This window comes from Rhamphochromis sp. 'chilingali' (genome assembly GCF_963969265.1).
Source record: "Rhamphochromis sp. 'chilingali' genome assembly, chromosome: 3".
NCBI lineage: Eukaryota > Metazoa > Chordata > Actinopteri > Cichliformes > Cichlidae > Rhamphochromis > Rhamphochromis sp. 'chilingali'.
The window spans coordinates 36,489,513-36,550,460 of NC_137931.1; the positions used below are offsets into that span (position 1 = coordinate 36,489,513).

At 44.6% G+C, this 60,948-nt stretch overlaps 2 protein-coding genes across 8 annotated transcripts; both read right to left on the bottom strand.

Annotated features, from left to right (window-relative positions):
* Nucleotides 1-7,668: 7,668 nt before the first annotated feature.
* LOC308393842 (uncharacterized protein) lies at nucleotides 7,669-10,315 on the bottom strand. The gene is made up of 4 exons (XM_080877863.1): nucleotides 10,181-10,315; nucleotides 9,063-9,211; nucleotides 8,189-8,353; nucleotides 7,669-8,111 (listed from the first exon to the last, which is right to left on the bottom strand). The coding sequence occupies exons 2-4, from the start codon at nucleotides 9,117-9,119 to the stop codon at nucleotides 7,944-7,946; spliced, it is 390 nt and encodes a 129-aa protein (XP_080733989.1). The 5' UTR covers nucleotides 9,120-9,211; nucleotides 10,181-10,315; the 3' UTR covers nucleotides 7,669-7,943.
* Nucleotides 10,316-19,515: 9,200 nt separating this feature from the next.
* frem1b (Fras1 related extracellular matrix 1b) lies at nucleotides 19,516-60,549 on the bottom strand. 7 transcript variants are annotated; one of them, XM_080877395.1, is made up of 37 exons: nucleotides 60,533-60,549; nucleotides 56,774-56,895; nucleotides 53,537-53,872; nucleotides 53,365-53,459; nucleotides 52,456-52,715; nucleotides 51,955-52,151; nucleotides 51,275-51,598; nucleotides 50,489-50,597; nucleotides 50,269-50,400; nucleotides 45,111-45,455; nucleotides 44,531-44,673; nucleotides 44,236-44,432; nucleotides 44,052-44,142; nucleotides 43,754-43,921; nucleotides 43,469-43,677; nucleotides 42,052-42,145; nucleotides 41,147-41,399; nucleotides 40,735-40,929; nucleotides 37,446-37,634; nucleotides 37,176-37,372; nucleotides 36,707-36,914; nucleotides 34,309-34,453; nucleotides 31,878-32,019; nucleotides 31,165-31,369; nucleotides 30,449-30,713; nucleotides 26,940-27,360; nucleotides 24,908-25,109; nucleotides 24,654-24,798; nucleotides 23,110-23,239; nucleotides 22,765-22,837; nucleotides 22,518-22,667; nucleotides 21,957-22,285; nucleotides 21,675-21,728; nucleotides 21,431-21,580; nucleotides 21,180-21,298; nucleotides 20,636-20,721; nucleotides 19,516-19,827 (listed from the first exon to the last, which is right to left on the bottom strand). In XM_080877395.1, exons 3-37 carry the CDS (start codon nucleotides 53,753-53,755, stop codon nucleotides 19,619-19,621), a joined length of 6,450 nt encoding a protein of 2,149 aa, XP_080733521.1. In that variant the 5' UTR covers nucleotides 53,756-53,872; nucleotides 56,774-56,895; nucleotides 60,533-60,549; the 3' UTR covers nucleotides 19,516-19,618. The 7 variants fall into 7 exon arrangements, with proteins under 7 accessions (XP_080733521.1, XP_080733523.1, XP_080733520.1 ...); XM_080877397.1 differs by lacking the exon at nucleotides 60,533-60,549 and adding an exon at nucleotides 56,424-56,659 and having other exon boundaries at nucleotides 56,774-56,989; XM_080877394.1 differs by lacking the exon at nucleotides 60,533-60,549 and having other exon boundaries at nucleotides 56,774-56,989.
* Nucleotides 60,550-60,948: the final 399 nt, after the last annotated feature.

Below are 60,948 nucleotides of genomic sequence, written 5' to 3' on the forward strand. Positions count from 1 at the left end.
TCATCCAGAAACGGTGACACATCTTTTTTGGTACTGTTCTTTTACACAGAGATTCTGGAAGGAATTTAGCAGCTTTGTTATTGTCCATATTTTAAGGGAGTTTTCTTTACGATGGGAAAATGTTTTATTCTGTTTCTTTAAGTTCCCCAAGAAGTATGAGAAATGTTTTTTATGATAAATTTCTTAATACTTTTAGCTAAATTTTTTTATCCATAAATGTAAGTTTACTAACAAAACACCATATTTCTGTCATTATTTTAAGGATGTGCACATGCACATACAATCAATATCAGACTGCACCAACAAAAAGGCTCTCACAACAATATATGTATGTGAATTTTTGCGTGTATTCTTATAATTGTTACCTTTTTCTTTCACCCTTGGCTTTTTGTGTTCATGTTCTGTTGTATACTTCATCTGTTCGTATGTTGTATACTCATTGTTTGTTAAATAAAGTTTTAAAAAAAAGACACGCTTTGTTTAGACCCCCAAAATCCTTTCCACGCCCACCCCCGTGACATCACGCTCCAAAGCCCTGTTACGTCACAGAACGTGGTGATGTCATAGTGACAGTCCTTTCATCCTTTGATGTTCAAGTCTATAAATAGAGGACAGCTGTCAAAGGGAATTCATTAAGCTATCGTTTTGTTGGAGTGATACAGCACATAAAAAAGCAGAAATGAGTTCGAAAGCTAACAAAGACAGAAATGTTAATTTCTCGAAAACAATGGTTAAAAAAAGTGAAAAAGAAAAAGAAACATATGCCAGACAGTTCGAGCAAAGACTGCAGCCAATGATCGACGAGGTTGAAAAGCTCAAAACTGAGCTTGACTACTTCAAAAACCTGCATACAGTCAATAAGAAACGGATCGAGGATCTAACAAAAGAAAACAATGAACTTTTGCAGAATAATAAGCTGCTGGGTTCGGTCTTGGATGACAGGACAAACATCGCAGACAGGTTGGACTCGATAAAAGATGACCACGAAGCTCTGGTAAAGTTCCGCGCAGAGACGGAGAAAACTCTGGCTGAGCTTAAAGAAAAACACGAGGACGAAGTCCAAGTCCTGCAAGGACTGCTGGAAACAGAGAAAGAAAAGGTGGCACGTCAGCAATTTCACAACAGCCAAGTTGTTGAATTATTATTGAAACGCCACAAAGAGGAAAAAAATAAGATGCAGCAGTTTTACCAGGAAAATACTAAAAAACTGGAAAACAAAGCAAATGCTGCAGACAGGAAGTTAGAAGAGGTGATCAACATGTATGACTCCAAAATAGAAAAGCTGCAGACGGCAGTAAAAAATAGTAGAGGTGTGACCGTCAATGCGGTTAAGGAACGCGAGGAAGAACGTCAATCCTCGCAGTGTTGGATTGACGGTGTTTTGTCGCGTAATACAAAGTTACAAGACGAAAATGAATTTATGGTTAAAAACATGAAAGAATTAACAGAGGAGACAGATCAAATGGGCAAAGTGATAGACGACCAAAAGGCCCAGAATATGGCGATCAAGCAGAAATGCCAGAGTAATATTAGAGCTCTGGCCTTGGAAAAGAAAATGAAGGCTATGCTTGAAGACGAAGTTGATTCTTTGAAAAAGAAAATTGAAGACATCAAAAAGGCCCTAAGCACAGAGCAGGAAAACCACAGAAAGACAGCAGTGGACCGGCACAAAGTAAAAGCGGCACACAATCAGGCACTGGCTGAAAAGGTGGCGCTGGAAGAGAAACTGCGCTCCACAAAAAAGCAACGGGAAAGATTTATATCCAAAGTGAATTGGCTGGAGAAGAAAGAGCGCTACTTCCAAGAGGAATTGTGCCAGTGCGTTTTGTCCTTTGAAAAGGCATTTCCACATGCAGGTCACTTGAGAGGAAAAGAAAAGGTGGAATTTAGGGATATGTTCCACAACTTAAAAAAGAAATACGTAGACGGAGTGGAAGGCACCCCCTTTGTTGGAACAACGAAGGAGTTTCTTGAAAAACAGCTGAACTGTCTACGTATCAGATGCAAGGATCTAGATGCAGCTTTACTAGATAAAACACGGGAGCTGGAATCATTTAAAAAGCAGTACAATGACATGGTAAAGTCTTCCGAGTACGCTTTATTCCGACAAAGAGAGGAGCTCATTGGACCAGTGAACCAGATTATCCAAAAGGCTGCCAATGAAGAAAAAGAGATAGGTCATCTAAAATCTAGAGTGAAAGACGCTCAACTCCAGCTTAAATTAGAAAAACAGAAAGGACAAAAGCTGGCATCGTTGGACCATAGAAGCATGATGGGGAGATGTTCTGAGGAGACTCCGTCTCAGATTAATCCTCGTCCACTTCCAGGGAAAACTACATTTATTCAGGTACGTCCAAGACACCCTGGCAGAAGTGCAGGTATGGCTTCCCCAGTGAATCCTCCTGTAGAGTCTCCATCAACACCACCTTTCCTCAATTCTGATGATGGATTACCACCAGTTGATTGTTAAAAATTAACTGCTAAAATAGGCCATTAGAAGTATACTTCATCTTGTCTCCCTATATCATGGGTGGGCATTCTCAGTCCACGAGGGCCGGTGTCCCTGCAGGTTTTAGATCTCACCTTGGCTCAACACACCTGAATCACATGATTAGTTCGTTACCAGGCCTCTGGAGAACTTCAGGACATGTTGAGGAGCTAATTTAGCCGTTTAAATCAGCTGTGTTGGTTCGAGGACACATCTAAAACCTGCAGGGACACCGGCCCTCGTGGACTGAGATTGCCCACCCACCCCCAACCGGTCGCAGCAGATGGCCGCCCCTTCTTGAGCCTGGTTCTGCCGGAGGTTTCTTCCTAAAGGGAGTTTTTCCTCCCCACTGTCGCCCAGTGCTTGCTCAAAGGGGATCATTGGATTGTTGGGGTTTTCTGGCTTTTACTGTAGTGTTTTCACCTTACAGTATAAAGCAGCTTGAGGAGACTGTTGTTTTGCCATGATGCAATATAGTATTAAATATGACTACATTTTAAAAACATCTATTATAGCATCAAAGTAAAACAAAAAAACTAAATGAAATGAATCAAAATGTCTAATCTGGCAAAACAAGAAAAGAAAAAAGGTTTCACCTTTAAATAAAAATCCAAATCACAAACACATTCTGATTTTTGTTGTGTGTGTTTTTTTGTGTGTGTTGTCACGTATAAAATCTTTGCACTCTGTCTCGGTGTCTGCCCGGCCGGCTCCGCAAGGCTACATATGTTTATTGTGTTGCTGCTTTCTTCCACTCGTCATTCTGCCTGGGCGGAGCTCAGGCCCACGCACCTGTCTGCAATTACGCTGCAACGTGTCCTGTCTGTATGGAGACTGAGAGCTGCCAGAGTAATAATGTAGATACAGGCCTCTTTCTCCTTCTGCTGCTGTTCATGCTTTTATTCCATTGATGTTGCTATCATTTGTAAATATATTTATTTGCTCTTATTTTATCAATTTACTGTCGTTCATGTATTTAATCTTCTTTGTATTTAAATATGATTTTTTTTTAAGTAATGCCGCGAGATGGACAGTTAAATAAAGGTTTCATTGAATTAAAAAAAAGATTTAAAGATGACTGGTGGCGGAAGCAGAGCACAGACTGTCTGTGAGAATCTATCGCCATCGTGTGGTGCAGAGATATATTGCCATTGAATTTAGACAACGAAAGCTTGGCTCACAGAGCAGCTGCAACACGAACAAAAAACATTAAATAGCAACATGATATATTATATTATATTATATTATATTATATTATATTATATTATATTATATTATATTATATTATATTTATAGCTGTCGAAATTAACGCGTTAATTGCGATAATTAAATTTTGGAATTAATTACGTTAGAATATTTAACTATTTAGCGCAACACGCAGATAAGTCGCTCCCATAATTCCACTTGATTTGTTTACGGCGCCACTGAAAATGGAGAAGCAGGAAGCGGATGGCCTTCTGGATGGGGAATTTAAATACAAGAAGAACATAGATGGGACAATAAACAAACGCGTTGTAATTTGCACTCACTGTAGTAAAGAGTTTCAATTTCACCGTTCAAATTCGACCTTAAAATACCACCTTAATGCCAAACACGCGTTTGTCGGGGCAGCAGCTTCACCCGGCCTGCGTCAGACCACTCTTAGTGAACGCAGGCCACTCGGTAAGTCTTCTTTGGACAAACTGACCGACAATATAGCCAAATGGATAGCAAAGGACTGCAGACCGCTAAGCATTGTGGAGGACAAGGGCTTTGCGGATGTTTTAAAGGTTGCATCTCAGGACGCGTCCTACAAGCCCCCAGCGAGAAGCACAATAACAATTCGAATCCACGAACTGTATGAAACGGAGAAAAAGAAAAAAGAAGAGGCTTTAGTTCACACAGAATGCGTGGCTCTGACAGGAGACCACTGGACATCATTGAGTAATGACAATTACCTGGGAGTTACTGCGCATTTAATCACTGAAGCCTGGGGTCTGACATCCTTTGCGCTGACTATAATGAAAACGGAAGAGCGGCACTTTGCGGAGGCTTGTGCAGAGCAGTTCCAGACTGTTGCTCGCAGGTGGAGAATTGAGGAGAAGGTGACAACAGTAGGCACGGACAGTGCGCGCAATATGATCGCCGCGGCTCGCATCATGCCATTCAATCACATGCCGTGTACCGCGCACATTCTACAGAGATGCATCACAGTGAGTCTCGCAGACAGTGGCTTTGTCACTGCGCTGGCCAAATGCCGCAAAATTGTTGGCCATTTTAAGCACAGCCCAGCAAACACAGCAGAGCTGAACGCAGAGCAGGTGTCACTGGGGCGCAAGCAGGAGCCGTTGGCCCAGGACGTGCCTACGCGCTGGAACTCCACGCTGGAGATGGTGAAGCGCTTGATCCGCAACCAAACTGCAGTAACCGCGACTCTGGATAAACAAAAGCATAAACTTGTCCTCCTGACGCCTCCAGAGTGGGACAAACTCCAGAGACTGGAGACACTTCTAGAGCCCTGCAGGTGAGCCTGTCATTGTGACCATAATTGTAGGTTTAGATTAAATGTATCAAACATACATCTTAAATCAGTTTTGTTATTATGAAAATGTCTTATTTAAAAAATAAATGAAATCAAATATTTTATTAATATTACCTAGTATTGAAAAGCTTTTTTTAATTTGCTGTCTTATCTCTGTGTGTGTGTGTGTGTGTGTGTGTGTGTGTGTGTGTGTGTGTGTGTGTGTGTGTGTGTGTATTCCACTGCAGATATGTGACTGAACTGCTGGGAGGAGAGGCCTACGTCTCCTGCTCTGTAGTTCTACCAGCCTTCTGCCACCTGCGCCGTGTCATGGAAGTAACTGATGAGGACCCTGCATATGTGGTGAGGTTTAAAGAGAAGTTTAAGGAAGACCTTGCTTCCCGCCAGGAACATACCAACTATGCATGGCTCCAGATCGCAACTGCACTGGACCCACGTTTTAAAGACCTACGCAGTGTGCCCAAGACTGACAGAGAAGCAGTGTGGACCACACTGGCAGGCATGCTGCATGAAGACTCTCCTAGAAGATCACACACTGCAGAAGAAGGTCCAGCCAAGAAGAGGCTGAGCCTGCTGCAGATGGACTCTGACTGAGTCAGAGGAGGAGGTACAGCAGGACAGAGCCATACAGCGCTACAGAGCAGAGCCCTGCACTGCCTTAGAGGACTGTCCCTTACAGTGGTGGGCAGCTCATGCAGGAGCCCACAGCCAGCTGGCCCGCCTTGCTCGCAGATACCTGGCCACTCCTGCCTCCACATTTTGCCTGTTGAATTAGGCCTATGTTCTGTGAACTTGAAGATGTATATGGATAAAACAATGTGCTAGATTTAAACGGGTGGAAAACATTCAGTAAAAATCCCTCACAATTATTTGAAGCCCTGTTCTGCTTGTACTGCTTGTACTCACAATTAATAATAAATAAAACAAACAAGTGTGTTAAAAACCACTATCTGTCCCGATTTTTACACATATATACACACATATACACATATATTTCGAGTTGCGATTAATAAATTTTTAGGCTGTGATGAATTCGCTTCCAGCACAACACCCAGCCTACGTCAGACCACGCTGAGTGAACGCAGGCCACTCAGCGTGGTCTTAGCATTAAATAACACTAACAAGTGTGTAAAAATCCGCTATCTGTCCGTATGTTTGCACACATTTTGGTCATATTTCGAGTTGTGATTAATCATGATTAATTAATTTTTAGGCTGTGATTAATCTGATTAAAAATTTTAATCATTTGACAGCCCTAATTATATTATATTATATTATATTATATTATATTATATTATATTATAGTGCAAACAGTGCAGGCTTCAGCTCTGGGGAACAAGCTGTTCCTCAGTTTGGGTGGATTCCGTCACTCACAGCGTTGTTAGCCCTCTTGTGCGCGCAGACTGCAACCCCCCCACTGTGCTTTGCCCTGATATCTGCAGTGTGAGGTTGGATCGCTCATTCTCATCCTCACACTGATGCCACTTATTTCGGTCTTTGTTTGACATAAAAGGGCATATTTGTCACTTTATTGCAACTATATTTGCACTCTTGAGCTCCTTCATTCACTGACTGATCATAAAGTTATTACTTGCGTTATGTATTCATCCGTTTGAACATAATTAATGAAGCCACATGTAATCACTAAAATTTGTATTTTGGGTACAATAAGAGAGTTTCAGATGGAATGCTGTTTTGTTTTGTTTAAATTTCACCAACTTGCTGATGCCCACGGTTGTGAGTGCGGCTTCTTGCTGTACATGGGTGGATGGTTGTAAATCACATCACAGATGCCAAAAACCTCTCAAACCAAGCCCCCTTGCCGGTGATGCTGTGCGCAACCTCGTGACGGAGTCAAGCATATTCAAAACACCCCCTCACCTCCCGTGTCAAACTCAAATGTCAGCCTATTTCATGTGTCACTTTTGGAGCAGTTGCCATCCCGACGAGCCATGGAGAAGTTCGTGTTTGTGTTATTTTACTTATTTGGTGTTCTGGTGTGTTTGGGCACCGGTCAGCACCATCGTGTTGAGCACGTGTTGGACCGTGGACACACCGGATTCAGTGGGAGAATAACGGTCAGGTGTACAGTTTACTGAGCACTGGGACTCAGTATCGTTTACCAGCACAGACACGGAGACGCGCTCAGCTTCTATTGAGAGCAAACAACCAAGTGAACCCTCCGGCTGCGTCCAGTAGACGAGACACACCGTCTGGGCCGGGAGCTTTCCGAGCATTCAGACTCTTAAACTGCTTCAAGAAATGGTTCTTTGGGGCACCTTTAATGGTTTTTCAAAGAACCTTTTTAAAAATGGTTCTTTAAAGAACCATTTTTAAAAAGGTCCTTCAAATGGTTCTTTAAAAGAACCATTTTAAAGAACCTTTTTTGAGTGGTTCTTTAAAAAAACCATTTTAAATCTTTCAAAATAAAATGCATCATAAATTGAATTTGAGTAGGGTAAAATAAATACGAGCACAGCATAGACATATATTAATGGTTTATTGTCATTTTGTAGTTACCAAAAGACAAAAAGGCATTTTAACCCTCAGCACAACATCACTACTAATACATGTCACATATTAGTGTTTTAAAAAGTAATAATTAAATATATTGGCTATACTATAAATAAATATATATATATAAATACTATATCTACAGATAACACAACAAATAATACATGTATTGTTTAATTAATAAAACATCAGAAAGTGATAAAACACATTAGAAATAGCAATAGCTTCATAACAGACCAATAAATCAACACATTTTCATCAGCAGATATTTGCATGTTCAGTAAAAACATTTCAACAACAAGTTTATGATTAAAATGATCAATGAACTTCAGCCTTACGCTATGTAATGTACGTTTCATGTTGTACTCATGGTCCTTTGTTAGTCCAGTTTAGGACAATGTCTCTGACGTATGTTTCATATCAAATATATGTCATATCAAAACAAGCCCACACCTGCAGTTGTTTCAGTTTTTCACTGGTGTTTCCTGTCAGCTGGTCAACCTCACTCAGGCGGACATCCATATCAGCCAACCAAATGACAAGTTCCTCCCTTTGTGCTTCAAATCCCTCCCACTCTGAGACAAGGAGCTGAAAGAGAGAGAAAAGAGTCAATTATAAAGAAGAGAGAAAAGTGAAACCCTCCTCAGAAGGTCTGACTCGCATACCTGCAGTTGACCTGTGATGGACTCCAGTTTGGCGTTCACGTCATCCCTCGTCGATGCCAACAGCCGAGTCTGCAGGGTGCCCTGGAAGAGCTGAGTTAATGTTCGACTCCTCCTGGTCAGGCTCTCCAGCTGGATGACCCGAGGTCTCCCCTCTCGCCGCTGCCTCTGAACGCACAAACACAAATTGCATCTGAAGCAGGAGGTGCAGATTTTTTTTGCTATTCTTTTCTAAATCCAGGCTTGATCACGTGGAGGTATTTGGAAAATTGTTTTGGCCAGTGGACGACTGTTGTCTTGCAGAAAGTCAAACCAAACATATGCGATACACAATCAATTCACAAGAACACATTGTAAAAAATAAGTCCAGTTCTTGCCTGATTTCAAGTGAAAGCTGCATCAAAACAGGGTAAAATGAGTGTTTGCAGCAAATGTGAGCACAAAGCCTCACTTTGTACAAGCCTGCTATTACAGTTCTCCTCTATGCAGACGACTTTCCTGTTTTCAAGGCACAACTTGGATCTGCTGTACGAATCTTATGGATACACACTAAATGAAATAATAGTGTGCATGACTCCAGATTCTGATCCCTCATCCTAATATGGTCCCAACATAGCAACAGCAATAATGCAAATGTTGAGGCTTCAAAATACAAAGTCCATAAACCAATGGCTGACATGGGTTTTATCATAAGGGTGATAAATATACAGATTTCAGTCTGTCTTAGAGATTTGATGTTCATTTACCTGCAGATGCACTATACGTACCTGCTCCATGGTTTTTCACAACATTTTGCATATCACTATTTAATACAGGAAGTACGTGAACTAAAACATGTCATCGTTCTTTGTGAGAGGACCATATTAATGAAACAAACCTCAATGACATCATAGGGATCCCTAAAGATGCTCCTGCTGCTTCTCTTCCTCCTCATCCAAAGCTTCCTTCTCCTTGTCCTCAACTTCCATCCAATTGTAATTCAATCTAATTGTGTTTCTGCCCCTCCTCTTCCTCATTTTGTTGGAGCTGTGAACACAGTTAATGTGAATCTGGATTAATTTGTGCAAACAAGAAAAATCTACAGCTTTTTGGTCAGAGGTGCTCTTGTGATTTAAGCCGGGTAGAGTAGATTTATGTGTTGATGCTACCTGCTTCAGCTCTGGCTGGATTACAAACTTTAACCATGTGCTGAACTTTGGCCCAGCGTTGATACCTCTTGTTAGTATAACGACCTCTTCTTAGCTTGTATGTATGATGTATGATGGTGGATAAATTAAATATACAAAAAAATTTAACTATATTACAAAAGAACATCTATCTTGGAAACATCAAATGACCGGAGCATAACTTGTCAACTAGTCCGAAACTAAGTTATGCAGGAACAGTCAAAGACACACCTTCTCATGTTTGAAACCATTGTTTGAAAGGTTCTTTGTGGCACCAAAACAGGTTCTTCTATGGCATCAGTCTAAAGAACCACTTTCTATTCATTTCTATATAATTCGATTAGACAATGAAGAGTTATCTAATCTAATTATTCATTCAAAACTCTTATGCATAGCTGTATTTTATACAGCTCATACAGAATTCAAAGTACAGGTTCATGTGAGTATTTAATGTACGGCTCAGATCTACAGAATTTCAGTTTCTAGAGCAGACACAGAGCTCACAACAGGCTTCAGGCGCCATTTTAGTGACTTTAACAATATATTAAATTTTAATTTCGGTCTAGCTGACATTAGGTTATGTACGCAGCACGCAATTGAACCACATATTTTAGAAGCCAAAGGTTCAAATTAGCTGGGAGCACCTTCACGTAATTATAACAGTGGTTTTGTTAGGAAAACAGTTTCTGTATACCGGATACTAAATTGCGCTGACCTCAACGGCTAACGTATCTAGCTAATCGCTACTGTTAGCACAACATTAACAGCAAGCTACAATGACGAGTAACAAAAACAAAACAGTAATAAGGTTTTAATGGAAATGTTTTACCTTTTCTAACAGTCCCAGAATCCACAGCTTCAAAGTCCAGCAGGTACTGAAGACTGTTATCCGTTTCGCTGTCACCGTCCGTGAGTTTTTTTTCCCCGAAAGGTCAAGGCCCGCCGCTCGCACACTCTGTCTGCGCATGCGCATCCCAACGACTGACCCCCTCCGTTCGCTCCCGGGAGGTTATAGTATGACGTGTTCTGACGTCACTCTCTCTCTGTCATTTATTTGGCTCGAAACACATATTAACAAATTGCTCAGTGATGAACAACTACTCAGATCATTTACCTAAGCTGTGCTTTGTCAAAACGAAGTGTGTGTTCATTACACTGACATTCTGTTCTGCAATTGTTATTTACTTGTATCTTATAATTTGACTTTACATACTGCTGGGTGGTTTGTAAAGTTTACAATAACTAGTATTATCATTATGCTGTATTTTCAAAAATATATAATAATCTCAAAAGTAATGCCTTGGAGTAGAAAATAGTAATGCTTTATTAAAATTTAAAACTAAAGTACAGTACTTGAATGTGTGTATTGTGTCTACTGTTTGTTAACTCACCATATTCATAATGTGTTTGTGGGGTTAGGGGTGTGTGTGGGGGGGGGGGGGGGGTTAGGGTCTTTAGGCTTTGGCCCCCACCCCTGCCACCAGTATATTTTTAAGCAAATATTTCTAACTTTTATTTGAATATTCAGTTTCCTACCATCTTCTCTTAAAGGGTAATTGCCAGGTAACCCGCCCTCTCCCTTCGCACACACATGCACACAAAGAAAACACACAGTATAATTCACAGCCTCATTATAGTGAATAAATATTTATGCCATTTACACCATCAAACTTAGATTGCTAAGGATGAAGAACCTTTTGTTCTTTAAAGAACCATTTGTAATAGCTGAAGGACCATCCACAAAATAAAAAGGTTCTTTGACGTATGATGGTTCTTTAATAAAGAACCATGAAGCCATCTGAAGAACCATTTAAGAACCATAATTTTTCTGAGTGTGTACCTGGAGTTGAGTGTTTTAACCGATGCATGAAACGATACATAAGTTGTAACGGCCGCCGTTTTCTTCGTGAGTATTTATTCAACGGCGTGCTGCGGGGAAAGGCCTGTTCTAACGTTTGAGTCTAAGGTTTATTTTTAGCACCTGCCGGCTCTTTTTTGCTTCTCATCTATGGGCTCAAATTGTGGTCATAAATATTTTGTTAATTATTTGTGGGGCAGTCGTGGTTCAAGAGTTGGGAGTTCGCCTTGTAATCGGAAGGTTGCCGCTTCGAGTTTCACATGTACTTTTTTGGCTAAGTCCACACACAAATCTTTTTTACAAGTACGACATATTTATGACCACAATTTGAGCCCATACTCATCCGTAAACACTCTTTCACGTCATTCAGTTTATTTTGAAAAGTCTCAACAGGATCTTGAGCTTTATTGTGAAAGGGAAATAAACAAGCGTACACGATGGTTTTACCGTCCTTGTTGCTAACGACAACACATAAAAACAGTCGCTACACCCTGCTGTGACATCACACTCCAGAGCTGACGTCGGTGTCACGTGATACATTTTCAGCTTTGATCTGGTCCTACCAGCTCATAAATAGGGGCGGAGGCAAGGCAAGTTTATTTGTATCGCACAATTCGACACCGATGGTTTGCTTTGCAGAGACATTAGAAACAAAAGTTATTACAGACACTAGCAACGGGATCAGAGAACAGCACAGAAAAAAACTCAAATGGATTCCTTTAAAGGAGACAGTCCACAGGAAACCAGGCCCATAGAAATATCTGAAGAGGAGATGCAGACACTTCTCTTCAAATCCGTCTTTATGACCCGTACACAGGCAGAGAGACGAGAAATGGATGAAAAAAACTTTATCGTTCAGTTTGTTGTAAAGCTTTCAAACACCATTACAACAAAAACTAAATTAGTCATAAAACCCATCGACATGTTTTCACTCATCAAAACAGTCACAGAAAAAACTGCAGGAAAATTACCTGCAGAACTGCCAACATCTATAAACAGGGTGGTTAAGTCTGTTTTCCGTGGACTGCACAAGATGTACAACTCCAAGGACTTGCTACAATTTTTCATTGTATTTCGTCAGTCAACATTTGAAGAAAATGTCTCAAGAATTTTAATATCAGAGATCAATAAGGTAAAGGAGAAAAGGATAAAGGGTTCTGTTGTTTGGGAAAATCAGACCAGTCCTGCTGAAACGTCTGAAGAACAGATCCCCAGTCCAGGGCAAAGGACACAAGAAACTAAAGAAAGAAACTTTATAATTCAGTTTCTTGTTAGGCTGAACAACATGGTCGCCTTAAAGACAGGCACAGCAACAAAGCAGGTCAACATTTTTGCCATTTTAGAAAACCTCATTGAAATGGCTGTGGGTAAACTACCCACACAACTTCCAAAATCTTTAGACAAACTTGTTAGAGCCGTTTATAAGAGTCTAAAGAAGACATATAAGTCTAAACTGATGGTACAGACTGCCATGGAATTCAAGCAGTTAAACTTTGAAGATAATGTAGCAAGAATGTTGATATCTGAAGTGAACAGGATGAAGGAGAAGAGGATTAAGGTTTTTGTTGTTAAGGAGAATAATAACAACAATTCATCTGAACAATCCTCTTCAAAGACCACTAGGAACTGTTGTTGTTTTGGGAAATTTTTGAAAACATTGTTTCCCTACAAAATCATAGTCGAAATCAGGCTATGATTTCAACTATGATATTTACAATTCACAAGATTTCAACAATTTTAAAATCCTACAGTGTTGGTTCTGTCTCGCATCAGCCCCATCCAAACAGGTCGCGGCAGATGGCTGACCCTCTCTGAGCCTGGTTCTGCTGGAGGTTTCTTCCTGTTGAAAGGGAGTTTTTCCTCCCCACTGTTGCCAAGTGCTTGCTCGTGGGGGATTGTTTGGGTTGGAGCTTTAATTTTGTAAGGTTTTTACCTTACAATTTAAAACACCTCGATTCAGAACCTCTCACTGTTGTTGAAATTGTTTGGCCCTTTCTGTGAGGGCACTGCATGTTCTCAATCTCATTGGGAAATGCTACATTTTGCACATGAATGCAGATTTATTCTAAACTGCAAAATGCATTTGCTAAAAATAAACAAACTAAACTAATGCATGGCTATGGTGTATTTTTATGAATCTCGTACTCAGGTAATAAATACTTTTGTCTTATTACTGAGCAATAATAAAGTTAAAAAAAAAACCCTCATGTCTTTTAATGAACCGCTTGTGTTTTAGTTTAGTTATAGTTATAGGTAGTGGCCGAAAGAGTTTTGGTCCCTCTTACTCCAATGTAAGCTTGTGGAAAAAGCCCAAGAAGTGTGTTCAAGCCTGTCTATTGAGCAGAGTTTAGATTATGAAACTCTTAAGAAAACTGTGCTGCAGGCGTATGAACTTGTCCCTGAAGCATATCGGCAGAAATTTAGGAATCTTAATAAAACTGCTAACCAGACTTTTGTTGAGTTTGCGCGAGAAAAGAATGTGTTGTTTGAGAAATGGTGTTGTTCATGTAAAGTTAAAACCGTGGAAGAGTTAAACCCTTATTTTGCTGGAGGAGTTTAAAAAGTGTTTGCCGGAACGCATCGTGACTTATTTAAACGAACAAAAGGTGTCGTCTCTCACTAACGCGGCACTCCTGGCTGACGAGTTTGTTTTAACGCACAAAAGTGTGTTCTGTGCACAGAATTCGTTTCAGGAAAATTTCTCTGAACGAAAAAAGTCACCACGAGCAGTGCGTAAAAATGTATCAGCGTTCATTGCTAGATCAAACGGTCGAGAATGTTTTTATTGTCACGACTCAGGACATTTGATTGCTGCGTGTCCAGTATTAAAAAGAAAAGAAGCGAGGGGCACTAAATTCCCCGCAGGCGTGGGTTTGATTAAAACCGCTTGCTTGCCAAAGGTGCACGCGGAGGCTGAACAAAACCCGAAAACTGACATTGATCCGCAGTTGTGTCATGCGAATATGACCAGAGAAATGTTGATCAAAGCACAGCAGGGTGATCCTTCACTGGTGCCTTGTTTTTCCTCTGTTGTGGACAGAGAGGGATCTAAAGCTCCAGTGAAATATTTCATTTGTTCTAATTTGCTATGACCTCAGAGTAGGGCTGTGCGATGTGACCAAAATCACATATCCCAATATAAGCATCTATAGCCCCGATAACGATAGAAATCACAAAAATGTAACATTTTCTGTAAATTCTGTGAATCTCGGGCAGCTCGACTCAGCTGGGCATCGTGTACCTGGAGTTGAGTGTTTTAACCGATGCATGAAACGATACATAAGTTGTAACGGCCGCCGTTTTCTTCGTGAGTATTTATTCAACGGCGTGCTGCGGGGAAAGGCCTGTTCTAACGTTTGAGTCTAAGGTTTATTTTTAGCACCTGGCGGCTCTTTTTTGCTTCTCATCTATGGGCTCAAATTGTGGTCATAAATATTTTGTTAATTATTTGTGGGGCGGTCGTGGTTCAAGAGTTGGGAGTTTGCCTTGTAATCAGAAGGTTGCCGCTTCGAGTTTCACATGTACTTTTTGGCTAAGTCCACACACAAATCTTTTTTACACATACAAATCTTTTTTACAAGTACGACATATTTATGACCACAATTTGAGCCCATACTCATCCGTAAACACTCTTTCACGTCATTCAGTTTATTTTGAAAAGTCTCAACAGGATCTTGAGCTTTATTGTGAAAGGGAAATAAACAAGCGTACACGATGGTTTTACCGTCCTTGTTGCTAACGACAACACATAAAAACAGTCGCTACACCCTGCTGTGACATCACACTCCAGAGCTGACGTCGGTGTCACGTGATACATTTTCAGCTTTGATCTGGTCCTACCAGCTCATAAATAGGGGCGGAGGCAAGGCAAGTTTATTTGTATCGCACAATTCGACACCGATGGTTTGCTTTGCAGAGACATTAGAAACAAAAGTTATTACAGACACTAGCAACGGGATCAGAGAACAGCACAGAAAAAAACTCAAATGGATTCCTTTAAAGGAGACAGTCCACAGGAAACCAGGCCCATAGAAATATCTGAAGAGGAGATGCAGACACTTCTCTTCAAATCCGTCTTTATGACCCGTACACGGGCAGAGAGACGAGAAATGGATGAAAAAAACTTTATCGTTCAGTTTGTTGTAAAGCTTTCAAACACCATTACAACAAAAACTAAATTAGTCATAAAACCCATCGACATGTTTTCACTCATCAAAACAGTCACAGAAAAAACTGCAGGAAAATTACCTGCAGAACTGCCAACATCTATAAACAGGGTGGTTAAGTCTGTTTTCCGTGGACTGCACAAGATGTACGACTCCAAGGACTTGCTACGATTTTTCATTGTATTTCGTCAGTCAACATTTGAAGAAAATGTCTCAAGAATTTTAATATCAGAGATCAATAAGGTAAAGGAGAAAAGGATAAAGGGTTCTGTTGTTTGGGAAAATCAGACCAGTCCTGCTGAAACGTCTGAAGAACAGATCCCCAGTCCAGGGCAAAGGACACAAGAAACTAAAGAAAGAAACTTTATAATTCAGTTTCTTGTTAGGCTGAACAACATGGTCGCCTTAAAGACAGGCACAGCAACAAAGCAGGTCAACATTTTTGCCATTTTAGAAAACGTCATTGAAATGGCTGTGGGTAAACTACCCGCACAACTTCCAAAATCTTTAGACAAACTTGTTAGAGCCGTTTATAAGAGTCTAAAGAAGACATATAAGTCTAAACTGATGGTACAGACTGCCATGGAATTCAGGCAGTTAAACTTTGAAGATAATGTAGCAAGAACGTTGATATCTGAAGTGAACAGGATGAAGGAGAAGAGGATTAAGGTTTTTGTTGTTAAGGAGAATAATAACAACAATTCATCTGAACAATCCTCTTCAAAGACCACTAGGAACTGTTGTTGTTTTGGGAAATTTTTGAAAACATTGTTTCCCTACAAAATCATAGTCGAAATCAGGCTATGATTTCGACTATGATATATACAATTCACAAGATTTCAACAATTTTAAAATCCTACAGTGTTGGTTCTGTCTCGCATCAGCCCCATCCAAACAGGTCGCGGCAGATGGCTGACCCTCTCTGAGCCTGGTTCTGCTGGAGGTTTCTTCCTGTTGAAAGGGAGTTTTTCCTCCCCACTGTTGCCAAGTGCTTGCTCGTGGGGGATTGTTTGGGTTGGAGCTTTAATTTTGTAAGGTTTTTACCTTACAATTTAAAACACCTCGATTCAGAACCTCTCACTGTTGTTGAAATTATTTGGCCCTTTCTGTGAGGGCACTGCATGTTCTCAATCTCATTGGGAAATGCTACATTTTGCACATGAATGCAGATTTATTCTAAAATTGCAAAATGCATTTGCTAAAAATAAACAAACTAAACTAATGCATGGCTATGGTGTATTTTTTATGAATCTCGTACTCAGGTAATAAATACTTTTGTCTTATTACTGAGCAATAATAAAGTTTAAACAAAAACCTCATGTCTTTTAATGAACCGCTTGTGTTTTAGTTTAGTTATACTTAGCTACATTAACTAACTATAGTTAATGTAGCTACCCTAACCCTTTAGTTGTAGTTCGTTAATGTAGCTTGAACTGAAACCTCCATGCTTCATAAGTCTGGTTAAAATAAACTAGTGCTTGATGATGTCACTGTTTGCTTCATGATGGATTGCAGCTCTGTTTTGATTTCAAAAACGTATTTTATTAAATGCAGGGGGGGGGGACTGCTGCAACTATACTAAATAAGGTTATATTAAATACACTTTAAATAGGGATGTTGGTGGCACTGAAGTATAAATAGGAATACGGTTTGTAAATAAGGTGTAATGTCCATGAGTGCTGGCAGTGCAGTTATCCTCCAATCAGGGTGGAGCACAGCAAGAATTTGCTGAAATTATTTTCTCAGCAAGTAATTTTTGTAACTTTCTATGTTAATATTAGTAAATATGGTAAAAATCAAGAGTAACATGTGGAAATCACAAATATCAAAACTAATTTTGTTCAGAGAGGAACTGTAATACTGCACGAGTGCGTCCGTACACCACCAACCCGTTGATGTGTCTAATCATTCCTCCCCACTCTGTGACACGACCGCCGGGGATCAAACTGCAATTTTGTTCTGGGATATGTGAAGCTAGAGACACCATCAACCAGGGACGAGAGCAGGAGACACTGAGGCAGGCACGGAGGACGGTACGAAACGTGAACCCAAGCGCAGAGACAGACACGGAGAGCAGCACTCAAGGTTAACAAGTCTTTATTCCCACGTACCGGAAGAATCTCTGGATGGAAATCTGAGCAGGACTGAGATCTAAATTAATAATAAGTCAAAGTAGCAACATACAACCTTCAGAAATTTTCACTGCTCTAAATTTAACTGCCATCAAGTATCTGTTATTTCTGTGATTTGATTGACAAGGCCGCATGTTAGAATATAGAATACACACTGAAAAACCACCAGTTTGCCGAGACGATTCAGAATTCTGACCGCTTTACTTTTAATTAGTATTTAAATTCCTTAAGTTATCATGTTTTTAGTCTGCACTAAAAGAAATTCAGAGTGAAAATTTGTTTTGAGAGTTTCTTGAATTTTGTAAAAATGATTAAAAATCCAAAACTGAAATATTTCTTTTTTAAAACTATTCAAGTAACCATTGAAGGTTTATTAGAATGTGTGCTTTAAGGAAGGGTGTAGAATGTCCTCAGTCCGATTGGTCCTCATTCCCAATACAAATTCCAGCAACTATATCCTGAAATTGTGTTTGTACACCTTGTCAGAGAGCTGGTCAATATTTAGCCGTGTCTTGATAACAATTTCTGTGGAAACGTGGGTTTATTATCTAAAGGTGAGGTAAAACATTATTCCAGTGCAAGGTATTTGTATCAGTGCGGATTAAATGTGATTTCAAATTCAGAAATTAATTTCCAAAAACATTAAATATGGTGTAACAGAAAAGTGTAATTTGTGCAGAGAACAGAAAAGCTAACGTAAAACCGAATCTCTCCAAGCACCTGCAAAGAAGGTGCTCAGGATCTCTTGTTCCAATAAACAAGTGAAGCAGAGCAAGCTCAAACATGCACGAGGAAGGCAATGATTGCTCTTTAGAATATAACCATATCGTGGTGATAAATGTATGGATGCCGAAAACAAGGTGCGGAAAGCTGCATCTGGTCAGATGGAAAAACACAAATGTGGAAGAGTTGGACGGATTTGTACAAAATCAAATGGCTGCTAATCAACGGATGCAAGGTTATCGATGGTTACACCTTCATGCAGTAAAGAAGATGCTTGTTGTTTCACATATAAGAGCTGATCACTTTGTTTCAACTACTTATCTAAACAAGACATTTTGTAGACAGTACAGCAAATGTGGCAGTCTGTCTTGAAACAACAACGGTAATATCCACAATTCAACTTTGATCTCAATTTTTTTTTCTTAATGTGGCTCTAATACGTCATCATGATACTCAGAAAGTGATTTAAATACTGGCCTCCCTTATTACCACCATTATTCACTTTTCCCTCAGCGCTGGAGTTGTTACTTCATTATTGAAAACTGCATCCATTATTCCAATTCTTAATAATTTCCCATAATTTCAATAACTTTCTACAGATATCTAACCTCCCTTTAATTTCTAAAATTATTGAGAATGTTGTCGCCTCTTAGCTTCACACACGTCAATAACAATAATCTCTATGAACAATTCTAGTCTGGTTTTCGCCCACTTCACAGCACAGAAAATATTAAAAACGACCAATCACCTCCTGATGGCAGGTGACTCCAGTGTCCTCATCATCCTCACCCTTCTCTGATTGCAGCCTTTGATTTACCACACTATCCTTCTGAAAAGACTTTGGCATTAGTCATATCCTCCTAGCCTGGTTCACCTCATATCTCTCAGATTGCACTCATTTCATTCAACTTAAATTTCACTTTTTAGGTTCATTTTCTGTTTCTGCTGGTGTGCCACAGGGTTCAGTATTAGGGCCTTTTCTATTAATTTTTTACATGCTTCCACTTGGTTACATACTCAGAAATTTAATATTAAGTTTCACTGTCATGCTGATGACACTCAGCTGTATATTTCTTCCTTCTAGCCGCTCTGCACCGCGGCACTGGAATTCCCTTCCTCCTGATATCAGGAAAACTGGCTCTCTCTTCTCATTCAAGTCAAAACTCATCTGTTCAAACTGGCTAACTCTCTTTAAACATTGATTCCAATCAATGACACCGTTTATACTGTAATACAAACCTATCTGAAAATGTGAGGAAAGAAGTCACCAAACTGCTGACTCATATTTGTGTTTGTGCAGCAGCTTTATTAAGACAAAGTATGAAACTAATGTACAGAGCAGCATCACCTCATCACGTTAAATATGAAGGCCACTGGCTATGAATGTCTCAGTGAGTTTGAGCTGGCGATGAACAGATGAATGAGTGCTGAGTTTCTGCAGAGCAGCTCGTGGAGATCCAGCTTCTCGGGTTTTGAACCAGCACGCAGTTGGAGTCGTTCTCGGGCTCACCGGGGCTCACTGGCGCCCCCCTCAGTCTGGAGGAAGACAGCGAGCGACTGTCAGCCCACGATGAGCGTCCTGGACCTCCAGACAGACCTGAGGAGCAGACAGAGGAGCCGTCAGTCTGGAAGCAAAGCCTGACACGCACCAGGCCTCAGGATACAACATTTCATCCACTGGAGCTCCAAATCAGAGTCACTGAAACAAAAACCTTTCATCGTCATCAGAATCAGCCCGAAAACTCATGAATAAAGAAAATCTGCTCAGGTTTGCCAGCTTAAAAGTTTCCAAAGAGTTCAAAGCATCAAAAGATGGCAGATTCAAGAGTGATCCAGAGGGCCACACCGACACCACAAAGCTTCCTTTGTGTTCAGGTGTGTGAGAACAAACTCGGCACCTGTGTGAAAATGATCCTGCAGTTTGCCTGCAGCACAGCCTCCTGCCAGGTAACAATGACAGCTTGATCGCTCTGAGAACAGAGTTTAAAAAAAGACAATGGCTTTGCTTTCTTTGCCACATATTCAAAGTGATGCCCCAAACTCTAAATTTCTGAAAACAGAACTTTGCTCGTTTATTCCTCCTACGTCAGCATCACCTTTGATTCTCTCTGAACCTGCAGGTCCAGCGAGGTGTTACTAAGAGCCCAAAGTGAAAATCTGTGAGGGACCAGATTCAGCCTGCATACAGTTTCACATATCTGTGCTACATCCTAAAAACACAGTGAAATAAAATCTGTTTCCCAGTCAAACTGCAGAGGCCTGCTGGGGTTTGTTCAGACTTTCAGTTCTTTAAATGTGGATAAAAGTCAACATGACCCAAAAGCCAAGAAACATCAGGAAACAGCTAAATTAACTATTAATTAACTTGATTAATTACTGGTTATCATTATTGAGGAAACACCCACCGATCCAAAATGGCTTCTTCCCTGCAAACCTCCACAGCCAGCTCACATCTCTCCTGGAGTGCACGTCGGTCAGGCTGCTGTTAAACCTGCCAGAGGAGAGGAGAGCAAAGGTCAAAGGTCACATCAGAGAGCAGGTTCTTCACTGATTAATATTTCCGTCCTGCTCATACGTGCAGCACAGAGGTGCATGACCTCAGGCTGGCTCAGCATCGTTGCCTTAATTAAATGAAGCACAGTTTTCAAATGCTCATGAAGTTAAAATAAAAATCAAACAGTCACTGCGATGGTTCAAAATCTTTTTCTTGCTTTGCAGCTGCAGGCTGTTCGCCACGCACAGCTGGAAGAAACTCTGTGAGGACCTCCTTTAAACCGTCAGATGTGTTACAGCGAGACTCATGGTCATGTTTTAAACATGTCAAGGATATCAGTGATGATTCTGACTTGTGTCACATCTCAGCTGAGTGACCAAATCTGAAACCAAAGATCAATCAGCAAACCGGAAACAGAACGGAAACAGAGTCAGAGGAGAAAGCGGCTTCTTTACAGCAGCGAGCAGGTTCTGTCGGCGCTGGCCCAGCTCGCCACGGACGGGCTGAGGATGTAACATCGTCTCCTGTGGTGCGTCCAGCCATCAGGACATGAGCTGCTCACAGACTTCCCCACCTGAACACACACAGATAGCCAGAGGTCAAAGGTTACTCCGGTGTGTGTGTGTGTGTGTGTGTGTGTGTGTGTGTGTGTGTGTGTGTGTGTGTGTGTGTGTGTGTGTGTGTGTGTGCAGGTGTGTGTGTGTGCCTTGTGCTGTTGGTGTTTCTGAGCTTGATGAGCCATCTGAGGAGAATCTCCAACTTGGAGTTCCTGCAGGGGACGACCGTGAGCTGACCAGCTCCACTCGACATCGCCCGGTTGCAGCTCCTCCAGCCGGAGAGGAGTCAGACTGTGGAACTGGAGGAAGAAGGAGGGGAGGAGGGGGAGGAGGAAGAGACATTAACACAGTGAGCTTCAGTCGGTCATTGGATAAACTGGCTGAGTGTCTTACCGTCCAAACCTTCTCCTGCTCGTCCTCAGGCCTCCTCTGTGCAGACAGACGGACCTGAACAACAACACAAAGTTCAGAATTTACAGAAAGACACACTCACACAAACACACACAGACGAGAAAATGGATCACAAATCTGTGAACAGATATTGTTTGAGAGCGCAGGCGGTGCCCATCTGAGCCCAACTTCCTGTTCGCTGATTTGTTACGATCGTGTGACAATTGTTCACTCTGACTGTTTAAAGTTTAAAGAACTCAGAATCATGTTCTGTCTGTGTCTCACCGTGCTCCCAGTGTTCCCAGTACTGCTTCCAGTGTGCTGCTGAATGTTTAGGTGGCTGCTGTGGGGGGTGTAGCCATTGCTGTGGGGCTCTGGGTCTCGTGGCTCCACCTCTTTGTAGTCCAGGTGATGTCGATTCGGGACGTCTCCTCGGGGCGGGTGAGGCTGGTTCTCCCACAGCAGCTCCGCCTCTATATTGATGACCGGAACCTCCTCTTCCTCCTCTTGCTGCAGAGGATCAGGGAGCTGAGGAGGGAGAGGGGGAGGAGTAGGAGGAGGAGGAAGGGGGCGCTGATCATCTTCTACCCACAGGTCGTCTGGGTCACAGCTTCCTGAGACACAGAAGCAATCCTTTAACGTTCAGTCGAATCTAAGACTGACCAGCGGCTTAAAGTCCTAACTGTGATGGTGTGAGGATGGTTTGATGGAGCAGCAGTTTTCATTTTAAATCGACTGGAATCATTTTTAAATCCCACTCACAGACAATTTATTGTATTTATTTCTCAGTTTGTAGAGTTAAACTCATTCATTCATTGGACTCATTGATCAGATCGATCATGTCACCTCGGTGGGGGTCGATGATCTCCACGGTGGCCGAGCTCCTTGGTCCCAGGACGGCGTTCTGGGGGTTTCTCAGCGTGACCGTGAAGCTCTCGTGGTTTTCTTCCAGGCCGTCGTCAATCAGGTAAATGTTCCAGGTTTTCACCTTCACACCTGAAGCACAACAAAAAACAGCTGTTAGACAGGGACTGCACGCTGCGCCACAACAGGTCACATGATGAGGCGGTGAAAGTCCAAGCGGCGGTCAGACCTGGATCGAACTGGATGAGACTCGCAGTGCTGTGAGTGAAATCTCTGCCAGCTTTGGCTGATCCTTCGTCCACCTGAAGAAGAAGACGTCAGGATTTTAGTCCAAAACAAACCGAGCTACAGCTTCCTGCTCGTTACACGTCGGCTGTTTTTAATCTAACTCAGAGTTTGTAAAAGCTGGAGTCTTTCGCAGGTTTACCACAGCGGCTTGAAAACTGAGAAACGCTCAGGAAGACATCTGAGAGTCTGCGATTGCACTCAGACTTAAAACAGAATCTGAGCAGACAAAGTGGTTAGGAACTTCCAGTTTTATATATTATAAACCAGGAGGTGGGTGAGGCGTGACCTGGATGGCGACGTAGGCAGGGTCAGCGCTCCTCCCGTTGCGCTGCACGCGGATCTGAAGTATCCCGGCCGTCTCACAGGTTCTGTAGCAGGTCGCCGACAGCTCCACTCGAGACCAGGACAGCTCCAGCCTGCAGGAAAAAGAAGAGGCTGTTAGAGTCAGACAGCACCCCCACCTGACCGAAGGTTTCATTTATGTTCACAGAGTAACCACGAGCAGACAGACAGGATGTGATGTAACGTACGTCTGAGGCTCTATCTGGAACTTTATCTCACATCATGTGTTCTCTAATTTAGGCGGCCTTAACTTCCTACTGCTCTGCAATTACAGTATTCCAAAAATACCACTGAAACTTTCTCACTTTCATCAACAAATTCTTTTGGCATGGGCACTGATTTACAAACACAATTTCTCTCCACAAAACTGTTTTATTTGGAATAACTGCAATATTATTTATAAAAATAAAACTCTTTTTTTTTAAATAACTGGTTTAGTAATGGAATAATCTTGGTTAGTCAGTTATTTAGAGAAGATGGACTCTTTTATAATTACTCTGAGTTCCTCAGGAGATACAATGTACCGATAACGCCTAAAGAATTCTCAATAGTGTTCGATGCCATCCCATCTGGTCTGTCCATGTTACACAGATGCTCCCACAGTGCTCCACTACAGGTCACTCCCCCGGATGTGTTACATTCTTCTCTTGGAAATGTTTGCTTTTCCTCTCATAAGTCTATAAATACCAAAATAAGATCTCTCTTTCAGGATGCAATGGTCTCTGTTCCATCAGCCATATTTTATTGGGCCAATTTTGTAACAGATATTGAATGGAAAAAAGTTTGGACTTTACCACAAAGGTTTTTCTTGACAAACAAAATTAAAGAGATTTCTTTTAAGTTGATTCATAAGTTTTACCCTACCAAACAATATTTGTCCAAATTTATGGCTGAAATAAATGTAAATTGTACTTTCTGTCAAGAGCAACCTGAAACAGTTTCTCATCTGTTTTGGTCATGTAAATTTACGTGTAAATTCTGGAAGGATTTCCACAAGTTTATTACTGACTTTGTTCTCCCTAATCTTCAACTGTACTATAAGGATGTTATCTTTGGCTATTATAATTTTAAAGACAAGGACAATGATGCTTTCTTTTTTATAAATTTGGTTTTATTTTTGGCAAAATTTCATATACACAAAATCAAAGTCCTCGGCAGAAAGCCTGAACTTCTTGTATTAAAAATGGAACTTGCACAATATATAAGGACAATCTCCTCATCAAAAAACACGAAGGCTCTCAAGACTGTTAACATCTGTAACCGATTGAAACTGCTAACTTGATTTTGGCTCTTGCAAACTTTTGTTTATTTTTGTTCCCCTTAATTTATTTTATTTTTTGTACTCACTTTTGTCTCACTGTCTTTGTCACTCTTTCTGTTCCTCATTGTACTACCACAATGTTATCTTTTATGTGATCCCTGTTTTACCTGACTGTATGTCTATAATGTGATAAATAAAGTTTAAAAAAAAAACAAAAAAAAACGTACGTCTGAGGCAACGCGCTGTTTCCTGCCGGATCTCTGAGGACAAACAGGAAGCTGTCAGACGTCACTTCCACGTCAGCGGGGAGGACGAACATCACGGCTCGCCGATCCACGTCACGCTGCGTGAAACGACCTTTGATGTACGACCCTGATGGAGCGAGAGAAGGAAGAGGAAGAGAAGGAAGGCTTTTAATCTGACTGCACGTGAGCCCTGCACAGGTGAGCCTGTGTAAGCAACCATCAGTTTCCTCGCACACCTGTGGCGGCGTTCTCCAGGTATCCTAAGAGTGGAGGTCTGCTGATGGAGAACTCGAGCTCCTCTGTGGGGCTGTCAGGGTCTGAGGCCTGCAGCTCTCTGCTGGTGATGAAGATTCCGTAACGGCCACCGCCCAGATCCACCACGGTGCTGGGACTCCCCCTGGTGGTCAGAGTGGGAGGCGTCCGGTCGACCCAATCCACCTGAACACAGCAGGAAGTTAAATCAGTAACACAGAAACAGCGAGCACTTCAGGGGGACGAAGATCAGAGGAAACTGAGCAGCAGGAATCGAAAAGAAACCAAACGAGTCAAACACACGCAAAAAACTTTTTTATTTTCTTTAGGGAAACACTTCGTTTGTGCATCCGTCATCAACTCATCATCTCACTTCAAGACCTGAATGAACAGTTTAACAAACAGTGTTTTCTGGAACGTGTCTTCAGACGAAGTTCAGAGGAGAGGATGAGGATGATTTGTCGGTCATGCAGAGATAACAGTCGGGCTTCAGTCAGGCTTACGGCTTCCCAAGAAAGCGTCGCTCTTTTAGCACTTTACAGAAACTCAAATCTGTGGAAGCGACAGATTCAAAGGTGATGGAGGAAGTGACATCAGAAACAGCAGCATGTGACATCACATGTTGGCGGAGCTTCAGGTCATCCTTTGTCATCCTGATTTAAGATCTGAGCAGAGGCGGTCGGTGGAAGGCGCTTTTACGCTGCTGTTGTCATCAAACTGAGCACAAATCATCTCCCCCTCGTTCTCTCAGTGCCTCCTTTTCCTGAAAAGGCCTGCTGCACTTCATCTCAGGATTTTTATGTTCTGGATATTTCAGAGAACTTTGTGCAGAAGCAGCAGAAACTGATCAGTGTGTGTTATTTTACCCGTCTCTCTCTCTCTGCCTGCAGTTCAGTTGCCTGACCACCAGGTGTCACCGATGTCCTATGTATGAGTCTGTTCATGGATGATTCTGCTGACACTGATGAAGCTTATGCCATCCTCTGACTTCAGCTCTTTTTTGGTGTGTGTAATTCATTTTCAGAGCAGGAACAGAACATCTGAATAAGACAAGGTCCTTTAATATCTCAGTGATCTGCAGCTTTTTCGGTTTCTAATATTTTAAAGAACAGAGGAAGGAGCCCAGTTTCATTCATCCGGGTCGTATCTGTTATGTCCAAACACAAACAGACATAAAATCTATGTCATCATCAGGTCAGAGATTTGTGCTGCAGGCATGAGCTGCTCCTCTGTGAGGGGATCCTCTGCTCTGCTGCTTTTCATGGATGCTCCCTGCTCTAATGGCTTCACACACACACACACACACACACACACACACACACACACACACACACACACACACACACACACACACACACACACATTTCACTGATATCCTTCTCACACACAAACTATTCGATGTTTGGTCCAATCACAGGTGGCCTCCAGAGTCTCAGAGGCTCGAGGCGATGGTGTTAGCCACCTGGCTGCCCGTCAGCAGGTAACCTGTGGGGAGGAATCCAACTCTGGGTCAAAATCAGGCTTTTAGTGGAAACCTGGAACTGGTTCCAGATCAGGACCAGCACCTCCTGTGTTTGGTCCATTTTCACTGCTGGAAGTTGCTGGTTTGAAGCCGTGTGCAGAGGTCCAGATCGTTGTTTTTTGGGCTCCGTCTGACCTGCTTTAGTTATTATTAAAATTTCACGTTTCTGCTGTGAGATGAATAGAGTAATTCTACCTGTGGATTGAGCCACACTGACCTCTGACCCTGCAGTCAGTGTTTGGTTCTGCTGGAGTTTTCTGCCTGATTAAATTGAGTTTTTCCTTCCCACTGTCCCCCGGTCACAGGGGTCACGTGGTTGTTGAGGTTTACTTTGTATTATTGTAGAATCTTTACCTTATCAAAAAACCGCCTTGAGGTGACTGTTGATGTGATTTTTGGTTATATAAGTAAAACTGAACTGAAATGTTCAGACTTCCTGTGTTGTGTTACTTCCTGTTACTTCCTCTGAGTTGTGTTTTGCGTTCGTGGCTCACCTGTATGTCAAACACAGCAGGCTCCTCCCTCAGCTGCCCAAACTCCAGGTAGCCCCTGTTGTGTCCGTCGCTCGGCATAAAGTAGAACCCGTCGATCTTCGCAGGGCTGCTCGGGTCGTGTTGGTAAGTCAGGTGGAGGTCGTCCACGTTCGTCTGGGAGAACCGGGGCGGCGAGGGTAGTGGCGTGCCTCTCAGCAGCAGCTTCCCGTGCTGCGGCAGCTGCGTGATGACGTATCCCAGGTTGGCGGTGGTAGTGTCGGGGTCGGTGAGCTGCAGCTGGTCCGAAGTGATGGTCACTGTGGAGCCATCCTGCAGCCGGAGGCCAACGTTGCGGCTGAGGGTGGGCGGGATGCGGTCACCATGCTCGATGGTGAAGTGGAGGGTGGAGCTGCGAGACGAGTCACCGTTTGTAACAACAAAACTGAGGAGAGAAGAGTGGAAGCAGTTAGAAACTGATCTGATATTTAGCTTCAACTCAGTTCTGCAGCGCCTCCCGATGGGAGAACATGTTATACAGGACATTGTCCTCAGGTTGAGGCAGTGTCCCCCAAACCAGTGTGTGTCTGTGTGTATGTGTGTGTGTGTTTTGTCCTCTCTGCTCTTTGCCAACACAATCTGCCTCTCAGCCCTGCAGCTGACAAACTGCCCCAGGCCTACACACACACAGTCCTGGTGTAACATCTGGCTGCAGTAGCGTCCACGTTTGCCCAGGGACGGCCGTGCTCTGGTGCCAACGTTGTTGTTATTTTTCTAATAATACACATTCATCATCTGCTGTCACCACACACACACACACACACACACACACACACACACACACACACACACACACACACACACACACACACACACACACACACACACACACACGTGTGCACCTGAGTCCTAACCCACATCATCAGTTAAAGGTAAATCCAGCCACAGCTCAAACTCAGACTCTAAAAGAGGGTGTCAAACATGTGGCCCGGGGGCCAAATCCGGCCTTCCAGAGGGTCCTAAGCAGCCAGCGTTAATGTTGAAGAATAAAAGATTTTCACATCATTACTAGTTTTTGATTGAGGTTAAATATTTGTGTTGTTCCATGACAGAGACACACGAACTAACTGAGACACGATGTTCAAACTGGTTTTTCTTCATCTTCTGACTCGTCGGGCTGTTCGTGATTTTAGCTTCGTGACCTTATTTTGATGTTTTCAGAAGTTAAAAAGGGGACATTTCCTCCTCCTTGAATATATAACTGTAGTGGTCTGAACTACATGAGACTGAGTTTGTCTGTGCCTTCTAAAGCTGACAGGCTTACGCTGATGAAAGCTGTTTCACCCCGATTCTGATTCCAGATCTGATTCCGATACTAGGAACGTGATCAGAATTAAAGGAAATCCAGTGTAGTTGAAGCCTAAACTCTAACTGTAAACCTCGCAAGATAAGAAATACTTCCTCTCAAAAGTCTGGAAATTACTGTCCCCCAGCAGCCAATCAAAAAGAAAATACACAAAATGAAAACATCAATAAATTAAAGTCATTTGTATAGCTCTAACATGAATGCAGGTGCTGAGGTGTGAGGTAGTAAAGAAAGTGTTCAATTATCAGTTATCCACATTCATGCACCACAGCTACAACCACTGGAGTCAGCTGATGGAGGAATCTAATCAGCGAAAGCAGTTATTAATTCCCGCAGCTTATCACAGGTTTTATTTCGTTCAATTGATGTTTGATGATAAATGATGACCTCACTCGCTATCGGTTCTACACAGCCACAACTTAAACAGACATAATCAGCTGGAGCTCCACAGGAAACACAGCACACTCTTTCACTATGCAGATGACACCCAACTTTCTGTGTGAAGCCAGATAACACACACCAACTACTTAAACTGCAGGGATGTCTTAAAGACAAAGACCTGGATGACCTCTAATTTTCTGCTTCTAAATTCACATAAAACCGAGGTTATTGTACTCAAACCTAAAATCTTACAAATATGGTATCTAACCAGATACTTACTCCAGTAACACCAGACCAGCATGTCATTCAGTGCACATATTAAACAAATATGTAGGACAAATGGAAGAACATTTGTGCAGGATCTCTAAAATTAGAAACACCCTGTCTCAGAGTGATGCAGAAGAACTAGTTCATGTATTTATTATTTCCAGGCTGGACTACTGTAATTCATTATAATTCAGCTGCTCTGGAAGCCGTCAGAGTGTGGCTCTCTCTCTCAGTCTTGGCTGTGATCTGATGGGTGTTCTGGAGCCAGATAGCCAGCCGGCTGGGGCAGCAGAGGTCTGGGTGACAAACCCGGGGTCTGCACACACCAGCATGCTCCCCTCCTCCTCCTCAAAACCCTAACCGCTGCCAAATTGGCTGGAAAAGCAGATAAACATACTGCAGCAGGGAAAGCCTCTCGTCTCCTGATGCTGAGCCTTTTTTCCTCTCGTCTCCGTGCCCAGTTTTCTTTTGTTGGCCAAATGTTGTGTGTGATAGTTTTGTGTGTGTGTGTTTGGGGGGGGGGGGGGGGGGGGGGGGGGGGGCAGAGAATTCCTCCTCTCACAGTGTGCAGATTTTCACAGGATCCTCAGCCTTTTATTCATCATCACAAACATCCATTTTATTCTGTCATTGTGACTTGTATCTGGACACAAAGTGATTTAAGGACTAAAATATTCTTCTTGACAATTAGATTTCTTATTTAACAACAACAAGGTTTTAAAACTTCATAAGACCTTAACCACTCTGAAAGCATCACTTTTATTTTGAAAATTCACTGTGTTTAATAGTTGCCATCTGACATATGCAGGTTGGTCAGGTTCCTGTTGGTCCTCAATATCACTCAACCTCCTCCTCATTCTGTTTTGGAAGCTTCTTCTAACCAGAACCTGCAGCAGGAGGACCGTTTGTGAGCAGAACCAGAGCTACCACCTGCAGAACTCAATTCAATTTTATTTATATAACGCCAAATCACAACAGCAGTCACCTCAAGGCACTTTATATTGTAAGGTAGACTCTACCCACCCTGCATTCAAAGACAAAAACACAACAATCATATGACCCCCTATGAGCAAGCACTTTGGCGACAGTGGGAAGGAAAAACTCCCTTTTAACAGGAAGAAACCTCCGGCAGAACCAGGCTCAGGGAAAAGCGGCCATCTCAAGTTGAGATTCAGTGTTTCGACACAGTGACGGAGTTTCAGCAAGCATCTTAAATCTTTAATGCACGGTCAGAAAAGAACCTCCAGGAAGTGTCCTTAAATCAAGGAATTGGTCCGGAGAACACTAGCAGATGACCTCGGAGGGCAGGTGGGGTAAACTTAAATATACTAAAGAACACACCGTGTGTAACACACAAACACACAGCAACGGTTTGAAAGCTGACAGATTGCACTGTAATGGTTCTTGGAAAAAGAGCAGAGAGAAAACCCGGAGTGTTTGTTTTTTTTTAAATCAGGCTCCGCCTTCACCTGCACAGCGGCTGTCATTAAAAGAAGCTGCTCTGAGCTCCAACTCTCACCTGAAGGAGTCAGCCTCGGCATCATGGCTGTTGTCGTGGGTGTAGCAGACTCGGTGCGCAGCCACGTCCAGCTGGGTGAAGCTGAGTAGCGGGACTCCAGGCCGGTGGACGGCGTGGACGAGGCCGTGACGCGGCGGGTCAGACACCGTGTAGACCAGCTCCTCGGGCCGGCCAGTCGAGTCTGATGCCAGCAGGATGTCAGTGTTCAGGACGACACGCTGCCCCTCCCTCAGGTGCACTGGCCTGCTCAGCACCACGATGTCCCCTGGAGGCAGTCAGAGGGAGCGTTCAGGTGTCAGAGGGGACTGAGCGATTGCCTACATAATACATGTGACAGTCAGGGCCCAAGTTCAACTTTTCAACTAAAAAGCACCCAGAGGAGGTGAGGCGGCGCCCTCCACAGCTGCTCCACCTCCCCGCCATTAATTATTCAGCAGCCGAGGAGGTCGGCCATTTCTCACCTCTCTGTTCCTCCAGGATCACAGGGCGCCAAGCCAGAAGGGCCGCAGACCCACGGCAGCGTGTTCATCCGACTGGTAAAACCGGCAGGAAGGGGGCGCGCTCAATAATGAATGAAACAGGGCCACACAGGGCCCTGTGTGTGTGTGTTTGAGTGAGTGTGTGTGTGAGTGCGAGAAAACATGAAATAAAATCATGACCTGGATAAAAGTGTTACTGCTGAATTCTCTGCATTGAAACTCTCTGTGACCTCTGACCTTTCTGCATCACGTGCACAGAGATGAAGAAGCTCTGAGCCGGAGACTCGTTGTCCAGGTCGCTGAGGGTGAAGCGGAAGCTGTCGTGACCTTTAAAGCCGGCTGCGTTGGTGGCGGCGGTGTGTTGGTACCACAGTCGGTTCATCTCCACGTCGCCCTGTGTGAAGTTCTGACCCGCCGTCAGCTCGTTCCACCCCGACGTCGTCTGCGGGCGAGACGCTCGGATCAGGAAGAGACGCGGCAGGAAGACGAGTCACCTTCAACGTCTCACACCAGCCTCAGGTCACAATTTAATCAGGAGGATTTAACACCTGCACAAACACACACCTGACTTCCTGTTTCTGCCACTTCCCCTCCCATCCTTCATTCCTCTCTTCCCTTTCTCTTTCCGCTCTTATTCCCTTACTTTATTCTACCATTTGTTGTCTTCATCCTCCCTTCACTCCTCCTTTCCTTCATTTTCTCCTTTTCTAATTATTTTCCTCCTCTTGATTCCATCCTTAGTCTTTCAATCCTTCCTTCCTTCCTCTACTCCTCTCATCCTCCCTTGTTCCTTTCTTTTTCCTTCCCTTTCCTCCTTTAATTCTTCCTTCTTTCCTTCCCCCCTCCTCTTTAAACTTTTAACCTGGAAACAACTCAAACTGAAATCTTTGCTTATTATAGAAGTAAAACTCAGTAAACACACACACGCATGCACAAACACACACACACACCTTCAGCTGCAGTTTTCCAAACCGCGGAGCAACATTAAGGAAGTAGTACACCTGTTCTGGGGGCGTGTCCAGGTCCTCAGCCTCCAGAACCACACTGGAGATCACCCTGAGCTCACCTGAGTCCACCTGCAGTCCAGCATTCCTGAAACACCACAGAAGAAAATTTCTCATTACGTTTGTGGTCAAGCACATTTTTCTGTTCTCAGCATGCTCATAACTTCCATCCTGCATGGAGTTCAACTCAAACATCTGTTTAACTTAAAGTTAAACAGATGTTTGAGTGCCCCCTCCTGGCAGATCTGTGTTCAGAGTGAGACAAAAGTTCACTTAAACTTGTTTCCTGTGCAACAAAACTGCAGACAGAGAGGAGGTAATGACACTGACCCTCTAAGAGCATCTGTATGTCACAACACCAAGAGCGAACCAACATCTCTGAGGTGAAGTGCAGAGATGAAGCGCAGAGGTGGAGAACAGAAAATATTGGTCTGCTTCAGCTTCATCTTTTAGCTGCACTCTGGATGACTTTAACAAAAAATATTTCTGACTTTAAAAACATCTTGCTTTATTTTTATCATCAAACACGTTTCGCCCTACAGGACTCGAAGAAAACACGAACAGAAGCCGTTTGATGTGAGTCACGAGCAGGAGGGTGAAGGTTTGTGTGAGCAGGCTTTTCCTGTAGGATGGTGGAGATGTTGGTGGTGCTGGTGGTGGGGTCTTTTTTTGTTTTTTTGAGGTGGGGCGGTGTTGAACATCAGGAACCATCTGGCTGCTTCTTCACTCGGAAGTAAAATCCACGCAGGAGCGAAGCTGCCACGTCCATCCTGCAGGAAACGGGAAAACAAGGCGGCCGGCATCTGCCAAGTCTCTGTGTTATTTCTGCCTCAGCGGCCTTTACAGCACCAGCTCAGCCTCCGCCAGCAACCTCCACCCCCACCAACACAGCTGATCTGGGGACGGCGCAGGGGAGGGGGTGAGGGACAGTGGGTGGGAGCCCAGTCAAGGATGCAAATTCACAATCAGTGGAATGAAAACACTAAGGATGGGGGAGGAGGGGGTCACAGGTCACACGCACCTACCACCCCCTCCCCAAATGCTCTGGATTACACAGCAGCTGCAGACAGATGTTAAACCGGACGTCTGCTGACAGTTCAGGACTTAAACGAATATCCGAACACCCAAACAACACAAAAAATTCTAAACAGCTCAAAAGGTGACGCGATCGGAGCCGGAGAGATTTCTGAATTTCAACTTTTAGGGTCCAACGCTCAGACTGCAGAGGAACAACAGAGGTACAGGTGTGAGGTGGAAACACCTGGACTGAGCATCACACATAAACTTTTATTTTTAGAGTTTTTACGCCGTATTAAGAATTTACTGCACTTGTTTCTGTAGCAGTTTGTGACAGTTAAACGGATTTTTGCTGCTCTGTTGTCACACTGTGCAGGTAATTCCCCCTCCCTGTGCAGCAGTGCCGCCTGCTGTGCGGAGGCAGAAGTTTCTTTCCATAAAGCTCAATCTAATCCAAATTATAGTAGGTCCATGTGACGAGAGGAACTAAACCCAAAACATTTCAACTCCTTCACAGCTTCTCTTTACTTCCTCCCTGAAAACCTTTAAAGAGTTTTAAATCTCCTCACATACAAGGTCTTAAATAATCAGGTCTTATCTTAATGACTTTATAGCACCATATTACCCCACTAGAGCACTGACGCCTTACTTCTTGTATTTAAGTATTTAAAAGTAGAATGAGAGGCAGGGCCTTCAGTTTTCAAGCCCCTCTTCTATGGAACCAGCTTCCAGTTTGGATTCGGGAGACAGACACTAGCTCTACTTTTAAGATCAGGCTTCAAACTTTCCTTTTTGCTAAAGCATATAGTTAGGGTTGGATCAAGTGAAGCCAAATCCTCCCATAGTTATGCTGCAACAGGTGTAGGGTGCTGGGGGATTCCCATGATGCACTGAGTGTTCCTGTGTGTTAACACACCTCTGCTGCATGTAATTAACTTTTGTCTTCTACTTGCTGACATCCGTGTTTGGTCTCAGACAAAGGAAGGCAGTCTTAGATATTTCTGTGTGACACCATGTTTCTGAGGTTTTTAGGGACAAGAACATTAACTTCATAACAACGAGAATAAATGTGTGTGACAAATTGAAAACGATGTTCAGCAAATGACACAAAACCATCAAGAAGAAAAACATTTTGCAGTAGCTGCATTTTTAATTCCTGCAGCAAAGTCACAGGAAATGTAAAACATGTTCAGCCTCCTTTCACCTGATTTTAATTTCAGACCCACAGGAAGCCAGATCCACATCAGGGTGAGCAAACACCACTCTGTCTGTGTGTGTGTGTGTGTGTGTGTGTGTGTGTGTGTGTGTGTGTGTGTGTGTGTGTGTGTGTGTGTGTGTGTGTGTGTGTGTGTGTGTGTACTTGAGCAGTCGTGGTTTCTCGTCGTTGACCAGCAGCACGGTGACCTGAACTGTTCCCTCGACTGCATGGACACCATCTGTCAGCCGCAGAGCCACGGCGTCCTTCAGGGTTTCTGTGTCATCGTGCATGTAGACGATCCTCATGCCTGCAGGAGGAAAACAGAAAATATGGAGCAGTGTGTTTCTGTGAGCATGTATTCATATCTTTGTGGGGTTAAAAAATTGGATGTTCCCACTGTCGCCAAAGTGCTTGCTCATAGGGGGTTCTCTGTATCTATTATTGTACGATCTACTGTACAATATAAAGCGCCTTTAGGCAACTGTTGTTGTGTTTTGGTGCAATATAAATAAGAATTTAATTGATGTTAACTATACTTATGGGGACTAACATCCTGGTCCCAACAAGTTTGAAGGCATTTTTTAGACTCAAAATGTGGGGGTTTTTTTTTTGTTTTTTTAATCGACATTTAGGAATCACTGTACAATACCACCAACTTCAGCAATTTGTTACTACATGTATTTCAAAATGTGATTTTAGTGACAGGGTTACAGCTGGGTTATGATTAGGTTTAGGGTTAGGCATTCATTTTGATGGTTAGGGTAAGGGCTAGGCCAGTAGCTCCCCAACTTTTTTTGGTAGGCCCCCCGTTGTTTTACAAGAAAATCTTTGCGACCCCCCCTGCCCGGCACAAACACATCCTCCAACCACACACATATTTTTTTTCAAACTCCATTGCAGTTTATTTCACTCCTCGAACCTTTTGTAAGCAATTAAACAAATAAAAATTAACTGCAATAAATTACAGGTAGCAATAAAATGAACTACTAACTCTTACACTACGTCCACATGTACACGAGTATTTTTGAAAATGCATCTTTTCCTATGCATTTGGGCCTTTCGTCCAAACGTAAACAGTGTTTTGGATCACTGAAAACTGAGATTTTGAAAAACTCCTGCCAGTGTGGAGTTTTCAAAGTCTGTTCTTGCATTTACCTGTGGACGAGGAAAACGGAGATTTAGTCACGCAACGTCAAAGGTGTGTGCCTTTTTTGGCATCACGCTGTGCGCCACGTGATGTTTACGTGAGATGCATTTCTACAATGGCGAATAGAGACAAAATACTGTTGCTGTTAATCTGACTATCTGCAGTTTTTACATAAACACACGCAGTTACTGTCCCTCCATTTAGAAAGACAAAGGCGTCAGAGTGAACTTCGGAAGTGGCTTCTACGTTCACCACAGACGCTTTCACAACCCAAATCCCGACGCCAATGTTGTCGTCAGTTTTGAATACATTTAATTTTTTTAAAATTATGTATGCTGTATGCATTTGTCCATTCCTAAGTTGTGAGTCTACATCAGGCATATTTAACAGCGCTGTGACTTATGATTATGAATCACTCAGGCTGATTTTCAGTTTATTTATTGAATAAACTCTGGCCAAGGGAGTCAGTGAGACAAAATCCAAAATACTGTCTTTAGTTATTAACATTTGAAATGATGAAGGTGTTTGAAAAGTAACACAAAATTAGCTGCCTTTCCAGAAAAACACAAAAACTTTTCAGTACTTTACTCCCAGGCGTCTAGACTTCTGATTGGCCAACATTTCTTCACAGTTAGGATTTGGCACATTCTTGACAGCGTTTAACTTCATTTTTTTTGTTTACATGTGGACGGAGATATTTTTTTCAAAACTGTACATGTGGACGGGATTTTTTTTTTTTTTTAACGAAAATGGAAAATCTCAGTTTTCAAAAATACCCGTGTACCTGTGGATGTAGCCTTAAATAACAAAAACAAACCATCTTTATGGTGTGATTATTTTACGTGGTTGTTTTTTTGTTTTTACTGTGTAAGAATATTCAACACTGCTGTCAATACAAAAAATTACTCTGTGCAAAATGGGTCTAAAAACATAAACAACTGTGGGATACTGTTTGTCTGTGATTTGGGGCCAAGGTATTCCTGCATGCATGGGTTCTCTCTGGGTACTCCAACTTCATCCCACAGTCCAAACACATGCAGTTAGTGGGGATAGGTAAACTCTAAAGTGCCCATAAGTGTGAATAGTTGTCTGTCTCTATGTGTTAGTGACCTGTCCATTGCATACCCAGTCTCTCGCTCTAAGACAGCTGGGATTGACTCCAGCCCCTTCGCGACCCTGATTTAGATAAGCAGAAGCAAATGGATGGACCAAAAGCATTTTATTTTTTAGATGGTTGGGAACACGGCCCTGCTGCTTACCCTCTCCGAATATGAAATAAAAAGCGATTATTACTCTTGTTCAAAGTCATCCTGGTTCAAAGTGTTTGAATGATGATCATCTGTATAAAACACCAATAATCTAGAATGTATTCACATTTTACTGTCACACTTCCTGTTTGAGTGACTGCCTCACCTTGTCGGAGCTCCTGCAGAGTGAAAGAGGTGACAGAGAGGCTCCTGTGCAGGAGGTCAGCTCCCGCCTCCGTGCCGTGGATGCTGTTAATCAGGCTGCCGTGAGCCGGTGGCTGCACCACAGTGAAGGTGAGCAGCTCAGGTGGGGCGTCCAAGTCAAAACCATCCAGTATGGATGGAATTAGCTCCCTCATCCCGCCCTCTTTTACCTGCAGAGAACAGGAGGAGTGCGCCCCCGTGAGGCTGTTGGGATCATCGCAGATTCAGTTTCAGTCAGAGAAATCGTTTTACTTTGACTCTCGTGTGAATTTTGTTTAGTCTTTATTGTTATTTTCTCTTGTTTGATGTCACAATTACAGCTTTGTCACCTCAATCGGGGGGAGGTGACAATGTTTTTAATAACCAGTGAGCTGTCTTCAAGTCATAGCTGATTGATGACCGATTACTGATCAGGTCTCAGGTGTACGTACGGTGAAGTTGGCGAGCAGCAGCGATGGTGTTTCGTCATTGGTTGGTTTGATAATGATGTAGAAGGAGACGGGGGCGGAGCGATGTAGCCCGTCGCTCACACTGATGGACAGCTGGTCGACAGTTGGCTCCACCCCTTTGTGCTCCGATTGCACGTAGTTGATGAAGCCAGAGGTCAGGTGTGTGAGAGTGAAGGATTCTGGGAAAAGACAAACATTAGAGTGAGATCTGAGTTGGCTCCCCGAGGTTCTGCCCGTGCACCGCACACTGACCGACTCGCACTCCCGCGTTGCTCTTTTCGGAGCCGGGCATCGGCTGCGTGTTCTCCAGGAAGCCGTGAAGGGGAGGAGTCTCCAGGTGAAAGACGAGCTGCTCAGGGGGACTGTCTGGGTCTGACGCTCCGAGGACCCCCCCGCACAGACAGATAGAAGAGCCTTCATCCACCACCAGCATGGACTCGCCTGCGCCAGGACACAGCAACACCTTCATTCTTCATTTATCAACTATGCTGCTCGCCACACTGACTGAGCGCCTGATGGTGGATTTCAACTCCACTGCTTCCACACATGCACGCCACGCAGTAAGCACACCGTCCACCGAGATGTCCACTCGAAGCACACGGGAGCACTGGCTTATTTTCTGCCATGATGTTGAAGCCCACCTGAGCCACTAGCACAACTCTGGGCTGGACATGTTGTACACAATAGGTACAGGTGTAGATGTTGAGCTGCCAGCTCCTCATGTGTTAGCGGACGGTTCATGCAGGCGAATCTGTCCATTCTTTCACTCCCACCTCATCACACTTTACCCCAAACTGAGATCTCTCACAGCTGGAAACTAAACCTGTTTAGTTTCTAACTAAAGTTCAGGCATCGTTTAATAATCCTGTTTTTTTTATTGAGTGAAACTCAAACAGGACCAGGAGCAGAATTCCTTCCACCTGCAGCCTCCACCCCCCGTTTCCTGCAGACAGGAGCGGGTCTAAGCCTGCTGTGTTCAGTTGGAGTATGAACACTGTGGGCGGATGTGAGTGGATGGGTGTGAGCATTAATGAGGGACAGTCCTGGATCTGGCTGATAAACCAGCGTCGTCCTAAAACAGGAACACGTGGATGTGAGGCTCGCTCCACTAAGGCTCTTATTCTGTGTCTTTATTCACTGCTAATTAATTAGACCAAGAACCCCCCCACCCAAACACCAGCACCACCACACGCGCATGCACACACACACACACACGCACCACCCCACCCTCGGCCCTGAACTGTGCGCCGGTGCCGAATGAGCAGGGAGACCCGCCGGCAGGATTACGAGTCGTCCCGCCGTCGGCAGCGCTAAGCTGATCTGGCTGCTGAGCTGCGGCTAACACGTCTCCTATTGTGAGCACGAAATGGAGGTTCTGTCTTTTGTTTAGTTAAGACGCTCATTGTCCGCTGTCCACACACACACACACGGTGAGATAATCTCTCAGCCGTGTGTGTGTTTTCATGTAATACCACCAGACAATTAGCAGATTTCATTTAAAACACATCAGTGCCAACCTCGTTAGCCGGCTGACAACACACACACACACACACACACACACACACACACACACACACACACACACACAAAGTATCAGGCCAGTTTAAACAAAGACCCCAGCAAGTGTAAACTCAGGGCTCTGTCTCCAGAATAAACTCTATGCTGAGTTTAACTTTAAATCTTTAAAGTTAGAGATGATTCTGATTTCGGTTTCCTGAAGCTCGACAGGATCAGAGCACCAACCTACAGTTACATTAAAACTCGGCCAACCCCCAAACTGCTCCATCTTCTCATCTGCTGCCTCGATGGTTAAACCCTGGTTCATGAAACTGTAATCCTGGGGATCCCAACACAAGGTCCGAGGGCCAGAATCATCCCGGCAAAGACTGAAATGCGGCCCACGGGATCTCATTAAAAAATGGGAAGGAGGGCATAAACTTTTTAATGTATTTTCATAAGTTTCACAAGTTTTTCCTTTTGGGTAAGGTTGGGGTAGTCATGGGTTAGGTTAAGACCTTGCCCATGACTACTCACACTACACCAGGGGTGGGCAACTCCAGGCCTGAAGGGCCGGTGTCCTGCAGGTTTTAGATCTCACCCTGGGTCAACACATCTGAATCACATGATTAGTTTGCTACCAAGCCTCTGGAGAACTTCAAGACATGTTGAGGACATAATTTAGCCATTTGAATCAGCTGTGTTGGTTCAAGGACACATCTAAAAGCTGCAGGACACCGGCCCTCAACGCCTGGAGTTGCCCACCCCTGCACTACATCAAGGTAATGAAGTAATAAATAGACAGTTACATGAAAGAAAAGTCCCCGTTTTTAACCACCTACTGTAGAATTTTCTGGCTTTATAGTGAGTAGTTAATGCATTGTTAAACTTCATTAGACTGACTGGAAGGAGAGTTTCTTCGGTCTGACCCACAGTGTTTGACATCCCTGCTGTAATCAAGCCAGCAGCAGGCTGACAATGCAGCTCACAGCAAAGTGTTATTTGTGAGCTCAGAGGACGGCTCATTTTTACTAGAATGGTTCTGATTTATTGCCCTGAAATAAAGCATCGTGTTCACATTTCACTCCTGATTAGCATCATTTCTGGGGAATTATGCGCCGTTTGTAAAGGAACCACCGACTAACAACACAGACCTGCTGTTTCTCATCTCCCATCATCTCCACCTGTGACAGGTGAGTCACTGAGTGCAGCTACCTCACAGTTTAAACGTCTGTGACCGAAAATCAACCCAAAGAACATCTTCAGGATTAAAACAGAGAAAATGGAGACAATGCACAGATGATGTCTCTACTGTGGAGGAGATTATCCACACACACACACACACACACACACACACACACACACACACACACACGCTCTCTCTCCTGAGAGGATGATCATTCTCACTGCTCACAGCCAAAAACAGGGATTGAAGAGCTCCATGGTTATCAATGGAGACCAGTGACCACTGGGACACACACTGGGAAGACTGGGAGACGGTGTATGTGTGTGTGAGAGATGTTAGCCCCCCTTGCCCCTCCCATTACAGAGTGTGTGTTGGACTGATAGGTAACGGTGTGTTGTTGGTTAGAGAGGATTAAGCACACACATGCGCACACGCACACACGGAGCCTTTCAGTGGGAATGAAAGCACACACTTCCCTACAGTTCACAGATGTAAACGCAAACACAACATTGAAAGGACATTGTGTGAACGCCGTGTGTCAGCTTCACTAAAATCTGGCCAATCCTGAAGGAGATCAGTGAGCGAACATCAGCACAGTTTTTTAATGGTTTTTGTTATTTTTGACATTTCTTTATTTCGGCAGTTTAAATAACCACAAACCTGTTTCCTGTTTGCAATAAAGTAGTTTGATAACAGTTTGAGTTTTTTTGTGGCTCTGGTGCTGTTACAGAGGAAAGTTAAGGGCTTCTCTCTGATTGGTTCACTCACACAGATCCAACAGGTGCGTCCGCGTGACATCGTGAATGAGGCTGTTGTGTAAACTGTACACGTGGTTTTTGTGAATTTGGTGAATCTTACCCAGAGTGACAGCAGGGACTTTATCGTTGACAGGAAGAACTGTGATGTTCAGATCGTAAACAGGAAGTGTACCATGGAGAGGAACAGGAGGGGGCGGGGCCTCCCCGTGGCAGCAGCTGTCCGGCCCTCTGGCCTCACTGTCGGAGATGATGAGGGTGACCGTGTCGAACACCGGCTCAGGTCCGATCTCCCCGCCTTAAACAGAACAGCATGTCCACAACAAATGTTTCTAAAGAACTGCTTTCGTTTCATTGTATTTCATTTATGAATGCACCACGGGTTAGTTTCTGCTTTCAAACCTACTTCATAACCCATTCAAACTTTTTCCAGAGTTCAGCCAAGGCTGGTTCGCTTCCTGCGGAAGGAACACACATTTTTCCTACGTGCCGTGAACGCAGCCTGGCCTGCTCACCTGTGTGGGCATAGTAGATGTGACCCTGCAGGACGTCCTGCTGGGAGAACTTGTCCACAGTCACGCCGGCTCGCTGCAGCTCTCCCCTGCTCGGTCTCCGGGCGAGCATGTAGGTCAGCGCGGAATCGTCGCTGTCCCGGTCGGTGGCCGACAGGTAGTCCACCGTCACCTGGACACGCCCCCCTTCCTCGCAGCTCAGCCCCCCTTGCAGACGGGCGCCCAGCTGAGGAGGCTCGTCGTTCATCGGCAGCACCTGAGGACGGGGGGGTGGGTTACATTTCGTTTTTATTAACCAGCTAAAAGTCCCGGCTGTGTTTGGTCTTTTTTACACACACACACACACACACACACACACACACACACAGTCATCGCTCTGGTTTCTCTCCGCGTTTGAACTACAACCAGTGAAAACTCCTCACAGTTCACTGAAATAGGAAACTCTAGAAAGCAAACATTCACCAACATCAATGTCAGTCACATCTGCTGACCCCTCCCACTCTGCTTGCTCCTCCTCTGCATTGCCCCCTGGTTTTGTGTGGGCAGGACTCAATGTTTACAGGTGTTAAGCAACACCTGTAAGCACTGAGCTGATTGCTATAAAAGGTGGTCATGCCCTAACACGCTGACCTCTTCTGATTTAGGTTGCTGTGTGTCACCTTGCTTTTATCCATAAACTGTCCACTGAGACAGACTGTCGCTAGTTAAACACTCGGGTGTCTCTTTGTCTCCCTGTCTTAATCTGTGATTTTTTAACTGAAGTTATCCCGTTTCGATTTCTGCTAGTGTCTAAGCATCCCGCCCACAGTAGCACCTGAACTTTTATAATCAGCTTCTTCTTCACTTGTTACATGTCAGTAGAAACCTTTGAGTGCTCAGCAGGTGACACCTTTATTCAGTAGATTCACCTGAACGTGCAGGACGACGTCCACAGAGTTCAGACCGTCCGACACCTTGAGACCAACGACATCCTCAGTGGTCTCAGAGTCATCGTGGATGTACCTGAAACACAGAGACGCCGTCACGCTGACCTGTGACCAGCTCCTTAGTCAAACATCGGTGACATCAGCAGCTTCTACAAACACTGATGATGTTTAGAGCCCAGATTTTCTGCTTTTTAAATGGAGACTACTGAACCTCTTGTGAACTTTCCAACAGCGGTAAGCCAGGGGTAAAGGTCAAGCACAATACTGAGTCTAATTTAATCTGAATAATTACACAAAGTAAAACTCAATAAAAAGCTTGAATCTTAATAAATACAATAAAATCAAACATTAATGTCATAAAATAAACTGGCACAAAATAATTGCGGAATAAAAATGTTATTAAATGTACAAAAGAAAACGATGAGTCGACGAGTCAAAGTCACGTGTTGACAGAGTCTGCCTCTAATCATCGCATTAACAAAGAAATTCTTAATATATAAAACATGAAGCCTGATGTGGGTTTCAGCTAAAACAAGAACCTGGCTTCCGAGTATAAATATAGTAAAATAGAAAGATTACAGCTGCTAATTACAGAAATACTCATAGTCACCTAAGGACAACTGGAAAAAAATGTTGGATGCCTTAAACATTCAAAAAAAGAAGAAACTTTCTGATTTTCGTGAACTTTAAGAACACAAACTGCTGGCTGGTGAGTGACCCGGGGTCCCTGAACACCACACGGTTACAGCCACCGGCTGGTTGGATTTTACGTGACTGGCGCTCTTTGCAGGGCGAGGTTTCAGAAGAACACGACAACAGCAAAAACAGCAGCATCACTCACAGGAACAAACTGCAGCGTTTCTATCTGACGTGTGTGCTGGAACAAGAAATCATACATCACCTACAAATGAATGTGAGACGAGCAAAAGCAACAAAACAGTTTTGCAAAACAGGAACAATAATTGGTTTAACTAAACGTTCAGTGGACGTTTAAAACAGAGGTGCAGGTGAAACACTTTAAAGGTGACCTACCTGCACACTCTGAGCTCGTTATTAGAAACATGTTTAATGTGAACGCCCACCACTCGAGCAGGAGGTACATGACAGGAAGTGAGGAGTAGAAAAGCTGGCACTAAATCCGCTCCGTGCTTTCTGCTCTAAGAAACCAAGACTGACTGCAAACAGTCGACCACAGCGCGGTGAGCGGCTTCATGATCACCTGAAAACTTCGGAACCTCTGAAACCGAATCCTCTGAAATCAGAAAAACCCTCCGGCGTTACATCACCGGTGAAAACACACCCATCTGCTGAAGCAGCGGATAAAACCAGAGAGCTCTCAGAGTGATCGCTGAGCTCAGATCACCACGGCACGTCCAGAACCACCTGACCCGGGTCTCACCTGATGCCCAGCCCTCTCAGTTCCTGCAGGGTAAACCCGCCTCCCTGCTGCAGCGCTTGGCCCCGCAGCTCCAGCCGGCCGTGACGAGCCGTGCTCCGAATCTCCACCCTCAGCGCCTCCTCTCGACTGTCCCGGTCCCAGACCAAGAGGTGCTCCTCCGTCACGAAGGCCGCGCCACCCTCCTCCACCCGAAGCAGGTTGGTGAAAGCCTGAGGAGCACAGAGAGATTCAGCACGACGTCCACAGCACGGTCAAACCAGAGGCTCCGCCTGTTTGACCTCTGACCTCTGGCGCCTGGTCATCGACAGGGGTAACCGTGATGTTGAAGATGAGGCCGGAGACGGTGTCGCCGTGGTGATCGCTGACTGAGAAGACGAACTGGACGAAGAGCGACTCGGGCCCAATGTCCTCGACCGGCGGCATGAAGGCCACCTTCATGTGGTTCACAGCATGCTAGGAGAAAACAAGAAATTTACATCTTAACCTGCAAAAGCCCAACCCATGCCAACCTCGCCAGCCACGCCACTCTCCCCTCCAGCAGCGACTCCTTCATATGTATTAGAATCAAGCAGGTGCTGCATACCTGAGTGAAGGACTTCAGCACGGGCGCTGTGTGGTCCTTCTTCATGGCGTTGGTGCTGTCGGTGTAAAACAGACGTCCTGCATCCATCAGGCTGAAAACGAATACAAACACGATAGTTAGTTTCTCAGTCACAGGGTCTGCTCTTTCTCCTCTGTCAAAGCTAAGCTGGCAGCCGGGTCCTTACCCAGGATGTAGCGGGCTGAAGCAGGGCTGTGTAATGACATAGGTGAGGTCAGCATCTGGGTGCTCTCGGTCTGTGAAGTGAAGGTGAGCCTGGGTGATGTAAACCACCTCCGTCTCCTTCACTGTCAGCGAGCGGACGCTGCCGGGAACTTCGACTGGCACCTGGTCCTCCACCGGGAACACGTGCACCACCACCGTCTGCACACGGGGAGGAAGAGGAAGGAAGAGGTGAGAGGAAGAGGAGGTCTCAAAGCGACATTCAGACTTGTCACTCTCTCAGACCAGAGCCGACTCACGTATGTCTGCGACAGGTTGGGCGGCCGGTGGCTGTCAGACAGCGTGAAGTCGAAGGCATCCTCAAACTGCTCATCTCCCGAGTGCTGGTAGAAGATCTGACCCTGGATCAGGTCCCTCTGCAGGAAGCTGGCCACCGGTGACCCTGCAGGGAGAGCACAGAAGAGCTCAGAGACCAGCAGTGCAGGAACATGATGGTTTACAGCAGAGAGCTGCAGGACTGAGCCCTCTCACCCAGAAATCAGCATTTTCACCCCCTTGTAGATTATTTCTGAATGTGTTTGTGGTTCAGTGAGTAAAGCTGAGCGTCCCCCAGGAGCTCAGTGGTGTGACCCCTAGTCATGTGACTGTGGTGAACATTTACCTTTACCCTTCAAAACCATTAAATTCAACAGAAATCGAGTATCACAAACATTTATTTACCACAGAGGTGATTCTGGTCATTGAGGTCAGTATCAGCTGATAATCAGCTGACCTATCAGAGTGAGTTTGGATTGGCTGATTCTTCTGGGTGGGAGAGTCCCAGCGTTAGACACGCCCACATTGCCTCTCTAATTATTACGTCTAAATACTCGCCCTCACCTGTCTCATGGGCGGATGTCCTCCTGACCAGGTGCCCGGCCCGGGGGGCGGAGACTATCTGATAAAGGATGTAGTCGTCGCTGGAGTCGAGGTCGGAGGCCAGCAGCATGAACTCCTCGAGCCGCGTGGCCCCACCCTCCTGCACCTCCACCGCCACGTTGTTGATGAGGAAGGGCGGAGAGTCGTCCTTCGGGAGGATGTTGATGGGGAACTTGTGGCGGACGCTGTGACGACCGTCGCTGATGCGGAAGACGACGTGGTCGCGGGTGGAGTCGCTGTCGGAGTGGTGGTAGACGACTGTGCCCTCCTTCAGGTCCCGCACGCGGAACATAAACGCCTTCCCGCCTGGAAACACAACGCAAAAGTCACATGAGTCACAAGAGAAAGATCTTTAATTCTTTTCCACTAAACAACAGTGAGTCCTCACTATTCCCACAGCGTCAGACGTCCGTTTTCTAAAATAAAAAAGCCTCAAATCCTCACCTCTGAGAAGCCTGACAGATCAAAGCACCTTCGATTTCAGCCAGCAGGTTCAGAGCGATGACAAGATTTCAGACATTAGAGACTGAAATGTCGGCGGCCTCCTTCCAGCCACTCAAAGCATCTGACTGGCAGCTAAAATGATGTTTTTACCTGATCATAAATGATCTGTGATCCTCTCAAACTGGACCTTCAGTCTCACTGAGGAGAAACTTCAGTCAGTAACTTTATTCTTCACGCTCACTGCAGACTCTTGTCTGTCTGACTGGGGTCGAGTTCAGATCTTATATTTAACGAGACAAAAACTCATTTCTACATTTAAACAAAACTCTGACTGTGATGACGACTGTGTTAATCAGCTGGAGGCAGATTCACGACGACATCAGTCAAAAGAAAGACAGAAAATCATCTGCTGAAGGCTTCACCTCAGCGACAGCACAAACGCACCGAGGTCACTCGCCCTCTGTGCCTCTTCACGAACTACTGGCAGGATTTTTTTTAATGCTGAAAGAAGTTTTTGCAATACTGTTTGGACTGAATAAAGATGAAAGCACTCCCTCTTTAACCTGAGTTATAATTCAGAAAACTAAAACAGAACGATGCTGTAGACTCTGTTTTAAACACTGCACATATTTCTGACCCTTCACCATTTATTGTTACATTGCTATTATTTATTGTCTTCACAAGCGTCATCTTTTTAAAGATTAAATAGCCTCCATAAAGACTGATTATTGATTTTTTTTTTTTTTTGATGGGATCTTCCCGCTGCAGCCAGGTTTCACAATAAATGTTCATGCTGACTTATAAACTGAAACCGATTGAATGTTTCCACGGAGTGACGCGTCAGGAGGGCATCGTGTCGTACTCGGGATGAACGTGTGGCGAGCGTCTGCTTCTGTCACAGAGCGGCGGGATGCTGTTTGTCTCTCATCGAGCCGAACATGAAAAACTTCGGGGTCCTACATTAATGAAACGGCGGCCGCGTCCATCTGCCAGCTCTCTGCCGCTGGCTGGCCCTCCTCGCGCTCTACAACATGCTGATGGCCCAGCGTCACGTGACCGTGGCCTACTGGAGGACACGTGTTGTCAGTGGCCGGTTTCCAGCCAAAGCTTCGCACTTTGATTCAATTACCGTCTCCAACACGTGCGCTGCTTTCCTCCCATTGTCACTTGGAAATAACAAGTTTGTGTTGGCGCCTGGAGGCACAGCGAGGCACTGGCTCGGTCTGCGCTGCGAAAACCGGTGGGCTACAACATGGCGTCCTTCCCGGCGGCTGCCCGGCTGTCAGGACGGGGGCTTCCTGTCTCCTTGCGAGTGCCAGAGAGACAGAAGGGCAAGGTCAGCAGACAGATTGAGAGACGAGCGGTCGCAAGCCCGAACCTCATTAGCAACTTTACCGAGGGGAACCGGCTCGCGGTCCAAGTGATGGAAACAACTTGGTAATTGGGCCCAAAGGTGGCGTTGGGCAGCCGGCCCACGAAGGGAGAAACGCCACGCCTGTGTATATGTGTGTGTGAGAGTGTGTGTTTGTTAGGGACAGGCAGCCATCCATTTGGCTGAAGGCGTTGGAGCGAGCCCGTCCCCACGCTGCAGCCGCCACCCTCCAGTCGCAGCACCGAGGGTCAGCGGCGTCCTCAGAGACGCAGCTCCACCGCAGCTTCCTGCACGGACGCGGTGCCAAACTTCAGCCCAAACCGACGGGATGAAATGATGCAGGAGCAGGTGCTGCAGGAGGAGGAGGAAGCTGCCTGGTGGGACCAAAGTTTCAACAAGCATTATTGTTGAAACTTATTTTGCTGCGTGTTAGAGACGTTCTTCCCTCTGCAGGTTTCTGCGCTTTGATAGAGGATGCAGACATGTCGACGAAGCAAGCACGAGTTCTCGCTGTTGTGAAGTTTGTGGTTTGAAGCCTGACAGAGGCACAGTGAGCAGGTTTAACCCCTGCTCTTTTTCCAGCCTGCTGTGAAATCATCAGCCTGACCTCACTGTAGCTCTTCTGTGTGACCCCGATCTGTAAATCTGAGGAAACTGCTGCCCAATCTGAGTGTGAACACGTGGTAGGAGGCTTCCTCCGAGCAGAGGTCTGAATGTCACATGCTGGATGGAGAATTTTTGTGGATCATTTTCTGCATCAGCTTACACAACACGGGTTTTTGTCCCAAACACAGTGAAAGCTCCTCTGCTGAAAATTAAACAACCAATAAAAACAAAAACACACATCTCGATCAATAAAGTAAAAAGTAGGACAAAACCAAAATCTTAAAAAAGGTACAAACTTAGAGGAGCTGAAGAATAAATAAAAAAAATATAAAAGTGGTTAATCATTTAAAATCTTCTCTCCTGTTCTTTTTGCAGCAGTGACGATCAGATTCATTTCTGATTAAATGTGTTTATGTTAGTAATAATTCATTTATTGGAATTCATAAATTCATTATTTTTGTTTCCATGGTTTCATTTATTTCTGTGAACTTTGACAGCTGGGGCAAAAATGATGATGTAATTATACCAAATTATTTTTGCCTCCACCTTTTTTAATTCCTGTTTATGGATGTAAGTCAGTGGATACGGCAGCACGCTGATGAAAAATCATGTTCAGGAAATAAAAATGAAACTTTTTCAGGGACATGGAAAAAAAAAAAAGAGCAGAAATGTTGTGACTTAATTTGAAAAGGTGGCGCGATGTCACAGCAGCTCAGGTGAGGACTGCAGCTTGAATCACTGATTAAACCTCACAAACGAGCGGAAGATGAGGCGAGCACAAAAGCAGACATGAAAGGTTAACTCCCGCCCGCATGAAGCCCTCGGGGCGCCCGCCACCTCCTCCCCCTCCGAGCTGGTAGCATGAAAACCTGTTTGGGGACAGTGCATCTGCTCCCTGTGCACGCCGCCATGAAATGGCAGAAGTCGCTCCAATCTGCTCCGTCCCGATGCCGTTCAGACAAAGAGGCGACCTCGCCGAGCGGCGGGCTGGAAGGGACGGAAGTGGACGGAGAGGCGGGCAGCGGCGGCCCCTGGCGAAGTGGCCCTGGCCCCATTTTACACCTGATTAGGAAACACATGCAGGACCGTGAGACATATGCTTCCCCTGCCACACGGCGGTCCCTGATGGACGCGCAGCACATGGAGCTAAAAGGGCGGAAAAGGCCAGACGCCGGTTTGCAGAAGTCCCAGGCGACCGAGCAGCATACCAGCGAGGGAGTCGAGGACGGAGGGACAAGGCAAGGCGGTGTTGCCGAGGGGCTTCCCGAAACCCGTCGACGACATCTTCTATACTTTCTGTCTGTTCTGTGTTTATCGTTGGTCTTGATGATGATTTCTAACAGACGTAACATAAATACTCATGGATCATAATTTATATATAACAAGATTTAAACTCAAAATAGAGAAGATAAAAAGTAAATTAAGCGCAAATAAATAAATCATTAATTTTAAAATGGAACATAAATCCTTGAAACTTGATTAGTTTTTTAACACACTTTTTATTTGATGTAAATAAATAAAAATATATAATTTTAATAAAAAATTATCATAATATATATATAATTAAAATTTTAAGGTGTTTAAAAAAATATTTTGTCACAGCCAGAGGTGGGTAGTAACTACTAATTATATTTATTCAGTTACATTTACTTGAGTGACTTTTTGGTTACTGTACTTTTTACTTTTGCTTGAGTAAAACTATTATTATAAAGTATCACTACTCTTACTTTTAATCGACTCAGTGTGAGTAACTTCAGTGAATGTATAACAAGCACGTTTTAACCAAAAATGCATGAGACACAGACACAAACTTGCAGTTTATGTCAAAGTGATTCTTGTTTATACAAAAGGTTTGTTGTTCTAATGTTATTCTGTCTGCTGAGCCTGTTGTGCCATTTAGAGATGAAGTAAAGTAACACCATATATTGTCACTGGAAGTACTTTACCCTTTTCTTACACACACACACACACACACACACACACACACACACACACACACACACACACACACACACACACACACACACACACACACACACACACACACACACACACACACACACGTACGTTTTATATTGAAATAATATTAATTTGGAAAAGTGCTTAGATGTATTATTTTTTAATCATGTTATTTATATTTATTTACTTTTGTTTCAAATACCAAATTTTGGACTAAACTTTATACTTCTGTCTGTCTGATTATCTCATTTTCAAACATAAATCGGATGTTATGATCACGTACTCAGTACTCAAATAGGCTATATACTTTTTTACTCTTGAGTAATTTCTTGGACGGCTACTTTTTACTTTTACTTGAGTAAAACTATGTTGAGGGAGTGCTACTATTACTTGAGTACCATTTTTGGCTACTCAAGGATTAAAAACTAACATTAAAACGATTTTTAATATTTTAATAAACGTAGCACCCGACCATGTTTTCTTTCATCTGCTCAGATCTGATTGGTCAAAAGAACTCAGACTACACAGAAAGCAGAAGCTTCAGGTACAAAAGTCTCACCTATAGATTCTATTTTGTGGCACATCAAAGTTTTGGTAGCAACTAAAACTGAAAAACTTGATTAGTCTGAAAGAAAAGAAAGAAAACTGAGTAGAAGATTTTTCTTCACTTTGACTGTCTGATGTTCGATAGAGCATTTACCACCTTAAACCCAACCCCGCCGACCTTTGACCCCTCACCTCTGACACTGAGCCGCCCGTGCACGGGTCCGTCCACGGCCACCAGGTAAACGGCGTCAATGTTGTCGCTGTCGACTATCTGCAGCTGCTCCCAGGTGATTGGTCGGGACTGACCCTCCAACAGGTCTAGACCTGAGATGGCACACGTGTTCACATGTTACCTCAACGAGTAAAACGCCGTGAGACATTTTTCACGCCACAGAGATGGACGCGAACGTACCCACGTTCCAGGAGACTCTCGGAGCATTCGTTTCCGATGTCCTGATGGAGACGTGGACCACGATGGGTGGGCTGGTCAGATAGGAGCCATCTATCACCTGAAACTCCACCTAAGCATATAAAAAGGGAACGCAATGACAGGAAATTACATTATTAAGCGTGTAAAACAAGCGTGTGGAACTTCACAGAGTGCATTCTGGGTACACTTTCAGGGCTCATATCAGCCTGTGGGACAGGTGAGAGAAAAAGAAAGGTCTTCTTTTCACCTACATTTGACACCAGGATCATCTTCTAGTTGCGATTCCTTCTGGGTCAAAATAATTTTGTAATATATATTTCTTTAGCCGTTCCAGCCCAAGCAGGCCAGCAGTGATTTTGACCCTGTGTGATTGTATCTCACTCGCTCTCCTTCTGCTGTTTTTTGTACAGCTGACTTGAAGATGAAGCGTCTCCTAAACCTCCATGTCTCCTTTTTTTGACATAGACATTTTTGAAGGGAACAGAACACGAACACTCAGATCTGAAGCCCCAGCTCAGACCCTCTGAAACATCGGTGTGGGGTGGGTTAGCTATGGTTAGCTTTGGTGTGCTGTTATGCTGTAGAAGTTGAAGCAGCATTAGCAGCTACAACGTTAGGTTAGATTCCTAGAATAAAAGCTCAGATATCGGCCACACTGCCCTGAAAAAAAGCTGTTTTCTCCAAAATTCCCAGTGTTGGTGCTTCTAACATTCCAACTTTTCTACAGAAACTGGAAGAACCTTTGGAGCCCTGTCGCGTCTTCAGTACCTCATAGTTCCTGCGGCGCCCCCGGCTGCTGTTGGATGGCTGGTAGGCCACTTTCATCTCGTGAAGGTCCAGCCATGTGAAGGACCGGATGGGCTTGGTGTGGTCGTCCAGGTGTGTGATGTAGCCCTCGGCGGGTGGGACGGTCACATTGAAGACCAGCTTCTCCTGCGGAGTCTCGTGGTCCTTGGCGTCCAGCGTGGCAGTGGTGAGCGGGGTGAGGATGAACTGGTCCACCTCCAGGATGAAAGAGGCCATGAAGGTAGCCTGCGGGGGCTGGTTCTGCATGGCCCCGTGGATCAAAACCGGCAGCCACACGGCCTGTGACTGTGGGAGGAGGAGGACAGGTAAAGTTTAACACACCACGCAGAGATCAACACATGGCGCCACAACTTCTGCTGTTACACTCGTGAGAGGTGTTATGCCACCGCTCACGTGCTAACGATGAGACAGAAATGCTTTAAAGGAATGCTGGAGGCTTCGAAACCTCCGCCTGCACATCCGTCCTCATCGCCGAGCTGAGAAGGCGGGATGTCACCTTCTCACTGCCAACATCTCACCTGCAAACAGCAGAATCTGCACTTTACAAACTTTCTTCCTTTAAAGCAAGTCTGAGCCTCATTTCTGCTCTCTTTGTTTCCACGCTGCTGTCTGAGCTGTGAGCTCATCGGTCTTTCCTGTACCTCCAGCAGTGCTCTGCTCGCCTGCTCTCTCAGCTCCACCCTGACGGGGACGTAGTCGATCTCCGGGGACGGCGGGCTGAGGTGCTGGTACTTGAGGCCAGAGCTCAGGAATTCATGGCAGCTGGTTTTGAGGAAGTGGACCTCGGTGGTGTCGTGAAGACACGGACTGTTTCCTGGGCAGAGCGTCGCCTGTCGACCTATCAGAGAGGAGAGCCGAGGGTTTTAGACCAGTCGGTGAGTGGAAAACACCAGACGCACACAAACAAATAAACCACAAGCAGCCTGCATTTCAGTTTATATTTATACTAATGTGTATTTTATATTTAAGCATTTCTCTCAGTTATCTTTAAGTTTTGATATTTTTTATAGTTTTTGCTTTATTTGTGCTCAACATTGTAAATAAAGTTTAATTTATTCAACTTAAAAGGTTAAATTACATTTTAGAAACTGTGATGACACAATGAAACAAAGCAAATTAAAAACATCTTATGAGTTTGGTACCCTTCCTCTGCATGGAGTCTTCCTCCCTCACCAGCCGACCCGCAGCGGGGACGCTGGTGTCTGCGGTCAACAGCCTGACGGTGCAGACAAGGTCAGGCGCGGCCCTGATATTCAGCACAGAGCCGTTGATGGCGTTGGATAAACCGTAGAACTGGGGAACGACCAGCGGAGCGCTGCCGAGTGCCACCACGCCCGCACCAGAGTCCACCACCCGGACCCTCAGGATCACCGTCTCCACCTGCGTGTCCGAGGACGTGAACCTCCACACAGACACCACATGTCATGTTAAACAGAGCTCCACCTGGCCCACGAGGTCATCACACGTACATCCAAATTTGAATTAATGTTTAAGCCACGTCTGTAAACGCTCCATAAATCTAACCTGCAGAAATTGTTTTTCTCATTATTCTAAAATCAATGGCAACCTTCAGGAAGCCTGCTGAGGGGCAGCGAGTGTTGAGCGGGGTCGGGGCCGTTTTCATTGGGCTCAGAGGGGTTGTTGTTACTGTTTGCAGGATCAGCTAACCGACCATGTCTGTGCCTCCAGGACTGGACTGGCACCTGAAATCTTATCTGCTGTGTGTCCCAGATGGGCCTCAAACTTTCCACCTAGGAGAGTCCAGGAATGTCCGATCACAGGTCGAAACTCCCTGCCTTCAGTGTTTCTACTCTGACCTCCTCACCTCAGCCCTCAGAGGAGTCATTTCTGCTGCTTGGATCCTCCATCTCATTCTTTCGGTCATCACCCACCAATCCTGCTCCACCATCCTCTCACTGAACAAGCCCCTAACACCCTGACCCCCCCCCAGCACTGCAGCCATTTCCAGCTGACCCTCAAGGGTCAGAGCACCTCAGGTTAAAAGACATGTTAGAAGACATGTTGCAGACCTGTGGATGCTGCTGACTGACCTGTAGACTCTGAGCATCACCACGTCCTCGTCCAGCAGAGGGCTGCCGTCGTGGACATACTTCACCTCGTCCTCCAGGAAGCTGCAGTCAAACACCTGCAGAGTGCACAGAGCAGAGCGCCTGTAACTCCTCTGAGCGGCTGCCATACGGCACCAACCTGTTCCACCCTCACCTGTGGGCTCAGCCTCCCGACCCTCTGAGTCACGGGCTCGTTCATCACCACCTCCACCTTACAGTCGGCGCTCGGGTCCACGCTGATCTGAAGCTCCGCCCTCGTGATGAAAACCGAGCGCCCTCTGCTGACCTCCACGGCAGAGTTCACCACAACCAGAGTCCGAGGGCAAACGCCCGTCACCGCGAGCAGCAGCAGGGACACGAGGACGGCAGCCATGCTGTGGGCGGGGTCACCGGTTTCAGTAGTTCAGGTGAAGCAACGCTGAGGGAGAATAAATCTGTCCGAGGTTTCAGAGGTTCCCGCTCATATCGTCCTCAACTCCTCGTCTTTGGGCTGAAGGAGGAAAACAGGAAAACCTCATATTGTATTTCAGCGTCACTTGACTGATTTCACACACACACACACACACACACACACACACACACACACACACACACACGAGACGTCAAAATAAATATATATATGAAATCCGAATGGAAACAAACTGAATAATATCAGAATTATTGTCTGACGTCAAACAGACAGAAGATTCAACACTGTGTGGTGTTTGCATGTCTGCAGCTTCCTCCCACAGTCCAAACACATGCAGTCAGTGGGGTTAGGTGATTCTAAACTGCCCAAATGTGCTCCAAATGTAAGTGTGATGAGTTGTCTCTCGGTGTTAACCCTGCAACAGGCTGATGACCTGTCCAGGTGTACCCCGCCTCTCGTCCTACGGTAGCCTGGATAAGCTCCAGCCCTCCCACAACCCTGATAAGGACAAGAGGAAGAGGATGGACAAAGATGTTATTCTATTTTATAGGCTTTTATACACTTACTGCAGTTTAACTGTTCAAAAAGCTCATGTTAAATTTACTGTATTAGTCATTTGTACACACTCATTTCCAGACCCTAAAAACAAAATAATGGATGATGGAACAGAGCGAATCATATTTTAGAACTGGTTGACTAATGCTAACATTGGACCATTTACAGAGGAAATCATATGAACCATATCCAATAAGAGAGCACGGAGCCGAACACTGTGCAGGAGCACTGCCTGATACTGTAATGGGCTCATTTACAGTTTACACTGTAAACTCCGTCAGTCTTAATAAATAACTGCAGCTGTCATGCAAATGAGCTGTCAAAGTGTCTTCATCTGACACAACATGCCACAGAAGCACCGACGACATGACAGCCGACCCCGAGCTTATTTCAGGCAGGTATAAATACAGGTGTGCATTTACATTTTGGTTTGCCCTTCAGTGTGCTGTGGGTGTGCTTTGAACACCACCTGTCTATGAAACCGAAGACTCCAGCCTCTCCTGCAGGAAATACTGCACACAAAGAAGCAGGGAGCTGCTGCAGAACAACAGAGTCTTTCTTCTTTTGTGGTTTTCTTTGTGTGTCCTCCACAGGTCAGTTTTCTGCATGAAAACGGCTCAACACAGATCAAACTAAAGCAGATTTAATAATGTCTGACTCCAACAGAGACAGATGTAATCCTGACTCTGACCTCTTCCAACACAAACACTGAACCCAGCAGACCAGAATACTTACAGCAGATACTCCAGAGCAGCTCCAACCCTCCTCCACTGTTCCCTCTGAATCCCTGCAACTGCCCCTCTGCCACATGAAAAGTCCTCTAAATCCTTCAGACAAAAACAAAAAAACACTCCCAGCATGCAGCTGGCCAGCCCAGCTTCTTCCCCCACTGCCCCACACTCCCAGCCGGAAACTGCTTCACCCTCCATTTCACTCCCAACCAAAACTGTCTGCAGGAAACGACAGGTTAATCTGCATGACCCCGCAGAGGTGCTGGACGGGCCGGGGGAGGGGGAGAAGGAAGGAGGAGGTGATGGGGTGTTTTCAGGATCAAAGCAGAGAGCTGGCGTGCCGCTTCCCATCCAGCCAGATGAGCGTGGGTTCATTAGTTTGAGGTTGGAAGGAAACAGAAGCTACAACGAACTGCAGTCCCTGTGACGTCCAGCAGATCAGCAGTGAGTCAGTCCCCATAGACTCCCATGTAATACATTAGAGCAGAAACAAACACGTTTAACAGCCTGTTTTTATAAATTACCTGTTTAAATTGTACTAAGGCTTAAATTAGGATTATTAGAGGCGTGGCCTCTTTGACTGACAGGTGGATGTGGACACAGGTGGCTGTACCTGCGAGCTGTCTGCTAGGCTTCACCTGAGCTGGACCTCTGGGCTGTGTTTGTTCTGTTTGAGCCTTTTAGAGCATTTTTAATGTCAATGAGATTTTTTAACTGGATATAGGATAAAGGATGTATAAAAGTCACTGCCAAAAACTGATTGCAGCTTCTACCTTGTGACAGGAATGTGGTTCAAGATGACTGGATATCATTCATGAGGAATCCATTTGACATGTTTCATATAATATAGACCAACAAGTTATTTATGACAGTTCAAACAAATTTAAATAACGCTAATCACTTTTTGGCACGACACCGGTCAGCAGTCTACACACGGCTCATCGGTACTTGACCCAATTGACCCAAATGACGCTGCCGCAGATGGACGGATGGATCCTCTCAGACGCTGTCTGGCTGACGTTCGAACAGTTCAACCCTCATCCTCCATCTTGTCTGAGCTGACGTGTTTAGATTTGCCCGAATCCCATTCTCAGAGATACCTGGACGTTAAACTGTACTGGACGGGGTGTATCTCTCTTACTTTAGTTAACAGTTGCTTATTTGGAATGTTAAGCCTGCATAAATTAAAAATTACTGGTCAAAATCATGTTTAATCGCAGTCCTGGTGATTTTCATCAACACCTCTTTGGTGGGCACCAGAATTTTAGAAAAAAAAACAAACGCTTGATAGGCGGCACCATTCACAGAAATCAGTAATGACTAACGGTAGACGTACAGAGACTTACATGTTTTGTAAGGATGCCGGGTTTTTACATAGAAGGACACAAAGGTACTGTCACTTCCTGCCACCAGCTCAGCTTCCCCAACAAAACGTGTCATCACTTATAGGCATTAAAGAGCTGAACTAAGTCGCGCTTCAGGTGAATGTCTGTCTGCATCGCTGCTTCCTGCTGCACCAACACGGCTGGCAAAGTTTCATCCTGAGCCTGCAAAGCCCAATGACTCGCTGTGTGAGGTTTTTCTTTTTTTAAAGGAGGAGGAGGAGGAAGCCAAAAGGAGAAAAGGGTGAGAAAATAACGAAGGAAAATCCTTTAATCTGCACGAGCTGGTCGGAGATGAGGGAGCTGGCACCTACCTGCAGCTGCAGGAGCTCCATACTTGTCTTCTTCACCTTCTGCACACGCTCACAGGAATGCTGTGACACAAACAACACAAACATCCACCGCGCGCCGTCAGTCACCCTGACACATCTGGCATCTGAGGGGAACAGAGGGGGAAAACTGAGATAAGGAAAACAAGGCGAGCACAGACGTTCTACAGCCAGAGAGAGAGAGCAGACAGGAAGTGTGCTGAGAAGTTTCCAGGACTTTTAGTTTTACTGCCCCCGTCTGTTTACCCCCTCTGTGTGCCTGACTCAGCTCCACCTTCTGCTCTCAGTCCTGAACCACATCAGAGCCCTGAGTCCCAAACACGCCTCTGATCCTCATCAGGAATACCAAACATTTCACTCACAGATCTGAGTCCACAGACTGAACTGTATCTGTTATCTGTACACTTCAGTGTAAACGTTTTAAATGTTAAATTGAACCTTCTGGCAGGACGAGTGAAACCAGGGTGAAACGAGCAGCAAAGCTCCACAAAGTTCAGACAATAAACTCCCAAAAGCAGCGAGAAGGTTTCTGGTTTCTCCAACAAACCCATGAAGACTTAAGATGATTTCAAATATATGAGGCCAACTTTCTTCTGATTGGCTGCCCATTAAAAACCGCAGGTGGGTGGGTCTTGTATCCCTTCTGTGACATCCCACAATTTAACTAGTAGAAGAAGAAAAAAAACTGTGTGAAGTCTAAACTTTCAGAGAATAAAGAAAAAGGTAGAACCTTAAGTTCCCACAGCAACTTAAACTGTTATTGTTAATATCATTGAAGCTCCTTAAATATAAATTAGACCTGTGAGGATCTTTCTGGTTCACGTGGCTCTTGCTTCATATGAAGTAGGAAGACTCAGATAACGATCATGTCAGAGCTGTGTGAACGTCATTTGATTTCAGTGTGAGGCTTTTAAGACCACCAGCAGATCCAGCTGTGAATCATCGCTGACGGCGTGTTTAATCAGAGGAACCCTGCTAACAGCTCTTTCTCCATCACAGCTGCAGCTCAGCTAAGCACAAACACTGGAAGTGAAGGGAAACCGTTAGCATAAAGACAGAAAGGCATCTTTCGAGAACTCGTGTTTGCATCTTTTTAAAACTAAGCTGGTATAAACAAACTTTGCCACAGAGCCGCTGATGGCCTCACAGCTCTGTTATCCTCGTTAACTCCCAGGTTACCCTGATCCCTGCTCTCTGATGGCTTCTGCAGCTGCCAGAGGAGAAAATCTGCCTTAATGGAAGAACCAGCAGCAGAAGATCAGCTGACTCAGCAGAAACAGTTTCACTCAGGCGGTAAACTCTTACCGTGCAGCTGCTCACAGCCAGCAGTGCTGCCTGTAACATTCAGTCTGAGCTCAGCTGAGAGTCTCCCTCCATTCCAGCATTACTGAACCCAAAGCAACAAACTGGAGGCAAGAGTCAAACACCATCACAGTGTGTGTCTGTGTCGTGTGTGTTTCTGAGTCTTTATCTGTGTGTTTTTCTACATGAACAAATCTGATTAAACGCATCTCTGCCAAACAGAAGCTTTCCTGCAGGTTTTCAGGTTTCATTATGACTTCGCTGTCTCTGGCTCCTCCCACCACAGCTGCAGTAAACAAACGCTGAGTATTCCGGCCTTCCATCTTTACCACCATAACAAGTCCATTCGTCTGACATCCTCTCAAACTGTCCTCGGTCTCTGTTGTGCAGATGTGATTGGTTCCTACATTTCCCCGTTCAGCAGCTGATTGGGTGTTTGGTGGCAGCGAACGAGAACATGTCTCGCCATTTTTGCCGTTACCAGACTACAGGTTTCTGTTAGGGATTCTCTTAGCGTCTCAGCCTCCCTGATAACATTTCTGCTGCAGAAAAAGTCTTTTTCATCAGCTAATTAACATTTTGATGATTTTGGAAATCTTCTAAACTCCATGCAGCGATCAGCATCTTTCCTGGGACACTGACTCAGGGAGGAGTTCAGCATGTTCTTGTTCATAAGGAATATCATGTCGGCTCAGGTCTAGTTTAAAATGTAAGAAATTTAACATGAACACCATGATTACATGAAGATGGCGGACTGAACGTACAAACTGTTTGGAAACTGAGGAGCTGTGAAGAATCATGAAATGGTTCACGGGGTCAGAAGGAGCGTTGACAAGGTCGTGTCCTCCCCATTCCTGTTCGGGTCTCCGTCTGAAGCTCGTCCCAACAGCATTTAAACACCTGTTGGTAAGCAGCAGTGGCTCGGCTGGAGGAGGGACCTACTGCGGGTTTTTTACTTTAGTGGGATGAGCTGATGACTCTGTCACGGCTGATTGGACGAGGTCAGAGAGTCGAGGTCAGTCTTCATCAGGCACGAACGTGTGGGGCGGCAGTGAGTTCGGCCTCTGATTGGTTGGAACAGAGGTGAGTCATGCAGAGTCCAAAAGCTGACAAGAGTCAAGTCAAGTGGCTTTACTGTCATTCCAACCAGTGGACTGCAGCGTGTTGTGCGCTCTGCTGAGAAGGTGATTGGCTGCAGACTCCCATCTTTGCAGGACCTGTACACCTCCAGGACATTGCGGCGTGCAGCTCGGATCTCAGCTGACCCTTCTCACCCTGGACACAGTCTGTTTGACCTGCTCCCCTCAGGCAGGAGGCTCCGGTCCATTCGCACCAGAACCTCTCGCCATAAGAACAGTTTCTTCCCCTCTGCTGTTGGACACATGAACAATAACCATATGACTGTTCCCGCTACTAACACATGACCCTACGCTGTGTTCACTGCATCATTCCATGTTTGGCACTGATCACCACCTGCACTCATGTATATATCTTTCAACGTAGCACTCTTAATTCTTATTCTCATGTATATATCTCATGTATAGCTCATGCACATATCTTTCTACGTAGCACTTTTAATTCTTATCCCTACTTTTATTTTTTTTTCATGTCTATTTAAGTGCTATTTATGACACTATTTAAGTGCTATTTATGACACTATGTTTGCACTGAAGCACCGCAGCAATTTCCTAATGTTGTAAACCTGCTCAACATTTGGCAATAAACCCCTTTCTGATTCTGATTCGGGTACAGTACACGGTGAAGCGAGACAGCGTTCCTTCAAGACCATGGTGCTACATATAAACAGTAGGGGTGCAACGATACACAAAATTCACGGTTCGGTTTGATACTTTGGTGTCACGGTTCGATATTTTTTTTGATACAAAAAAAATGTTCATGCCTTTTCAATTTGTCATTAAAATTATAAATATATATTTTAACTCAAAAGTACAGTTTTTAAATGTAATGTTGCTGAAACAAAAACAAAAAAAATCTATCTGATCGAGAAATCACTCATCTTTGGAAAAGAGAGTTTATTACAGAGAAATGGCTCTTTCCAAAATAAAAGCTATACTATACGCTTCTTCTGGGCTATATTCTCAGCAGCATATTAAACATATCAGGTCCCCATAAGGAGAATCATGTGCTTGTTGTTTTTGTCTGCTTCCACTTGTCTTTGCACTAGGATGATGTCAGTGTAAATGTGCAGTGATATTCGTTGTGTTCCCACTAGTGCTGTCAGCGTTAATCTCGTTAAAATGACATTAATGCCATAACGCAGCAAATCTCCAACGAGTTACCGCGGATCGCCCCGTGCGTGGGGATGGACAGTGTCAACACGTTAACAAGCTAACTGCGCTGACGCACTAGTTCCCACCAACATTGCGTGCATTGCGTGGCACATCCGACATACTGTTTTACTTTTGTCCATGACACGCTTACCATCAGGGTCATGCTTCACATAGAAACCAAGATAGTTCTTCTTCTTTGTGTTAAACGGCGGTTGGCAACCAACGTAAAGGAGCATTACCGCCTCCTACTGTTCCGGAGTATGGGTCAGACAGTGAGTTCACAAGCTGTATCAAACCCCCCCCCCCCCCAAAAAAAACCCCCCACCAGTTCCCTCAACCAAGATAGTTCCAAACGCCAGATCTGAATGAGGGTGGGGGAGGTTCAATTTTGAGCTTAGCTTCTGTCTTGCTAGCTTGCGCTGCGCTCAGTGGATCTGCACTCGACAGTGCAGCCTAGTAGTGTTGCCAACTCCTCAGTAAGGAAAATCGCTATTGGCTGTCCTAAAAGTCGCTAGAAGTCGCAAATTGACGTCATCACCTAATTTACATAATTGGTCATGTTAATAT

What these genes read in the sequence shown, in the direction of transcription:
- LOC308393842 (XM_080877863.1), bottom strand. Translation starts at nt 9,119, where the DNA reads ATGAGGAGGAAGAGAAGCAGCAGGAGCATCTTTAGGGATCCCTATGAT. An exon ending in ATCCCTATGATGTCATTGAG is followed by an intron (nt 8,354 to 9,062) that starts GTTTGTTTCATT and finishes TTGTGCGTTCAG; the next exon opens with AGGCAGCGGCGAGAGGGGAG. An exon ending in CCATCACAGGTCAACTGCAG is followed by an intron (nt 8,112 to 8,188) that starts GTATGCGAGTCA and finishes TCTCTCTTTCAG; the next exon opens with CTCCTTGTCTCAGAGTGGGA.
- frem1b (XM_080877395.1), bottom strand. Translation starts at nt 53,755, where the DNA reads ATGGCTGCCGTCCTCGTGTCCCTGCTGCTGCTCGCGGTGACGGGCGTT. An exon ending in AGACTCCATGCAGAGGAAGG is followed by an intron (nt 52,152 to 52,455) that starts GTACCAAACTCA and finishes CCTCTCTGATAG; the next exon opens with GTCGACAGGCGACGCTCTGC. An exon ending in TCTCATCCAGTTCGATCCAG is followed by an intron (nt 22,668 to 22,764) that starts GTCTGACCGCCG and finishes GTTGTGCTTCAG; the next exon opens with GTGTGAAGGTGAAAACCTGG.